At 40.4% G+C, this 72,089-nt stretch overlaps 1 protein-coding gene across 3 annotated transcripts; it reads left to right on the forward strand.

Annotated features, from left to right (window-relative positions):
- The first annotated feature begins 16,514 nt into the window (after positions 1 to 16,514).
- On the forward strand, positions 16,515 to 55,943 carry TAMM41 (TAM41 mitochondrial translocator assembly and maintenance homolog). 3 transcript variants are annotated; one of them, XM_073352290.1, is made up of 8 exons: positions 16,515 to 16,983; positions 18,406 to 18,585; positions 25,848 to 25,940; positions 34,171 to 34,321; positions 38,105 to 38,250; positions 39,904 to 40,069; positions 41,801 to 41,863; positions 51,687 to 52,370. In XM_073352290.1, the coding sequence occupies exons 1-8, from the start codon at positions 16,846 to 16,848 to the stop codon at positions 51,992 to 51,994; spliced, it is 1,245 nt and encodes a 414-aa protein (XP_073208391.1). In that variant the 5' UTR covers positions 16,515 to 16,845; the 3' UTR covers positions 51,995 to 52,370. The 3 variants fall into 3 exon arrangements, with proteins under 3 accessions (XP_073208391.1, XP_073208389.1, XP_073208390.1); XM_073352288.1 differs by lacking the exon at positions 51,687 to 52,370 and adding an exon at positions 52,377 to 55,943 and having other exon boundaries at positions 16,523 to 16,983; XM_073352289.1 differs by lacking the exons at positions 16,515 to 16,983; positions 51,687 to 52,370 and adding exons at positions 17,798 to 17,884; positions 52,377 to 55,943.
- Positions 55,944 to 72,089: the final 16,146 nt, after the last annotated feature.

Here is a 72,089-nt window from a genome sequence, read left to right on the forward strand (position 1 = left end):
AACCCAAGGATAAATCTGCTGTGAAGTGAACACAATTTTCTATGAGTATTTTGGTGATGCCATGGTCACAGACTCTGAGGCAATTATAGCTGACTGCAGGAGACCAGAATAGCTTTTTTTAGCTCAAGGTAACACTTTTCATTCATGACATTCACAAAATGTATTGAGTATTCAGAGCTGGCTAGCTCATCAAATATATTCCAGTTTAAGGTTCCAATTAAATCTACTTAATTGTTTCAGACCAATCAATAACAGCAAATCTGAAATGTGTAAATTTTTCTAATATTTATATAAAGCAGTTTCCCCACCCCACACTGCAGTCTCAGATATTGTTTTCTCACTGACCCATGTGGGGGCATGGATCAGTATTCCTGTTCCGCTCCCCATCAGTATCTGGCCTGTGCCAGGGAAGCTAATGATCTAAGCAGTGGACCAAATTCAGTAATGAATTCTGATCACATGCCACATGAACCACGTTGCATATATGCTAAGAAGAAGACTGACCCAGGTTAATTACATATAATTAAAGATGAATTTTTAGCAAGTCAACAAGAAGGCTTGCAGTGATTTGGCAAAATGTGCTCATTAACTGGTCGCTGGCAGTAATTTTGCACTCTTGTCCTTTATAGGAGAACAGACACCAGCTCAATTGTCTGATGTATTTTCCATTCGCCTGATTAAATAACTGAGATATAACCAAAAGAAGGGGTCCACTGCAGAAATTCTAGATTAAAATTTGCTGCTGTGCAAAGAATTTAAAGCCTTTGAAGAATCAAATTTTGAATTATAGAGAAAATGTATACACTGATCAGATGACCAGCAAATAGGAGTTGTAGGCATTAAGGTATACAGACTTGGTCAAATTAATACAATTTAAAGCAACTTAAAGCAGCCAAGAAATAGAACATTAGCCCTATACAATACTCATCTGATCCAGATGCAATAGGCCTAATATATGAATGAAACACGCCTCGCTACATACTCTAATTATCCTCTGAAAACATCCAAAGTCATGTGAAGCATTAAAGACAGACATATTCATTTTTAAAATATTTTGGACACTTACAAAATATGACTTTTCAAAGGTGTCATATGACACGTATTTTGGGGATTTATGACATCATGGCTGTAGATGCTATGGGGCAGAAGCACCTGATGTAAATTGCCTCCAATTGCAGAGGTTCTGCTCTTGACAGAGAGAGAATTCCATCAACTATACCTCACATTATAAGATCAGGATTTTTTTAATTTACATTTTATTTATAAGATCAGAAAATTAACTAGCTGGTGTTGTATCTAAGTCAGTGGAAGCTGTCAGTCCCACTGACACCAGCCATATGACACACACATCCACCTTTCCCAAAGAGAGAGCCTCATTCACTACAGCTGGTTATCTTAGCTATTTGTAGGATCTTTGTCTCATTTGCTCTAGAAGTTGGATGGTGTAGTGAACAAAGCATGGGATTGCAGGAAGAGAAAGAATATTAACATGGTTAAGAGAGGTGAGTGCCACAAGAGATTTCATTTCTCTCTGTCAGTCTTCCTTTGTGAAGCTAAACAAGTCACTTACACCAAAATTTTGGCAGGTGGTCACTACTGTCTGTTCCTCATTTTCTGAGTGTCCCGCTTGAGACACCTACATCCTGATTTGCCAGATTGTTGAGTACTACAACTGCAACTGAAGTCAACAGGGGCTGTGGATGCTCAGCACTTCTGCCAATAAGGTAGTGTGGTCTGGGGCTGTAAGCATGTAGCTAGGAGTCAGGAGGTCCTGCACTCTAATCCTAGCCCTTGCACTGACCCTCACTATATGGTTACTCCCCGCCCCCACCTGGTTTTTAAATGTTATAAAGAATCCTTTAGAGTTTACATGTTGTTACCATCAATTACAGTGGTCAACATTAAAAATTGATTTGCTATGTGTCCTCCAATTCCAGGCCACAAATTCACTGATGCCACATCAGGAAACAGCCATTTAAGCACTATTTTCTAACAAAATTCCCTTGCTGAGAACACAATGGTATATGAGACTACCTTACAGCTTCCCCTTATAATTAAAGTAGGAAGTGTTTTTGATAGCAGCTGACCACTGTTTGTAGTGGCTTCTACTGGGCATAGGAATAATAGTGTGGTTTAGAATAGTAAATATTTTAAATATTCCATCTGTTGCACTAGGATGTGTGAAGGCTCCCCAAAGGCTGTAGTTGTCATAGTAAGGTTAAAGGGAGAGATAATACAAATACTGTTCAATGGTACCAATCATTGCAACGGGATTGTAACAACTAAACTCTTGTATGTGCCCTTATGCATCCAATGAAGGGAAGTTAGTTTGAAATGTCAAATTGCAGTTGATTTTTCAAACTGTCACCTGCTATTTATTCTGCATAAGGATCCTTTTCATTCTCATTTATTTTTCTGTGCAGTGAATTTCAATCCTGGTTTAGATATACACAAAGATTCAGCTTGAAGGAGTTAAGGTAACTGGGGTCATAAATAATTAATGTGAGATACTGGAGCTGTCTTGTTTATGAACAGATCTAAAAATCTGTTCAATAAATGGCTAAAAGGTGCCACACATCAGATTGGTTTTTAAGTGTTCCATAACTGAGTGAGTTTTCCTAAATTGTCCAAATAAGAGCCACAAGACAGTCACTGATGCAGAGCAATCTGGCTCACTGATTGCTTCTGCTCAGCTTACAAAATGTGTGTTTAGTATGTCCAAATGTAAAGTCAACAAAGGAACATACTTACAGAATGAGGGACTCTGTCCTGGGAAGCAGTGACTAACATGGCTGCTACTCTGAAAACTGTCTAAAAAGACTGGGGGTCAGAGTGGATAATCAGCTGAACATGAGCTTCCAGTGTGATGCTGTGGCCAAAGGGCTAATGCAATCCTTGGATGTATTAACAAAAGAATATCTGGTAAAGTAGAGCAGTTATACTACCTCTGTATTTGGCACTGGCATGACTGCTTCCACAATACTGTATTCAGTTCTGGTGTCAACAATTCAAGAAGGATGTTGAAAAATTGGAGAGGGTTCAAAGAATGATTAAAGGATTGGAAAACATGCCTTATAGTGACAGACTCAAGTGGCTCAATCTATTTAGCTTAAGAGAAATTCAAGGAGTGACTTGATCAGTCTCTAAGTACCTATATGGGAAACAGAAATTTCATTAAAGGACTCTTCAGTCTAGCAGACAAAGGTCTAACAAGATCCAGTGGCTGGAAGTTGAAGCTAGACAAATTCAGATTGGAAATAAGGTGCAAATTTTTAAACAGTGAGGGTAATTAACCATTGGAACAATTTACCAAGGGTTGTGGTGGACTCTCCATCACCGGTAATTTTTAAAGTAAGACTGGATGTTTTTCTGAAAGATATGCTCCAGTTTAAACTAATTCAGGAAAGTTCTATGGCCTGTGTTATGCGGGGGGTCTCACTAGAATTATCAGAGTGGTCCCTTCTGACCTTGTAATATATGAATGTATTAAAAAAGACCATTGTATTCATGAACCACTGTGGAGCTGTAAAGCTAGTAAAATCAAAGCAGTGGGAATCGCTAGACTGAATTTCTGTAATAAGGTCTGAATTTTAAACTAAACTACATTCAATATTTGACCACTTAAAAATGTATTTCAATATAGCAATAAACCCTGCCAGGGTGGGCATTAGTTGGTTACTGATGTGCATCTTATATACTTTCTGAGGCAAGGGGATTAAAGGGTGAATGTAATTAGCCACCCATAGAATGCACTCTTAGTCTAACACCTTGGCATTACTTATTGCTATTAGACTAGGGCTCTTTTTACCTCTAATTTTTAATAAGCCTTTTATAAAAAGCATGCCGCATTTTCTTCTAGTAGTTCTCACTAAATAGATCAAAAATGTAAGGGAAGCCAATAAACACACTTATAAGTAATGTCTCTGAAAGCCTTATTCCTTTTGCAATTCCTCATTGCTTCCAAAATCTTCTCCAGGAGATTTTTCTCCATTCATTCTCTGAGATATCCACATGAAGTGTGAACACTGGAACTAGCCAGTCATTCAAAGTTCAGTACCACTCAGGGCTGGGGTCAGTACCCCATCATTCTGTTATCTTCTCACATTCCCAAGCAACAAGTAGGAGCCACATACCATAGCTTATCCTTTCATTCCTTCCTTCCTATTTTGTTGGCAGGAGATATTTTAGATGACCACTCGTGTCATTTAATAACATATGAGGGGATACCATGACTTGTTGCTTGAAGTTTCCACGGGGGAAACAAATGCTGGCATTCAGGTAAAAAATTGTATTTGGCCTCTTCTGTAACACTTTATCATATGTAAAAGTTGTACCAGGATTAAACAGCTGCCTGGGAAGTTCTTAAACTTCCTTTTTAAATAGGTGGTAACTGAACTGTCATAGTGACTCAGCAGCATCCCCACAATTTCTCTAAGAAATCAACATTCCACTGAACATTTTAGATTTGAAAAATGGCCCATTTTCAGTGCTATGTTTCAACACAGAAGTTTTATTTTGACAGAATAGTGCTTTCTTAAAGGGCAGATGTTTTCTGTGCAAAAAAATGTACAATATTGGCTCCCAAGATCGAAAGCCAAGCAAGGTCTGCAGTTAATGCACAGCTTTAGGAAACAGCTGATTGTAACTGAAGGTCTTGCATGTATAAGCAAAGTTCAGAGGGAGGCATGGTATTGCATCCTTTCTCTAAAAGCCCCTATGAAGGACATCAGTGTACCACACTGTCCAACAAATCTGACATTACTATATGATCATTTTGTGGCAGCTCGGTATCATGCAAACTGTACACCTTCACCCAAGACTACAGCTGGTATCATTCTTGCTAGTCAAGGGAATATTGATGCAATTCTGGTTACATAACTACTCTTCACCATTATTTTCAAACTCTTGCTGCTTTATAAGCCAAACAGCTCCAGGGAAATTTCCTCCTGGGCACAAATGTTATTATAATCCGCATGCCTGGGAAGGGGTGGGAAAAAAAGGCTATGTATTTAGAGCTGTTTTAAAGGTATTGCCACTGGCTCAGCCCACAAGTGCAGATGAGTCATATAAACATGCATAATCTTCTGACTATGCCTGTTATATGGGGCTGTCACAGTGGTACGAGATCCTCACTAACACTAATGAAGTTGTCCTCACAACTTCCATGACAGGTATTCTCTGTTTGATGGAGCTGAGGCAGAGTTCAGTGATTTACCCAAGGTAACAAAAAATCTGTGACAGAGCCAGGAATATAATCCTGATCTCTTGAATCTCAGGACAGTGTTTCAAGCAGACCACTCTTCCTTTCCCTTTTTCTGAATAAGAGATAGATGAGACCTATTGGTTTAACAAGGAAAACACCCAAAATGTCAGAACTAAACATTTTACTCTTTATATAGACTTAATTTATTCTCTCTGGATATACCTGGAAGTCCCTCTAAGGGATATTGTGTTATTCTGGGTCAAGCTTGATACTTGTATAATACTGTATTGCTCTTGAATTTTAGTCGGTTGCCTACTTCTTTGTACTCTCACCCTTCTAAGTATTATAATGTGTTGTGTGTATAATAGTGTGTATTTGTAAACCTCTGAAGTCAGAACTGCTCAGCTTTGTGTCATAGGTCCTATATTGCTTACAAATCCTCCTTTAGTTTGTGCTTTTTGGGGCACAAGGATCTTTGTTTTGTCACTACTGTGCCAAATGGCTTTGGTGTGCAATAGTGAAAACCATGATGTCCTAGACAATCATGAATTTCTTAATGTAACACTTAGTAAAGTTAATGAGTATAAGCAGAGGATTATAAGTGTAAAAAAGTAATTTAGTACTGATTGTTAATATAGCAGCAATGTTTCTGCCCCATAGAGACCTACCTACATTTACTACTAAAAACTATTTGCTAAGGAGGGATCTAAATTTTCTTCATCCACATAGAATCCATTTTGAACTATGCCTGGGGCTGAGTGGGGGTTGAGACCCCCAGGGAAAGGAAGCCGGCGCCTGTCTGTTGGTGAGAAAAACAAGCTTTTGCGCCACACAAAGCTCTTCTTCAGGTTTAGCCATCCCATTCTAGTAGCATTTTAAGTGCTGCTTGCTCCCTCAGCTAAATGGATAACACCAGACCCAACAGTGTCTTCATGCCCCAAAATTTTATATTGTGCTGTTTACAGACCTTCAGTCCATGAAAACATTTCTAGCCAAGCCACTTCAAGATAGGGTACCTACAAAATTCAGAGAAAAGTGACAATGCTCCCACACCCACCACACATACCACTAATACATGTGGGCAGACTTCCAGTGATCAGAAATGAGCAAGGAAGGGATAGCGCAAAAGGTATGTGATTTAGAAAATTTCTATTCAAGTCACAGACACTAGAACCCAGGTCCTTTATCCTCCTTAACTGCAGGCAGAGATATCTGTTATCAGGCAATATTAGGTACCATAACCTCTGTGTGGGAGTCACTAGAGGATATCATTGTGGGTGCATACATACACACATGCGCACACATAGAATCATAGAATATTAGGGTTGGAAGAGACCTCAGAAGGCATCTAGTTCAACCCCCTGCTCAAAGCAGGACCAACACCAACTAAATCATCCCAGCCAAGGCTTTGTCAAATCAGGCCTCAAAAACCTCTAAGGATAGAGATTCCACCACCTCCCTAGGTAACCCATTCCAGTGCTTCACCACCCTTCTAGTAAAATAGTGTTTTCTAATATCCAGCCTAGACCTCTCCACACACACAGTACAGAATCCCTTCCTGACTAGCATAATCAGGCAGACAGAACTTGGGGTAGAGGGAGAGCTACAATCTTTCTACAACTTTAAAAAAAATTATCTTGGCTCCTGGAAACTAATTCTGTTGTTGCCTGGTAACCCTTAATAACAGCAAGAGAGAGAGGAAGTAATTGTGTTGACTGAGGTGGTGAAGTCTGTGTCATCCTCTGTGTTGGGGCTGGAGGAGCCTCTTGGAAGTTTCCAGGAACTTCCTGTGAGAATTCCACCTAAATAATTTCCTTACCCCAGTTGGAGAGTCACTCCCTCTCTGGGTACTGCTAAACCTCCCCTGAAAGATGATGCTTATAAGTATGATTCAGAAGAACCTTTTGTTGGCTATGGAATGGACCAAATTGCAAAAAAAGCAGATATTTCTCTGTGGAAGATACCCCCAAACCGCTCAACAGGATTTTCACATCTCCTCCCTCTTCAAATGATATGTTTAATTATCAGTATCTTCAGTTACCAATGTCTACAGCATCGTTCTCAAGAACAAAATATAAATGTTTACAGCAAGAGGTATTAATAGAATTGTTTACCAAGTGATGTTACCTCATACTTTGGTTATAAAAAGGAGATTTGCTTAAACGGAAAGAGATTCCCCAGTTCCTTATCTCTTCAAGCCATAGGAACCCTAGGTACATAAGCTTTAACAGAAGCTGAGAGGAGGTGGGGGATGGTTTCTTGTCCAAGTCCCATATTAAAATATTGGTGGCACATGCCTGGTCACTCTTCATGACTTATCCTGTTGAGATTTTACAAAAGGAATAAGAGAGAGGGCAAACCAGTAGGAAACATAATAGGTACTTACAGTGAGTAGAGGAAAAGGAGAAAGGTGCAGCCTGTAGCAGTCAAATACAAATTGTGCATTTTAGAGCTGCAGCTGCTTGTCTCTCCCAGATTTAAAAGGCCAGCGGTCAGAGGAGGGAAGAACTCCTATGAAAGGGTGAAGATGCAGGTCTGTGGTAATCAGGGGAAAGAGTTGCAATTTATTCCTGAGGGGGGAAAAATAAAAGAGTAGGAATACTTTTACTACTGGTTGATTCGTAACCCAACCATTTAAAATACAAAAAGAAAAGAAGTGAGCTGTAGCTCACGAAAGCTCATGCTCAAGTAAATTGGTTAGTCTCTAAGGTGCCACAAGTACTCCTTTTCTTTTTGCGAATACAGACTAACACGGCTGTTACTCTGAAACCTGTCATTTAAAATACATTTACTCAATATACAACAGCCATAAATAGAACTAAGGCAAAGTAACATCAACAGAGCCTAGTCTCCCACCCCTACCCCTGCTTGTGCCACCAAGATTTCAGAATACCTCTTGCATATATATCTGCAGTTATTTTATTATAACGAAGTGCCTATAACGAGTTTAATCATCCATAGATCCATTATTTTTATGAACAGCCAAATTCAGCAAAGATGCAACAGGATGAAGGAAGCTGTACCTGCATACACTAGTGCTGAATTTGGCTCTTGCACATTCAGAGGCAGCAATCTCCTCAGGCCAATATATTATTATTATTAGAACATTAGCATTTTCTTATCTATTAGTGCAAGAAAAGTCAATGGCCAACCAATTATTTAATTTTAATTTTGTACTGATGGAAGTCATGTAATACAGCAGTGGCATTCTAAAGTTCAAAACTGCTCATGAATCTTCTATTGTGACCAACCCCTCTATTTGAGGACATAACCAAATAGAGCACACAGATGTCTGTTCTTTTAAAAGTGTTTATTTTTAACTGGATGGTCATGTGTTCTTGTGACCAACACTTAATTAACTATGATAAAGTATAAAATGCTTTTTTCACCCACATGAAAAGATTTAACATGTGTTAATGAACACCAGTTGTTCTGGTATTGCTATTAGCATGGCAGAGAGTAGTATAACTAATAATAGAGGACACCTAGTGGTGTTTGGTTGTAGTTATATATGTTTACATAGAAAATAGGCCAAATTCACCATTTAATGTGTCTCCACAGACTTCAATGAAGTTACAACAAGTATTAATTTGGCTCATTGTGTTACCCTACAAACTTTCTTCTTAAGTGATTTCCAAAGGATTATTGGATGGTCTGTAGTTATGATCCATATTAAGTAAAGTAAAAATTGTTGAAAAAAATCAAGTTTGATTTCTGCCCCCACCAAGACACATGCTAAGTACTGTGTAGTAGGGATATTTTGATTGCATTGCAGTTATAGGGCCAAATTCACCACTGACATCAACCACTGCAGCTCCATTGATGTCAATGGAATATTTCTATCTGTTTAGGAAGCCAATAGTAAAGTTAATTATTATAAGCTTATGTAGTGAAGAGGCATGGCCACTCTCAGAGATTGACAGTGAGGGGTGGCCAGCCGCTCCCTGGTGGGCGGAACCAGGAAGGCCACACTCTCCATGCTGGGAGCAGAGGGGCGGGACAGGAACAGGAAGTATAAAAGACAGGCCCTGTAGCATAGTTGTGAGGCAGTTGCTAAAGGAGATGGATGTCTTTGCTGTGGATGCAGAAGCCTTCTGTTGCCCTGAGGAGGGCCCCAAGCTACCTGTACGGCCAGACCTGCCAGATGCTGAGGAGTTGCTGGGACTGCCGCTCGCAGTATACCCAAGAGGGAGAATAGGAAGTAGCCCAGGGGAACCAGACTACCATCTGGCAGTGGTGCCACCAGAAATACAATCAGCGTGTTGCAGGTGGATTCCCTGCTGACCCAATGGGAGATGACTCTGCCGCTGCTAGGGCTCTGGGCTGGGACACAGTGGAGTTAGGAGGGTCTGCATCTCCCCTGCTACCTCTCTCCTGGAGTAGCAGTACTCTTCCCCCACCTCCCCCGTTAGGTCAGAAGACCTGTGCTTGTTGGGTGCTCCCCCTTTGCTGGGGTCCCCTAGACTGTGTTTGGTGCCCTGCCCTGCCCCAGGGTCTGGGCCCCTGAACTGTTCACTGCTCTACCCTGCCTGAGGGTTGGAGCTCTAGCCTGCTTGGTGCCCTGCCCTGATCCAGGGCTTGGGTCCCTGAACTGTTCACTGTTCTACCCTGCCTGACTGTTTGAGCCCTAGAGACAGCTAATTTCCCCCTGTACAGATTCCCATTCTAGGTGCGTGACAGTGAAGAGGCATGGCCACCCTCAGAGATTGACAGTGAGGGACAACTCAAGCCTACAGTTTATAAACATGATTAGTATAGGAAACTCATAAAATAAAGGAAAAGTTGGGGTTGACCAGTTTAGATTACTCAAACTCCTTCAAAGCAAGCTTGTAGCTATGAAACAAACTACTGACTGAGGATTATTATGCTCTTATATAGTATTTAAATATAAGTAAATGTCATTTATAAATAAGCAATTTTATACTCAAACATATTTGCACTAGTTTTCCACAAACTGTAGTTAAAAGGTGTGTCAATTATGTAGAAGATTGTTTAGCATGATGCCAAAGTCAGACCTAGAATGAATTAGAGAGAGAGAGTGACTGGCAATGGAGAGATAAAATACATAACCTAAACTTGCCTGAGAAAAACTTTTCCAGTGAAGTGGGAGCTATTCAAGCTGTTATTTGAAGTACATATATTTAGTTCCCAGTGGCACAATTGAAAAACCCAGCTGCATCTAAGCTGATTTTTATTCCATGTGGTAGGGCATGACATAGTGTAGTAGATATTTAGCATCCATTTGATTGAAAAGAAAAAGATACATTTTCTGAATAATTTTTATAAGATTATGCAATCAAACAAAAAGCCACCCTGTATCTTTCTCTATATTTGCCTCTAACACAGGGAATCAAGCACAGCCAGGCTTCTGGTACAAACAGACTTTCAAAGCAAGTACTTTTGGGAAATTGCACAATTTCTTAGCTCATAATAGAGCAGTCAGCAAAGCAAAAAGTGACAAGTGAGACTTAAACTAGGCAGGTCTGAGACTGCAAAGTGCAGCTGATGTTGGCAGAAAGAATGAGATAGCTTTAGATTCAAATGCTGAATAATTCTGCACTCACATCAACACATGAGACATTGTCATTTACAAAATTAAGCATGCCATTAGAAACATGGAAGTCACTACTAGGTGTAACACAGGCTCCTCACACTGAAATCAGCAATGCATACAATCCCATCATGAAAACAGAATTCTAGGCCACAGTAGTGAGAGAGCTGAAGACTCACCCATCAAGTTACATGAACGTCTCCAACCCATTTAGGAGCCTTACATAAATCCCCAGCATATTAGTTTATGCATCTGGGAAGGCAGGAGGGGCAGTATTTTGTCTCATCCACTATCACCCTCTGCCATTGCCTCAGTTTCCTCACTTCCACAGCCAAATAAACCACCACAACTGGTGCTTTTGAATCACTCTCTCTTTCTGTTTAATAGAATATAATAGTTTATTTCAAAGCAAGAAACATGTTGTCCAAATCATGGGAACAACCAGGGGTACCAGAATGGCTCTCCAATATACCAACCTCTTCATGGGCTCCCTTGAGGAATAATTTCTGGAAACATGTACCACAAATCCCATGATATACCTGATATATATCAAAGGTATTTTCATCTTCTGGACAGAAGACCTAAACTCACTCTCAGATTTCCACCATAACTTCAACAACCACCACCCATCCATCAAAGTCTGTCTAGAACACTCCCACACCTGTATCAACTTCCTGGACACCATAGTCCACTTCAGCAATGGAACCCGACTGACAACTATATACAAGAAACTCATGGATCACCACACTTATCTCCACAGATCCAGTAATCACTCTAGATACACCAAGAAATTCCCAGCCAGGCACTCGGATACCACAGAATATGCTCTGAGGAGAAAGTCTGGGATACACATTTTACCACAATTAAAACCGCCTTCACCAAAGGACAGTCCATCAGAAAACTAGATCGCATCAAAGAACAAGCTACCCAAAGAGAACCTACTTCAACACAGAAAAAGAACCCCACTGAGAAAATCCCTAGTTGTCACCTACAATTCCACTGGAACCCACATGGAGGATTATCAAACAATTACAACCAGTACTTGATGGGAACCCCACCCTGAAAGAAATATTTCCGGAATCCTCTCTTCTGGCCTTCAAACAACGCCCCAGTCTCACCAAGCTCATCATCAGAAGCAAACTACCCACAGTCGACGCCACACCAGCTCAAAGCAGCACCAGACCTGGCCGAAACAACAAATGCAAAACCTAGACATCTTTCCACTGCTACTACGATGAACAAACACCCCCCACAACACGCGTTTCAGGATCCCTGTGTCCTACACATGCCTATCACAACCTGTGATGTATCTCATCCAGTGAATCAAATACCCCAACAAGAACTATGTGGGTGAAACTAGACAATCACTGTGTTCTTGAATGAACTCACACAGAAAAAGGATAAAAGACAAAAACACCCTATCACCCATGGACAAACACTTTACAAAGCAATTACTCTATATCTGACCTATCAGTTCTTATCCTCAAAGGAAACCTAAACAACACCTTCAAAAATGAGCTTGGGAGCTTAAATTCATAACTCTGTTAGACACCAAAAATCATGGTCTCCACAGAGACAGTGGTTTAATGGCTCATTACAACAATTCATAACTTACTAACCGTCCTTTGTCCTATGACAGCAGAGGTGTTAATAGCCTACTACACTTTATGTGGTCTCTTGCAAAATGTGTTAACCCCTTATGCTTAACAATCCATTCCACCTTACATTAAAAGTAACACTATGGTTACTTTTCCCAGACCAGAAAGAGAGCTCTGTGAATCTCAAAGACTTGTCTCTTCCGACAACAGAATAAAAGACATTACCAATAAAATATATTACTTCACACACCTTATCTATTTCAAAGCTAGAAATTATGTTCTTCTACATGATCACCAATTCACTGCATCCTCATTAGCTCAGCAGTCCCATGACACCCCTTCTTAAGAGTTTTGTTTATGTCCCTCGCTTCAGGTAACTCCAGCCAGGTCTTCTCCCTAGCTGGTAAGGAAAGCATCTTCCCCAGTCCTTCCTAAACCTAGGTTGACTCCAGATCCCCTGCAGGGCCCCCCGAGCATCATACTTATACCACTCTCTGGCCACCCAGTTCTTAAGTCAGCGCAGAAATAAGGGTGGCAATACTGCAACCCCCCTAAAATAAGCTTGTGACTCCCCTGTGACTTCGTTTTGAGTCAGGACCCTCAATTTGAGAAACGTCTCCCCCATGAAATCTGTATAGTATAGAGTAAAAGCACACAAAAGATCAGATTTCATGGTCCGTGACACGTTTTTCATGGCCGTGAATTTGGTAAGACCTTACTCATGTGTTTTAGGCCCTGATTCTGCTCTCTAATTAATGGCATATCTCTCAATACCTTAAATGGAAGCAGGATTAAAACCCATTGTTTATAAACTCAAGTGGAGGCTATTTTTATTTATGTCCTGTATAGCACTGAGTACATCATGAGTGCTTAACAAATAATACATGGGAAATTTTTAGTGAGTAAAAAGATTACGTCCACAGGGTCTGATTCACAGCCCATTAAATAAATGGAAAGACTTTAATGGGCGTTGGATCAGCCTGTTTGTTGACATGGTCTGTGTGGCCAGAGTTTCACATGAAATGTGGACTAATTAATCACACAGCATTTTGTACATCTAATATTGCAGATTAATGTAATTGCATAGGCCCTGACTTCACCGTGTATATCAGAAATTTATTTACTGCAATAAAGTATAAAGGCCTTGATCCTGCAAATACTTATGCATACGTTTACCTTTTAAACATGCATATGGTCCCTTTGAAATCAATGAGACTTAATCTCTTGTTTCCAGTTAAGTGCAAGATGAGGCTTCCGTGATCAGATGTCATATGTCATAGTTTTCTCAATAGTCCCAATTACAATATGTAAAGAGAATATTCTGATAGACAGAAAAGATAAAATTAAAAGTTAAAAAGTCAGAAACGGGAAAGCATAACATTGACAAAAAACAAATTAGGTCACAATCCTGCAAGTACTTAAGCATGTGCTTAATTTTACACATGGGAATAGTTGTTCAGAATTCAAATTGGTGTTTGCGGGATCAGGGCCTTAATAATTAAAACTAAGAAAGGTTCAGTAAAAGATGATATCACCTAAGAAAGTGTGAGACAAAACAACTGAGTGAAGGAAAGTGAAGTGACAATTACACTTTTTTCTTTTCAATATGGGAAAAGGAATAGGACTGCCAAAGTTCTTGAGAAGCCTCTAAAAGCAAACAAGATGTACTATGAAAACAGGAGAGAAGGAAAGAGACTGAAGAAGAAAAGAGAGAGAAGAAACCACAGAAAAAGATGAAACTAAAGCTGAATAAGTGACATAAGGAAAAAATGAATGCTCTGTGGACTGAAAAATTAGAAATGTTGTAAACTAACTGATCACGTCCATAGGGAACTTGTAGGTAATTACAAGGGTTTGTATCTGTCTGGAGGATTTTGCATTGGCCACTGAAACGGGATTCTGCAAGGGAGTGTCATTTAGTCTGCTTTGATCTGGTGGGGTGAGAAATATTGAACCAGGGATACCTTTCAGAGCTTACTGGGAGTGGGATGCTGGACCTATGGGTGGGAAGATATTGACCCACAAGCCTTCTTTATCAGTTCTGGTCCTGTGGCTGGTGGAGAGGAAGCAGCTGTGGACCAGACTCATGTGGACTCATCTGGCATTAACACTGCTGTCTTTCGCTTGCCTAGAGCAGACATAGGGAGCACGCACCAGCCTTGACCAGGGGCGGCAGGTTTGTATAATTTTTGGTGGTGTCCAGAATGGGTCCAAGTCCTGCCTCCCCACCACGCACACCTGCCTAAGGCTCTGGGAGGGAGTTTGGGTGTGGGAGCGGTGCGGCCATTGGGAGGGAGTTTGGGTGCTGGCTCAGGGCTGGGGCAGGGGTTGGGGTGTAGGAGAGGGTGCAGGGTGCAGGCTCTGCAAGGGAGTTTGGAATGCGGGAGGGGTGAGGTATGTGGGCTCTGGGCTGGGGCAGAGGGTTGGGCTGCAGGAGAGGGTGAGGGGTGCAGTGCTTACCTTGGGTGGCTCCCAGAAGCGACCCGCACCCCCTCTGGCAGCGGCTCCTAGGCAGGGGGACTGGGACATCTCCACGCACTGCTGCCTGCAGGCACCGTCCCCACAGCTCTCATTGGCCGAAGTTCCCGGCCAATGAGAGCTGGAGAGTCAGTGCTCAGGGCAGGAGCACCGAGCGGAGACTACCACCCTGGGGCTGCAGGGATGTGCCGGTCACTTCCAGGAGTGATGCGGAACGAGGGCAGGCAGGAAGCCGACTTAGCCCTGCTGTGCTGCTGGTGATGGCGGCTGGGGGCCCCAGGGTCCTTTTACATCACCCAGGGGTGGCAGGCCAGGGCAGGAGACACTCCAGGGGAGGCATGCAGGGGCAGGGGAGAGACCAGGCCCCGAACATTGGTGGAGCTGGGCCCCTGTGCCCGGAATATTCCTGGAGCACGGGCACCACATGCTCATATAACTCACCACCCTGCCTTTGGACCACTTGGATGGGATGGGACACTGGACCACGGTGATGGGTGATTATGCAATAAGAACTTGCACAGTATAAAAAATGAGGAGTACTTGTGGCACCTTACAGACGAACACATTTATTTGGGCATAAACTTTCATGGGCTAAAACCCACTTCATCAGATGCATGCAGTGGAAAATACAGTAGGAATATATATATATACACAGAGAACATGAAAAAAATGGGTGTTGCCATACCAACTGTAATGAGACTGATCAATTAAGGTGGGCTATTATCAGCGGGAGAAAAAAAAATTTTGTAGTGATAATCAGGATGGCCCATTTCCAACAGTTGACAAGCAGGTGTGAGTAACAGTAGGGGGGAAAATTAGCATGGGGAAATAGTTTTTACTTTGTGTAATGACCCATCCACTCCGAATCTTTATTCAAGCCTAATTTAATGGTGTCCAGTTTGCAAATTAATTCCAATTCAGCAGTCTCTCATTGGAGTCTGTTTTTGAAGTTTTTTTGTTGAAGAATTGCGACTTTTAGTTCTGAAATTGAGTGACCAGGGAGGTTGAAGTGTTCTCCGAGTGGTTTTTGAATGTTATAACTCTTGACATGTGTCCATTTATTCTCTTGCATAGAGATTGTCCAGTTTGGCCAATGTACATGGCAGAAGGGCATTGCTGGCACATGATGGCATATATCACATTGGTAGATGTGCAAATGAACGAACCTCTTGTGGTGTGGCTGATGTGATCAGGCCCTATGACGGTGTCCCTTGAATAGATATGTGGACAGAGTTGGCAACCGGCTTTGTTGCAAGGATAGGTTCCTGGGTTAGTGGTTCTGTTGTGTGGTTGCTGGTGAGTATTTGCTTCAGGCTCGGGGGCTGTCTGTAAGCAAGGACTGGCCTGTCTCCCAAGATCTGTGAGAGTGATGGGTCGTCCTTCAGGATAGGTTGTAGATCCTTGATGATGCGCTGGAGAGGTTTTAGCTGGGGGTTGAAGGTGACGGCTAGTGGTGTTCTGTTACTTTCTTTGCACAGCATAAAAACCAGTAGAAATCTGGAGTTAAGGAGCCCGGGGGTGGGTAAAGGGGAACCTCAGGAAATCTGGATGTGCAGGAGCCCTGGGTGTACGAAAGGTGTAGGGCCTGTGGGTGGGGAATTGGGAGTGCAGGGGCATGGGAACCGCAGAGGACGTGGATAGGGGGTGCGGCCGGGATACTAGGTGTGCATGCGCAGGGGTCGGGGCGGGGAGTGCAGGGACTGCGAGTGGGGATTTGGCGGGCGCAGGGCCGCTCCGTTTGGGAGAGCAGGGACACTGGGTTATGGGCCGAAGGGGAAAACGCACCACAGCGGTCCGGGCGCCACCGGCTCCTGCGACCCAGGCCGTAGCTGGGGCGCTGTGGGCCTGGCTGGCCTCCCCAAGGGGCGCCGGCCCCTCTCGCTCCTTTGCGCCGTCGTCTCCTGTCAGCTGCTGGCGGCGAAGCCGGGACACGGGCCGGGCTCGCGCCGCGCTCCGCCCAGCCGCCGCCGCCGCACGCAGGGCGCAGGCGCCAGTTGCTGCCGGGCCCCGCGCTCATGGCGCTGCCAGCGCTGCCCGGCTCGGGGGTGCAGTTCCGGAGGATCCTGGCTCACTTCCCCCAGGAGCTCAGCCTGGCTTTCGCCTATGGGTCCGGGGTCTTCCGGCAGGCGGGGACCGCCCCCAGCCAGAGCGTGGTAAGCGGGACTGTGCAGCTGGGGGCCGGGCAGAGCATTTCCCTGGTTACTGGTTATCACCCCCTCCCGCCCCGCCGTGCACTGGGGAGGGAGGGAGGGAGGGAGGCATTGCCCGGTTACGGGTTATCACCCCCCAGTGCACCGGGGGGGAGGGGGGGGCATTCCCGGCCACGGGTTGTTATCACCTCCCCCCCAGTGCATTCTGGGGGACCAGGCAGGGGCATTGCCCTTAACAGATTAATATCCCTGGAATGCACCCAGAGAGGCAGTTCCCTTAGTCCTCTCTTTTTCCGAGCTGAAAGTGTGGAAAAAGTGAATCGAGAAGTGTTATTTACCCTTTCCCTACAATACAAAAATCAGGGGTCACACAATGAAATTAATAGGCCGCAGGTTTAATACAAACAAACGGAAGTACTTTTTTACATAGTGAGCAACTAACCTGTGGAACTCATTGCCATGGGGATGTTGTGATGGCCAAAAGTATAACTCTGTTTTAAAAAAATAGATAAATTCATAGAAGATAAGACCTTCAGTGCGTTAGTGAACATGGTCAGGCACACAGTCCCATGCTCGGGGCGACCTTAAATCTCTGACTGCCAAAAGCTTTTATTTTCTTTTAAATTGGCCAAACTCCATGATTTTGTGCATGGGCATAGTTTGCCTTTTCACTGGGTTTTATTTTCCAAGCAAACTAAATCAAGTCTCCTTCTTCTTGCTCCTCCCCACAAGATGCAAAGGAAGAAAAATAAGAATTTTACATTTTTAATATTGTTCCCCACAAACATGAAGAAGGGAGGAAGAGCGAATAACTTGGAAGATTTAACAAGTCTGTTCAACTTTGTACCAACTCTGTTCGATCACTGATTCACTGAGCAACTCAGACCGGTCCAGAAATGGCAAGGCATGTAGAGAGTCATTCCTCAAGAACTTTCAGCATATCTCAAAATGTTACATATAATAACTAGTTATATAATAACTAAAACTGTTCTTAACTAGCTAGTCTATGTTGTATTTAGGTAACAAGTCTCCTGGGTTTGGAGTTCCTTTCAAACTGTTATTTCATCACAAATCTTTTGTTGTCAGAAACAACTGATTGCAGGTAAAGTTTGAATTAAAAAAAAAAAAAAAGTCTACTGAGAGTTGGGGTTTGTGTGTAATTTTCCAAGCATTGAGAACTCCAAAGGAAAAAAATTAGGTTAGATTCTCATGCAAAGATTTGTCTTATATAGAAATGTGTTGGACATGACTTAACTGATTTTTTTTTCTTTAAGCAAGTTATGGGTTGGTTATGTTCTGGCTGTGTGTTGCTGTCTGCTATTATCATCGCTGGGCATTATGTGAAGATCAGTAGAATCTTAGAGTGGATATAGCTTGTTTCCTAAACTATATGTAACAGTATCTTTTTTTCTATTTACCTTGTAGCACAATATGCTGGACTTCGTGTTTGCTGTGGATGATTCTGTCACTTGGCATATGATGAACCTGCTAAAGAATAGGAGTCATTATTCTTTCCTAAAACTTTTTGGGCCAAAGCAAATCAGTAATATACAGAGCTGTGGAGCAGGGATTTACTACAATACTTTAGTGCGATGTAATGGTAGGGTAAGTACAATAGGTTGTGACTAATTTCTATAGATCAAATGTTTACATTTAGAATATTGGAATGACTAGCCTAGGGTAGCCTCTGTTCAGGAAATAAAAATTGCAGTTTGCATTTATGTTACAGATACTAGCTGATCCTTGACTGATACTTAAGCACTTAAATAAAAGCTTCAGTTCTACATAGCATCTTTAATATTCAGTGTCTCAAGCTGTTTTACAGAGTAATGTGTTAAATCCTGGAAAGAAAACAGGAGACAACATTGTGCTCAATAAAAGCAACAATTAGACTCAGCAGTTAAAGTAAAGCACGTTCACAATAATAGCTGAACTTGTATTCTTTTTCTCAGCGATAATTCTAAACACATTACAGCCTTCAATGTGGGAAGGAGGCAAGTATTGTCACCATTTTACAAATGGGAAAACTGAGATCTAGATTCAGAGATTGGCCAATTCACAGAGCAGAGTGGATTGTTTGTATTTTGATGTCCACGCAAATATAACATAACATAGTTGACATCTGTCTTATTTAACCTCTGATTCCCTGTCATTTTAACACAGGGAGTAATATTTATTCTATCTAGTCATACTCCAACATCTGTGTCCAAACAAGTAGTGTTGATGTGTGTGTGTTTGTGACTTTCCACCTCCTCAGTGCTGTTTCAAATTGTTCTCAACCTGTGGTAACGACAAGAAAATCAAATTCCATCTCTTCACCAAAAGCAGGAAGTGGAATGAAGGACATAGGAAAAACTACATTTGCAGCCAACTGTGACTTTGCTAAGGAATTTCAGGCTTGCGGTACCAGGGTGAGCATGGGATAAGTGACTAGACCAGGGGTGGCCAACCTGAGCCTGAGAAGGAGCCAGAATTTCAGTGTACATTGCCAAAGAGCCACAGTAATACATCAGCAGCCCCCCATCAGCTCCATCCCCCGCTCCCAATGTCTCCCACCTACCCGCAGCCCTGCAGATCAGCACTTCCCCCTCCCTCCCTGAAAAGCTGTTTTGTGGTGTGCAGGAGGCTCGTGGGTGCAGAGAGGAGCGAGGGCACTGCAGGCTGAGGGGAGAGGGTGGGAAGGGGTGGAGTGGTGGCAGGGCCTATGAAAGAGCCAGGGGTTGAGCAGTGAGCACCTCCTGGCACATTGGAAAGCTGGCATCTGTAGCTCCAGCCCCAGAGTCGGTGCCTATACAAGGTGCCGCATATTAACTTCTGAAGAGCTCTGGAGCCACAGGCTGGCCACCCCTGGACTAGACATTCACCAAAAAACCCATCTCACTGATTTAGAGGTAGAGAGAGAGGCCCTCTAATGTATTTCATGTGTGTAAGGCACTTGGAGGAGATATGAATTGTGGGTCCAATCCTGGTCCTCTTGAAGTAAAGCTTTTTTAACTTGACTTTGAGGGGAGCAGGAGCAGCATCTTTGCTATAAAGACTTCTGTTATTACTCCTACCCATCACTCTTGCTTTTCCCTTCACCCTTGTGTGGTGATGACAGCTTTTGGACGGTCTCCATTATGTTCATGCATGGTCTGTTAAGAATGGTTCTGGAGTTACTTTGACACTGTTAGTAATCATTGGAATCCTGGGATGTACAGAAATATGCTGTCTATGTTACATTATTTAGGCTGCTTTACTTTAACTTATGATTGACAGGAAACAAACTCTTCGGAGTGAATCCTTCTATTGAAATTGACCTGCAACTCTGATAGAATTATATACTGACTACCCCAAATAGCAAAAATTGGTAGGGATTATTCTGCACATAACTTGGTCCTAAATTTAACATTTTATTGTTCTGTTTTAAGCCTCCCAAAGTTGCAGAACATAGCTCCTGTTCTGCTGTGACATCCTACCATGCACTCTGATCTATCCCAACTATCATACCATCGAGTGTATGCACTGGTCAATTTTTTTCAAAACTTATGGCACTTAGTAGAAAATAATAACCATTCTATTAAATCCTTAAACAAATCATGCAGAGGTAGGGATCCTGTCACAATTTCCTGTTAAATTCTTTAGGTTTGTAGTGTAGTTTCTTTGGAACCCTATGGATTTCACCCTTTCTCTATTAACCTCTATAGAGCTTTTCCATTAAATAATGCCATATAATTAAAAAAAGACACTGACCAAAATGTCATCTTAATTCTTCATCATGGTTTTCTAGGATTAATGGGGCAATGCAGGAGAATTATAAAATTAACCTGCATTGTATTGAGTTAGCTCTTTAAAACATACATGCAAGATACCCTTACATAAAACACAGACCACGTACAGTAGAATTACAATACTCAAGCAATAATTGAATTTGAAAAAACTGTTATGAGAAGCAGCTGGAATTACCTTCTCTGGTAGATTAGGATTGCATGAACTCAATTCATGCAGAATTGGGTGGTAGAGTTTTTAATTAAATACTTTAAATCTTGGTATATAATCTTTTTTACTGTGAAGGCTTTATTTTGTGATGTTACTTCACGGTAAGTAGTCATTGATTAACACTGACTACTATGAAATTCCATTGTAACTGCTCATTACATTTACATTAGTACTGAAAGAGTTCATCATCATTAATGTCACTGTCGAATATCAAGAGGTTTTCATAATGATTTGCCACTTTGTACAAAATGTTACCAATTAAGTGTATAACTCTTCTAATCACTTAGTACTAAGATCAGTACTGTTTTATCTGTTGATAGAGTTTTTATGAACATAGCTTTTGAACTTAGAGTACATTGAAATTTGAAACTGTTCTAGTTACTTAAAAAACTTGAAAAGCTATTGGGATCAGAATATTGCCATGTCACAAGAATATAGCCGTCATCAACAAAACAATATAGCTACAAGAGAATTAAGTATTGACATAATTGTTGTGCGGCCATTTGAATCACAATTTTATTGGCACTAATTTTTATAGTTGACTATTCTGTAATTTATCACTCAGTTTTCTTAAGGGTCAAGTCCATCTGGACTAGGTTTATTTTGAATATATATATAATTTAGTTTTGCTTCAGTGTTATTGATCCTAGAGTTAATTTGTTTTAATTTTGATTCTAGAAAGGACATGTTAACAGCATATTGTCTATCTTCTCAATCCACTTGGTCTAGAAAGGATTGCTGATTTCTGGAGAAAAGGACTTCAGCCAATTTCTGTTTGCCTTTAGAGTTCTAATGGATTTTCCCATTCTAGGTAATGCTGCTACCAGTAGGTTCCCTGGGGAGAGTGTGAATTGAATAGTTTGAATATAAAGTTTCTCTGGTACACAGTCCAGTCCTGTCACAACTTATTTTCATCTAACCTTCTTGCTTGCTTCCTCTGCTCCCCCAACCTGCAGGGGATGGTAACCTTCAGTAAGTCACTGATCCCTGTACCTCAGTTTCCCTATCTGTAAAATGGGGACAGTCACAAGGATGTTGTGCCAATTAATTGGTTAATATTCGACAATGCTTTGAAAAAGTAAGGGGCTCCATGTTATCTCTTCTGTCTTCCTGTATATTGCTCACTCTTTGTGCTATCCACTAATGTGTTCTTTTTCAGTGGGATTATCTGCTCTCATGAAGGGGCCTTCCGCTCCCTCCCTTCCCAGTGTATATGTCATTGCTAATTTGCTGAAGAGGTTTAATGTTGATGGATGATGGTAGAAATCAAACTGCATCCCTTCATGAGTTGTGGGACATTTAGCCTAAGCCTTCTTTTGAAATTATTGTACCAGGCTCAGTGTTCAGAGCCCAACTTAATAAAAATTGAGTAGTGGTATGTTACTTATTTTTATTCATTTCCCTTCCCCTGAACTTCTGTATCGGGTACCTTGGAATGATGGTAAATTCCTTTGAGCCTTGGAATCCACTTCTTGCACTTTCAGAGTTAAGCAGAGGTCCTTCCGCAGCTCATTCTATAAAAGCCATTCTACTGCCTGCAAGTGTTTAGGAGGTCTTATAGTACTGTGTTGTGTAGGAATTGAAGAATAAGAATGATAGTGACTTTTGGATGTGTAGTAGTCGGTTATGCTAGATAGGCATCATCTAGCTTCTGTGTGAAAACATACAAAGCACTGAGAAATAAAATAGATTTAAAACCTTTTGAAAACTTGAACAATGTACTTCAGCATATTAGAAGATAGCAACTTTTTCATCCTATTATTTTATTCCAACATTATTTTATTACAATGGGAGAAGCCGCTTTAACTGTCAAGTTGGCATAAACCTCTGAAGCCCCCAAAGTCTCACTGTGAGACTTCCATCAGAGCAATTGAAGTGGGGTTAGCACTGACGTGAATCTTCATAAAATTTGCTGGGGGTAAACAAGAGGCTTTTATTCTTAGATTATAAAGCCAGAAGGGACCACTGTCATAATCTAGTCTGACCTCCTATATATCAGGCCATAAGACTTTCCTGAATTAATTCCTGTTTGAGTTAGAGCATGTCTTTTAGAAAAACATGCATAATTAATTTAAAAATGGCCAGTGATGGAGAATTCACCACAACCCTTGGTAAATTGTTCTAATGGTCATTTACCCTTACTATTAAAAATTTGCACTTTGTTTCCAGTCTAAATTTTATGTCTGTGTGAGAGGGTTGCTTTTTATTGACTATTTGTAGTTAAGAACATTGGGGTATTTCTAGCTGGCAGCCAACCAATCTATGAGTTTAAGCAGCAGAGGCCTGTAGTCTTGATCTGAAGAACCAGCATATCCAGTCTTGGTTCTGCCTGTTTGTGCTGTGTTAAGATAGCATCAAATCCCATTAGAAGTCTCATTTTGAATTCCTCTTTTAACTGTGAAAAGGATAAATCATCAGGCTTTCACCATTCTAGGTGTCCTTGCAACTGAAATGTTTACTGAAAACTTTGTTTAAAATGAGTAAGGGCCTTTAGAGAGCAGTATCAAAATTTGTTCTCTTCACGTGTTTTCCGGTGTTTGATATTTCTTTGAATCCTTTTATCTGCCTGGTAAAATCACATCTTCAGTGTTGTGGCAAGGAAGCAGGTTTTCCTCCCTGCACTACATCTCCTATCCAGCAGGTTTAGCATGAACAGTGCAGCTTGCATCATCCCCCTGGGCTTGGTGTATCACCATCCTTCCAGGTGCTCTTTGTTGGGAAGTGGGACTCTGTCCCTTGTTGTGCCATTGCCTGTCAAGAACACCTTGGTCATACTAAAGCTTACAATGCCTATATATCTTAACATTTATTTCCTTGCTTGGGTTGTATAAATGTGGCAGGTATTGAAATGTCAGTGTTGTCACTTGGCAATCTTAATGATTGTTTGTTTGTTTTTAATGAAGTGTTTTGCTTCTGGAATATACAAATATCTGTATTTATATGTAACAGCCTCACTTAATATTTGGTAGATTTGTGACAGTGACATTTTCAGCTGGGTTACCTATTTTAACAATAGAGGATACTTTGCATTTGGTAGAATCCTTCAAAACGAAATAAATCACGGGACCAGTGTATGGGAACCCTAAATTGCAGGTTGTCATAAATATAAAGGGAAGGGTAATCACCTTTAAAATCCCTCCTGGCCAGAGGAAAAATCCTTTCACCTGTAAAGGGTTAAGAAGCTAAAGGTAACCTCGCTGGCACCTGACCAAAATGACCAATGAGGAGACAAGATACTTTCAAAAGCTGGGAGGAGGGAGAAAAACAAAGAGTCTGTGTCTGTCTGTGTGATGCTTTTGCCGGGGACAGAACAGGAATGGAGTCTTAGAACTTAGTAAGTAATCTAGCTAGGTATGTGTTAGATTATGATTTCTTTAAATGGCTGAGAAAATAGCTGTGCTGAATAGAATGAATATTCCTGTCTGTGTGACTTTTTTGTAACTTAAGGTTTTGCCTAGAGGGATTCTCTATGTTTTGAATCTAAATACCCTGTAAGGTATTTACCATCCTGATTTTACGGAGGTGATTCTTTTTTACTTCTATTAAGAGTCTTCTTGTAAGAAAACTGAATGCTTTTTCATTGTTCTAAGATCCAAGGGTTTGGGTCTGTGGTCACCTATGCAAATTGGTGAGGATTTTTACCAAACCTTCCCCAGGAAGTGGGGTGCAAGGGTTGGGAGGATTTTGGGGGGAAAGACGTTTCCAAACAACGTTTTCTCAGGAACCCAGATAAAGTTTGGTGGTGGCAGTGGAAGTCTAAGGGCAAACGGTAAAATAGTTTGTACCTTGGGGAAGTTTTAACCTAAGCTGGTAAAAGTAAGCTTAGGAGGTTTTCATGCAGGTCCCCACATCTGTGCCCTAGAGTTCAGAGTGGGGAAGGAACCTTGACACAGGTGCATACAGCAATAAATAGGACTTGATTGGTTTTATTTCTTGCTGCTATTACTTGAATAGCAGCTTCCATTGAAGAAACTCAGAGTTCTTTAGAAACACTAGTAAATTATGACCCCTTCTTTGAAGTGAACATCATTCTCATATTATGAAGGTGGGCATGGAGCTCACATTTCCTGACTCCCTGTCTTATGTTGTAACCACATGGCTGTCTTTCCTTCTCTAAGTACTGTCCTAAGGAAAAAGCAGCTGGCTAAAAGTGAAAGCATAAATGCAAGACTTAAAATAAATCAGTTGGATCAAATTCTTATTAGAGGATTTTGATCATTATCAGAGGAATTACTGCTGAAATAAAAGGTACTTTGTAATAATCCATTTATTTGCATTGCAGTAGCAACTAGAGAGCTCCTTCAGGGACTAGGGCCTCATTGTGCTAGGTACTCTACGTACATGTAATGAAAGAATCAAGTGAGTTATTTGCAGAATCACAGAATAAATGGCCTGTTTTTAAGTATGATTGAGCAATATATCTCAACCATGATTTGAAGTGACCATCTGAGTGAGAGAGTGTAGTGTGATGTTCATGCCCATTCAGTGCATTGTCTGGAGGGTCAATAAAGATCTTTTTGTGTTTTGGTTAGGATCCACTGGAAAGAAAACTTCATACATTTTAGATGCCTTGCAAGGTAGAGTTCTACAACGGTTGCCAATGCTGGTTGAATGTGTTCCTGAAGGTTTCATCACATGACAGTAGTTAATTAAAGGTTAATCTTTAATTCCTGGAGACTCCAGGACAGTCCTGTGGGGTTGGCAACTGTTAGTGTGATATTTTCATTTAGTTCTCTAACCAGTAAACCGTTAATATTTGTGTTTTTATATTTTACTTAAGAGATTTACATTTCTGTGAATTAATGACTTTTTTTTTACCAGACTTTTTTACCTGATGCAGCCAGTTTGTAACAAACAATTGTGTGAGACCCTCTATTTTGTTTTTTCAGATGATAAAATATGGCGTAATTGGCACTGATGCGCTGATTGACGATCTGCTTCACTGGAAAACTCTCTATGTTGCTGGACGTCTGCAAAAGCCGGTAACTATCTTATTCTGTTCAGCTGGCTTGTGTCTTTGAAACACAGGAAACTACTGAGGTGGAAGATGATCAAATGCTGCAGAAAGTAGTGTTGATGATTTCAGTTGGTCAGGCTCTAGTTAATTGTCTTTTTATAATACCTTCATTTAATGGTACAAACTGATGCATAAGAGATGCTTGGATAGTCTGTCTTCAGGTCAGTGTCATGAAAAGTTTGATACACACTTTTAAATGACTGTATGTGTCAAGTGTTCTTTCAGACCTCTAGATGGCAGCAGATATAAGTTAACTTGGAGAAAACAATAAAATATAGGGAGCTGATTATAATAATACAAAAATCAGTTTTAAGCAAGCAATTAAAAGGGAAGTATTTCAGCTCAGTTGCTGAATTCTTCCTCTCCGTTTTGCTTAAATTACTGGAGTGAGGTAAGGAGTCTTCCATGTAATATGCTGGAATATATAGATAAATATAGTCTGAATCTCCAGACACATAGTACATTGAAAAAAATCTGAAAGATCTCTGAATTTCCAAATAACTTCAACGATTAAAAAAAAATTATTTTCATTTTTACTTATTTTTGCTACAGCTTTTGAGATATTCTGCCTTTCTATCATGTGCAAGCCTCACTTTCTGCATCCCTTCTTGACTTCAGTGGGAGTTGTACGCTCATAATGGAAGGCAGAGTTGTATTAATTTAGATGGAATGTAGATACCGAAGAGTCAAAGGTGTTAGCATGACCCTGTCACTGTCCAACATTAAACAGTTTAAAATAAGGTTTGGGGTTTAATATACAGTGACCTCAGCCTGCTAAGTATCATGGCAAACACAACATTAAACATCCTTTTAAACATTTTTTATTGAAGATAATGAAAAAAACTGTTCAAATATTTGAAATATAAAATTTGAAGTAAGGCTTTTATTTTAACATCATCTCTTGTTCCCTTTTCCTTTAGCAGAAGAGTTTTTGGAAAGAAACCCCCGTTTTTTGACAGTCCTTTAGGTAATATTAAAAATAGCGTTAACTGTTATTTTTGGGGAAAAGAGAAGAAGGTAGTTGAGATGGGCTAGAGCTGCTGCCATTATAGTATTTTCTGGAAGACAAAATAAAACATGCACACAAGAGGGGAGAGAAAAGAACAGCAAAGATGAAAAATGAAGCCTCTGCCTCTGTCTCTGGTGTTGATTCTCATTTCCTGCGTCACTGCTGGAAAAACACTGGCACAGTACATGGTCTTATCAGCCACTTGGTGACTTGGCAAACTTGCACCAACATTGTACTGTTTAGGGCATTGCTTTTAGCTGCCTCCTTCTGGTCACAGGTGTATAGCAGTGTTGCAAAATATGCAGTCTTGACTGTCTTAGCCAGACTCTTATTAAACAGAGGGCAAATGAAGAGAAATGGGAAAGAGCTAAACTTAAAGTGGGGAAGTAAAACACACATGGGGGTGTAGGGATTGTGACAGCCTCACATCCTGGGTGGTGGTTGGGGTTCAGCTGGAGCCAGTAAAGCTGGAGCTGGTCAGCTGGGTCCTCTCTTGGCCTGGTCGACTCAGGACACGTGTTAGGATCAGGATGACGAAGGCACAATATTGTCACACTGAATCCTGGGATCCTATGAGATGGTTGGGGTGGCAGTAATGATAATGAAGGTCATTCCTTCCCCTTCTTTCAGTCAGCCATCGTTGCAGTAGCCAGTTTCTCCCCCCCCCCCCCAGGTCTCTTTTTGAGGACCCCAAATGGGAATGATGGGCGGAATAGTCCATCCCCTCATTATTTTGTCCACCAGTTAGGTCTAATTTCTGACACATGAATTTTGATTCACTGATTTCCAGTCCCACACTTCTCTGGTTTCCCAGGCATCATGATAACACAGTCCTTGAGTTATATCAGTAGGCCCTTTTGAACTAATTCAGTCTTCTTGTCTCCCTTTCGTACCTTTTCCCATCACCATTTGTTGTTATAGGCTATTGTGGCATTTTAGAACTTTCACTTTTTTACGGTTGAACTTGCAATTAGGATAAATTCCACACACACACCCATCATCACAATGGAGTTAGACACTTGATGTTTAGGACTGTCCATGAGAAATAGCCTTTCAAGCATATGTGCTTGATAGGGGGAAGAAATGATTGGTTTGAGTCCTTCCCATTAAGCTAATGGGAGTTCTGGCTGAGTAAGGACTGCAGGGTTTGCTCTTTTGCTCAAGTTTGAGCTATGTTCATTGAAGCCTCAAACCATCTTTCCTTTTCATACCCATCCATGTCTAGAACTAAAATCTGCAAGACTTTGCTACTTAATAGGAATGAGGAGTTTTATACAATGTTACTTAGAGAATTTCTGAGCAAAAACCTTTGTTCCGATTCTTTGTAGGCTTCACATTTTAGGTTGTTCTTGTTGGTCAGAGTTTCACTTCTGCTGTTGAACTTCTGATACAAACTTTTTAAAACAACTGTAGTGAAATTTTGTTTTGTCTGTAAACATGGATAATAAGGATGCTATTTTTATTTCTAAATTTGTTGGTGATACAGTAACCTGGATTGTTTATATTACAAGACAGCATTGGTTGCAAAGTAGTGTGTCAAAAGCAAGTTCTCTGGATACAAGGCTGGTGGCGTATTAATCTTGACTTAAACTATTTAAATGGACTTCCCCATCCCCTCTCTTGTAGAGGGGCAAATCTTACAAAAGAATAACATGTTTCTAGTGTTGTGCTGTAAGGAGGTTGCCTGTACTGATTCAGAACTACCCAACCTTTTCACAAGTACACCTCTGTGCTCAGAAGCATTTGCTGTGGCTTGAACCTTTTTTGGCTTGACTCTTGCTACAAGTATTTTTTTCTTAAAAATAAATTGCCTCAACTGAATATTCTTACTGTAGTGTTAATGATATCCATTAAGTTCAAATAAGGACATCTCTAATAGGGTACAAATGGCTATTTAGACTCTTTCCCAGGCCTCTTTGGCTGTGTCTCAAGAGTCTATTGACTTTTCACTCTGAACACAACATATAGTGTTGTTTAGCCAACTTCCTTTTTAGCCGTATGTTGAAGAAACAGATAAACACAATACTAGCTACTTCATAACTGGCTTGTTTTCTTCAAGTAATTATGCTAGATGTAAAAAAAAAATTCCAGTACTACCTAACCAGATAATGTTACTTAGAACAAGTGGCATTTCAGTGAATTTTCTGAGATGAATAAAAGCTTCATTAAGTATCATTCTGACATTGGTCATTTTCATGTTACATGTGTGTGTATATATATTGCAGTGTCATTGTGTATATATAGAGAAAACTTACAGTAACAACCAAGCACAACTCATACATGTAACAATCAAAGCAGCATGCATTTCTACAGAAACGGTTGATCTTTCTAATATTAGCTTCATGTTCATAATGGTGTTTATCATGCCTTTTTCGTTTGAAGCCGTTTTTTTTTCTTTTTGTTTATTTCCTTATTAGTCTTCCCTTGCATTAGGTCTTGAACAGATTGCAAAAGCAACTTAGAGGCAAGTGATATTAGGCTGATAGTTCTATATTCTTTATAATCCTTAGCATTGTTCTTTTTGAGTATTAGGCTACACAGTGAGGTTGTAAAGTCTTCTGGCAATTCACCTGTCTCAAACATACTCTTCATTACCTCTGTAAGGGCTTTCAAGCCTTCATTCTCTATGCTGTTTAACAATTCAGCCGTTATTCCATCGCAACCTGGTCCTTTTCTATTTGGAAGTCTCTTTATTGCTGCCATGACGTCTTCATCTATTATTAGCTGGTTTACTTGATTAATCTGTGTTTGAGGATCTTTATTAGACCTCAAAAGAGGAATGAGACAAGATTGTGTAATGTCACCAGCTTTATTCAACATTTATACTGAGTGTTCAATTAATTGAAGAAACAGAAGAAGGTATTAAGGTGTATGGAAAATGAGTGAATAACATTCACTATGTGCTGTTGGCTGATTCAGAAGAAGGTCTGATGAGGCAAAGAATATGGTGTAGAGTTGAACGTGGACAAGACAAAAGCTGTGGCAAAGTGCAACGATCCTGGGAAAACATGTAAGATTCCAGTGAACCATGCACAGCAGGTGAGAAATTATTGCTGCTTAGGATGCGTCATTACAGAAGATGGAAGTTCAGATATCGAAGTCAGCACCAGAATAGCAAGAGCAAAAGGGACATAAATCTGAAGACTAAATTCTGATCCTAAAAACTTATATTTGGTGTATGGTAAATCATGATTGTGAAACACAAACACTGAAACAATAGATAATACAGGAAGTATCATTCTTCAAATTATGGTGGTGTAGAAGGGTTCTAAAAATATTATGGATAGACTGTGAAACCAACGAAAAAGTATTGGGATGACTGGAACTCAACAAACACTGGATCTTGTGACAAAGATATGATTTGTAGGGCACATTTTAGGGGGTTTAGTGGGAGATTTGTCTATAGGCACTGGAAAGGCAGGTTGATGGCAGAACCCAAGGCAGAAAAAGACCTTGGATGTACAATATGATATCCTGGGTGGGGTATATCAATCCACAAAGAAATTGGCAGAGGATCATACAGAATGGGCTGCCATGGTTGCACAACTCCAGTGATGGAGACATTACATAAGAAGAAATAATGTCTAGGGCCATCCACTGAACGAGGAGAAAACAAAACATTGAATAGCTACTCATTAAGTGAGCACTGTCCATTCTGTGCAATGAATGAGGCAGGGGTCCTGTGGGAAAAATATGCACATCATGGCATACATGGAAGGAAGCCAAATTTCAGGTTGCACTATCAACCTTAATTTTGCATTTCCTCACTTTCGAGCACTTAACTTTACAACCTTGTTGGTTTGTTAACATGGTCTTTTGTGTGCAATAGACCTAATTTTCAGGCCCCTAGAATCCTGGAAGGTAAAAGGATAACCTAACATGTATTTGTATACTGTGGAACCTAGGAGCCCTAAACCAGTGGAGGGCAACCTGTGGCTCGTGGGCCACACGCGGCCTATCCGGGTAATCTGCTGGCGGACCGTGAGACAGTTTGTTTACGTTGACTGTCCACAGGCATGGCCGCATGCAACTCCCAGTGGCTGCAGTTCACTGTTCTTGGCCAATGGGAGCTGTGGGGAGCTGCGACCAGCATGTCCCTGCGGCCCACGCCACTTCCCACAGGTCCCATTGGCCAGGAATGGTGAACTGCAGCTATTGGGAGCCGCAGGTTGCCCACCACTGCCCTAGACTATCCCTCAATTAACCTCTCAATGAATCTGTTTTCTTCACTTGAAAGATTCAGACTAGGTCACCTAAAATTCTTTAACTTTGTCTCTAAACTTATATATGAGATGCTCAAGTGAATCAGTCTCATTCTCTGCCCATTAGTTAAAGTTCTGGTGACTTATTTTTTTGTGAGTAGTTTCTTTGCACAGCCCAGACCAATATTCCAATCCATTTTTAAAGATTTTGAAGTTCCATGCATTGATGAGCAAAGTATATATTTCTGAGTTGGTCTGTGTGAGTTTCCAAAGTGCTTGATCAAAAATCCCTAACATTAGGGCATTGCCAATAAGTCAGTTTGTCACCTTGACTAGCCCATGTTGTTGTTTGGTGGATCACATTTGAATAAGTCTGCAGGTGTTCAGAACATTTGTTCTATGGTTTTAAATGTTTTCAGCTTCATTTTAGGCTCACCAGTAACTCTTCCAGTGTAGTCTAACACTTCATCATTGTCTTCTCAGATCAATTTTAATGCTAGGAAAAAATACAGTAGTTTGTGGGAGAAGAATAATACCCTAAAATATTTGCTTGTAAAGCCAATATCTCTAAAGTATTAAGCACGGTAAATAAAAAACATTTGTCTTAAACGTCTGTGAACCAGTTTACTCTCAAAACAATTGTCTAGATTTTACATCACACTTCAAATGCAGGGGAAAATTAAAAAAAAAAAAAGCATATGTTGTCACATTTGCCATAGAGTATTGGGACTTTGTTCTGATTTCAGCCCTGTTTTAAAGTGGAGTTTTAGCCGTAATCTGTTTGTCAGGCCTTTCTTTGTCCACATCCTAACTACATAAGGCATTAAATATTTTAACTAGATAATTCCTTTGTTAGTTTCATTTACAGAATCTGATTTTGGCTGTTTTTTCATTCTTTCTTTTCCATTCTTAAATCATATGGAAGTTCCATTAGAAACAGGTGATTAAGGTGGAGGAGGCCTTGGATTTCTTTGTACCGTATTTGGGGCAAGATGTTCAAAGGATAGCACAATGCCTGTGTTTGCAAAAATGCACAATGCACCAGTCACACCTCCTAACTCCACTTTTCTTTAAACAAACCAGAGTTATGGCAAATAATCACACAGATGCTTAGCTGCTAAATTGTACACTCCAATGACAGGTTTTTGTGGACACAAGGTGTGATTTACAAAAGTGCCTAAGTAACTTGGGCACACAAGCCCGTTAACTTTCAGTGGGACTTGTACCCATAGTCACCCCTTGCAAATATGCATGTAGCTTTGCAGGAGCACTCACACTTGTTAGAAAATCTGTTTCTTATAAGCAAAGCAATTCAGCATTGCCTAACAGAAACAACAGGAGCATTTAGAAACCACAGTAAGAAAGTTTATTCTCCTGTAGCCCAAAGTAGCTTTGTCGACATAAGGTTCTGTATTAAGATTTGTTTTATCCTGGTAACAACCAGCCTCCTATGTCCCAATACATGCATTTTCTATTCAGGGTGTTAGGGTCTACAGTTAAGTCAAATCAGTTGAAATAACACTGCTTTGCCTTGGAAGAGCAAACTTCTCTCGGAGGTGTATAGACGTACTCGACTTCTGTGTTCCACTCTGTTTGCATGTGTGACTCTCCATTAATCTCTATCTGATGATCACTATCTAGTGAAGACCCGCTAGATCGATGGCAGAGCGCTCTCTGGTCTCCCCTGGTACTCCAGCTCTCTAAGAAGAGTAAGGGAAGTCGATTGGAGAGCGTCTCCTGTCGACTCAGCGCAGTGAAGACACCAGGGTAAGTCGACCGAAGTTATTCCCGTAGCTGGAGTAGCGTAACTTTGGTCAACTTACCCCAGTAGTGAAGACCAGCCCTAAGAGGAGAACTAATTTGTGTAAGGGTCTACTTCATGGATTTCCTAACCTGTCATATGGTAGATGACCAAAGAAACCACAAGGGTGCCTGTTAAGGATAAAGGGAGAATGAGTTTCCTGGTTACCAGGGAGAGAGCTCCACTCTTATCACGTTATTCACTCCTTCCTTCTCTCTCACACTAGTGTAGTAGGTTTTCTGTCACTTCTTGTTTCCTCACCAGATGTGTCTTTTTAACACTCACTCAGAATTGTTATTTTGATTAATCCCAGGATTCTAAAAGAGGGGAAGGCAAAGAGCTCTGTAGATACAAGAGAAGAGCGAATAGCTTTCACTCATTGCTGTCTTGTGACTATATGGTATTAGTACTGCAAAGGGAACATTTACATAGAAAATGGACACACTCTAGGTCAGAGGTGGGCAAACTAGGGCCTGCGGGCCACGTCCGGCTTACCGGACAATCCTGCCTGGGCCCTGAGCTCCCGGCCGGGTAGGCTAGTCTCCACTGCCCCCTCACTCCCTCGCTGTCTCCCCTCTCCTGCAGCTATACCCCTGTGTGGGCAGCACGACTTGTGCCCGCCTACCTCCCAGGCTTTCAGATAAGCCTGTCCTGCCGCTCTGAGTGGCAAGGTAAGGGGGCAGGGGGAGGGAGGGGTTGGGTAAGGGGCAGGAGGTCCCAGGGGGCAGACAGGGTGGTTGGATGGGGCAGAGGTTCAGTGGGGAGGTGGTCTGGAGACAGGGCTGGGGGGGTTGGATAGGGGGTGGGGTCCTGGGGGGCAGTTAGGGACAGGGGTCCAGGGAGCGGGTGGTCAGGGGATGGGGGGGGATTGGATGGGTCGGGGGTTCTGAGTGGGGCACTGGGGGTGGGAAGTGCGAGGAGTCAGATGGGGGCCAGGCTGTTTGCGGGGGCACAGCCTTCCCTACCCAGCCCTCAATACCGTTTTGCAACCCCGATGTGGCCCTTGGGCCAAAAAGTTTGCCCACCCCTGCTCTAGGGTTAATTAATTACATCATAATGATGTGAATGGTTTTAAATAAATGTAGTTTATTTTTACACACTGGATTGAGTAATAATTATTGGTCTATCTTCAAAGGTATTTTCCTGATGAAATCTTGCTCCCAAATATTTTGATTTTTTTCAGGTGAAAATACTGACACAGAATGAAAATGGCAAGCTGCAGGCTGCCCTACTTAGCAATCTGAAGAGTGCAGTCACAGCAGCCTTTCTCATGTTGCCAGAAAGTTTCTCTGAAGAAGACCTCTATATGCAGATTGCAGGACTCTCCTACTCTGGTTAGTATATGTATTTAAAGTTTCTCTTGAAAAAAAAGTCTTTGTTTGGTAAGATGTCATACTTTGTAGTTTGAGCTGTAATACTGCATAAATAATACCACAAATAATAGGAAGTCTAATATATGGTTAGCTCTAGTATAGAAGTGGCTCAGTGAGTCTGTGACTATTCATACATTTGTTGAGCTAAGGAAGGATGTGTAAGGTCTGATCCTGCATTTTAATGCAGTGTGAGTTTTTCTATCAATTTCAACTGGAACAAGGTTCCACCATACTGCATTGTGCCTACAATATTTCATGCTCCAGTAACTTCATGAGAGTTTGGTTCCAAAGGAGATATTGAGATGCCCTTCAGGTAAGGCTGAGTGATAGTTGCTGTGTTTCAGGAGACCTTGAAAACACACTTGAGAATTTAGTTTGTGCCTGAAGATAATAAGGGGATGAGCTTGTTCTTATGTTACTATGTGATACCTCAGCAAACTTTAGATTTTAATATTTCAAAGGCCTGAAAATACACGTGGTGTCCTTCTCCGCTGTGTAAGGTCTATCTAGTCAGTATTCTGACAGATGCTAAAGAGATTTATTGTTAGTCAAATATTATGTTTTGTGATCAAATTCTTCAGCATCTTATTTTTTATCAACAGCTTTTTCTAAAGATGTAGTTGCCATTTTAATTATGGAGATCCTATTCAAGTTTGCAGTTATCGGTTTTTAAAACAATCCATCCTCATGTAATTTTATATTCCCTCTTGCAATCCTCTATACCATTCTTCCAAAATATTAGAAAAGAGTTTATTCATAAGAGAAGTTTTCATTTAAAAGACTTCAAAGCACTCCACAAGTTATATATGAATCACTTCACCCACCACTGAAATGCAGCACCCTCTGGGGTGAAAAGTATTACGCATTTCACGAAGTGAAAAAAGAATACTGTATCTAAGTGAAGTGGTAAAGGGTGTTTTAGCTAGGCACACTTACTAGTGGGTTACATAGTCACCCCAGTTGGAATCTGAGTCTTCTCTGAAAAGTGCTGTGGGATTTGCAATGACCACAGGCGGTCAGGATAATTCTTGACTATTGTAAGTAATGATACAGTTAATACAAAAGTAGGAGATCATTTATTTGGCTAAAAAATGTTGGAACTGGCTTTACTGCCTGAATAAAATTGAAGTGGTAAAATTTCAATTTTGGGATGTTTGAGAAATTAGGTGAATGTTGATGAGGTGGGGAGGGATAGCTCAGTGGTTTGAGCATTGGCCTGCTAAACCCAGGGTTGTGAGTTCAATCCTTGAGGGGGCCATTTGGGATCTGGGGCAAAAATTGGGGATTGGTCCTGCTTTGAGTAGGGGGTTGGACTAGATGACCTCCTGAGGTCCCTTCCAACCCTGGTATTCTATGATTCTATTATTTGCTTTGTTGCTGTTGTATTAAATCTTGACTATTTTCACAATCCCAGTAGATGAAACTTGTTTTATATATTGCCTGCTCAATCCCTTTGAGACAACCAGTATCTTACATGGTACATTTGACACTGATTCTTTGTATTTCTTTACCTAATAAAGTTGTTCATGAGCTTTATGGAGTTACTTTTTAAACCACTGAGACACACTGCATCTTGGGCAGACAGTGATTATAAGTTTTGCTGTGCTTGGCATGATGGAACTTTGTTTTGCTCTCAGCTAGAGCTGTTTGTTTGGACTATTTCTTTGGAGGCTGTGGGAGAACAGGCTAAGGAGTGCATAGTATCCATTAAACTAAATAATAAAACTAAATTGCTGCCTTGAGATATTCAGCTCTTGAGTGTGGGGAAACAAAAATTGATTCAAGATTTTGTTGCTGTTCACATAATACTATTAGCTGTGCAGTAATTCAAATTAGAGTGAGCTCTGTCTCCTGGATGGTTGTTTTGGAGACTGAGTGCAGTATCTAGGGATCTGGGGCAAAAATTGGGGATTGGTCCTGCTTCAAGCAGGGGGTTGGACTAGATGACCTCCTGAGGTCCCTTCCAACCCTAACCTTCTATGATTCTATGATGAGGCTGTTTCCGTTTGGACCCTCTAGGCCAGAGGTTCTTAACCAGGGTACGTGTACCCCTGAGGGTACACAGAGGTCTTCCAGGGGGTACATGAACTCATCTAGATATCTGCCTAATTTTACAACAGGCTACATAAAAAGCACTAGCAAAGTCATTACAAACTAAAACTTCATACAGACAATGACTTGTTTATGCTGCTTATTATACTATACACTGAAATTTAAGTATAATATTTATATTCTATTATATAGTAAAAATAAGAAAGAAAGCAATTATTCAGTAATGGTGTGATGTGACACTTTTTTTGTATTTTTATGTCTGATTTTATAAGCAAGTAGTTTTTAAGTGAGGTGAAACTTGGAGATGCACAAGGTAAATCAGACTCCTGAAAGGGTACAGAAAAGTAGTCCGGAAAGGTTGAGAGCCACTGCTCTAGGCACTTCCAGATTACAAGTAATGTCAGTCTTGCAGTAGGAAAAACTAAGAAGTGGTGTGTAGTGCTTAGCAGAAGAATCTTACCAGTGAAAAAGAGCAGTGGGGTTAGGGGGCAGGGCAAATGTTTGATCAGAGCGGGTGAGCATATATATTAGTGGTTATGATCACAAAGGCATAAAATGTTGCCTAAGGGAAGAAAAATTACCATGTCTAAGATATACTTACTAGTGTCTTCATTTCTGAGAGGAGGATAGAAGAGAAAAATGGTAGCTGAAAGATGAAGCAGTGTGCAGGGTTGGGAGTGGGAGCAAGAGGGGTGGGGTGTGAGGATCAGAGGGCGCACGCGGCCAGAGGGTATGTGGCGCAGCAGGGCCTTCCAAGAGAGAAGCCCAGAACTTTGCACCTCAGGGATGTAGCAGGAGAAAATTTTATCCTCCTATAAATGGAGGAGGGGGAGGACAAGAGACAGGACAGATGTGATGATTAGAAGCATCAGCAAGCGGGGGAAGGAGCTGCAGAGCTAGCCAAGTGGGTCTGCTATGCATTGAAACCCACTGATTGGATTAGGAACTACGTGGACTGACTATCCAGTATGTATTGAAAAAGGAAATTGGGAGGGGGGGGTGATGGAAATGAGTAAAAGTGTAAATTACAGATACTAAAATACAGATATTCAGTCCTGTGTTGTGTTAAGATACGTTACAAAGCATTTCATTCCTAGAGAAATGTGACCCTAGTCATGTGATCTAACGCTGCTGACTATGGTCTAAATTCAGCCCTCAGATACATGCATGCACTTGCCACTGACTTCTGTGCAAAGCATTTGATCTCTTCCTATGGTATTTCTAAAGTGCTTATTTTAGGATCTAAAGCACCAGCACTACTCAGTATAACTTTACACTTGGCTGTCTGTCAAAATTGTGATGTGAGTGCTAAGAACTTCATTTGTTAAGGATTTGGGCTTTTCAACCATTTTAGAGAGATGGGATTGACTTAATGGTGTTGTGTAGTTTTTGGTTTTTTTTTAATTCAGTAAAAATATTAGCACAGTGGGCTAGTGGAAGCACAGTATGGTGTGAACCAGATACAATCTCTAGGATATTCTCCTTGAGCTGGCAGGTGTATGAAAAGTACTTCATTATTAGAAGACAGTCCTCATTGAGGAGTGCATGTGGTTTTGGAATAATCAGAGCATAAACAGCTTCAGATGATTGGTATCTAATTCTATGCTATGATAATCCCTTGTGTGTTCCATGGCTTCGTGTTCTCTGTTTCTGATTTTTTGTCAGTTAACTATTTTTGTTTCCTTGGTTTAGGTGATTTCAGAATGATAATTGGAGAAGACAGATCAAAGGTGCTAAACATAGTGAAAGAAAATGTGCCCCATTTTCAGAAGCTCTACAGTAACATATTACAGGAGTGCCCTCAAGTGGTTTATAAGCACCAGCTGGGCAGGCTAGAGGTAAATGGTTTACATTGTATGTTTTAAACCCACAAGTGGAATTGCTTTATTACTTAGACAGAGAGCAAGAATCTCACAATGCACCAGTGTGAATTTCTCTAGTTTTTCTCATTTACATTTATTATGCTTCTGTTACTCAACTACTTCCAGCAGTTAGCAAACTTGGCACAAATACCAATCTATAAGAATGAGGTTTAGCTCTCGTGCACAGTAAACTGCCATTCAACCTCTCATTGGGTGTGGCTGCTGAATGAGGGAGTCTTGGCAAGGGGGAGGAGGCTGGTTTAAAACAGGTGGCTTGATGACTGCCATTCAGAAGAAGCAGATTATGGAGTATGATGGCCAAAAACAGGTGGTTTGCAACAAGTAAGTGATTTATTGTCCAATTCTAAGTATTACTATCTGCAACCAAATTAGCCTAGGTTTCAGTGAACCCAAAGAAGTTTGAGTTCTAGCCACACAATTCAATGAACCAAACGCAAACTGAGTCCTGGCATCATCCCACCATAGCCCCTACTTCAGAAGTCCATCCCTGGAATTCAGGTAGCCCGAGAATGTCGTGGAGGAAGTGGATGACCAAGAATAACACTTTGGTTTGAAAGTGCATCATCAGAGCAGAAAGTACCAGATGAAAATGCCGGCCCTTTTGAATTACCCCTCATCCCATGTTGCAGGTGATTGTGGACTTGCATCACAACACTGGAGTGTGTTGTCCTGTCCAATCTGTTCACTCAGCCCTACTGTGCACGTTCTTGTGTACATTCTAAAGATTGTTGAAATATAGTGATCAAAACCATAAGTTGCAGCCCAATAACAGTTACCTCCTCTTAATTCAATGCATGGAGGAACTTTGCAATAGAATAAATATTTTAAGTGAACTGTTGCTTTGAAGAATGGAATCTCTTATTTGGATGAGAGGTTTTTTTTAAAAAAAGACTTAGTAGTAAGTTCAGAAATTAAAAAAATTAAAAATGTGGAGCAAAGGGTGTTGACCAAAACATTTCCTGCAAATTACATAAACCTGACATGATGCAAAGTTTAATGCAGATGAGAGAGAGATTTCTCAAACAGTTTTGATGAAAACTAATCGTAAAATAGTGCGAATCCCTATATATGACGTTAATAATTTTGCTCAATGCTTGAACTTATTCAGCACTTAGAACGTATTCAGCACATGGAATATTCAACACAGTTCCATGGTCTTTGAGATTATATTTGTTTTCCTTGTTTTCTGCATTTATTTTATTTAAGAGTAATTTGAGTAAATTAAAAATGCATATAAGCAATTGTGTTCCTGACTTGCTTGCACCATCAGCAAGATAGCATGTGCAAATTGGATGGCTACCTAAAAATTTAATCTTGCACTTAGGTTGCCTTTCAAGGTCATGGTTGAGATTATGCTCTGGAAAAGCAGTGGGAGCTCTCACTTCTGTTGCCCATGGCTCTGTGTGTGTGCACATGTAATAGACTGCATTATCTTTCTGCATATATATGCAACTTTGTAGCTTTATGATCAACATAGCTTTAGCAGGGATCAAAGATAGCCAAAACCCTTCTGTGCTCACTTTGGAAACATGGATTTTGTGTTAACCATCTTTACTACGTGTAATTGAGTTCACAATTTTCCTTGTTTTTTGTGTTTGTAATGTTCAGATCGATAAAAGTCCAGAAGGTCAATTCATGCAGTTAATGGCTTTGCCGAGGACTCTTCAACAAAAGATAACTTCTTTTGTAGACCCTCCTGGGAAGAACAGAGATGTGGAAGAGGTTTTACTGAAAGTGGCCCATGACCCTGACTGTGGATTAGTGGTACATCAGGGTAGGTCTGTAGGTGCATGGGAGGCAGTCTCTGATTGGAAGTGATATATTTAAGAATTAGTGTTCTACACGAAAGCAGTTTAAGAGAATTCAGCCCATCAATTTAGAAGGGTAGAGGCAGAAGAGAGAAATTATAATTCGGAGATGTTGCATTGTACCCAAATGCTTAATTTTAGGATACAATAGATGCAAACGTACTCAAAAATCTTCATGTTTGTATATCAACTTTCACTTGTCCAAATTAACATGGAAAAATATAAAGTTCCTGTTTCAAATCCTAAAAGAAATCATTTTAAACAAGAACTGGATTTAATTAGAACATTTAATTTTCTGGTTGCCTGACAGGTCTGTCTTGCCTGTCAGAACAAAGGCATAGTTTCAATCAAATACTGAGCTTCAGTGGTATGCAAATGTGTATTGTGCTACTCAGTTCATTTGAATTTGGAAGAATAACTCCAACAAACTGCAAAATCCTCACATTATAACTAGCACAAGGGTGGGATGTCTTGGAAAAGACATCAAACTTTGGGCAAAAAAAACTGTTGAGTCATGTTAGCAGGTTAATGTATAGACACTTGTGCTGCTGCCGCCAATGCTGTTCTTGTTCTGTAGATAAATGAAAATATTTAGCATTTGTGCAGTTCTTTATATCTTCAGAGTACTTGACAAGCTCTAGCTAATCCTTGCTGCAACACTGTGACATAGAAAATAATGAAAAAAGCACAGTTGTGATTTGTCCAGGACCCCATAGTGAGTCTGTCAGAGCAGTGATCATTTTTCTTCTTTATGCGCAGGTATTTCCCCACATATTTCTCCAGTCAAGGAGAATAAACTTTAATTATACAGTTTTAATAAAAACTGTTTCTGAAAAATCTCACTTCTTACTTTGTAATGCAGCAAAGTAATGCACATGAAGATGGAAACATTATAATTGAGACCAATACTCTTCTATTCTTCAGTGTGTGATAGTGTACAAAGGCTGTGTTGCACACAAAAGTTCACGCAAATAAGTATATTTAGACAATATACTTGCATAATACAACTTAAATGCTGTTTTAAAATAGACTAAACAATTTTGAAAGTATTTTTACAGCCACTATTATTCTTAATTGTATTTTTTACAGCTGTGTCTAAGGACTAGCCAAGAATGAAGATCCATTGTGCTTGGCACTGTGTCAACAGAGAGAAGTAGACAGGCCTTTCCCCAAAGAGTTTATAATCTAAATAGATAAGACTGACGCGGGACAGGGGGAAAAGGGTGTAAAACAGAATGTGAAAACACAATTTCATATTGAAATAGTTTGTTCAATTCTTTAACAAGCCCAGGCAGGGAAATATGAAATGACAAAGCCCTGCTGAAACTGTGCATGCTGAGGAAACGTGATTGATTTGAACCACCCATGACTGGGCAACTGGGTGCAGAAATATAATGGGGAAGATTGAATTAATGGAATCAAACTCTATTAATTACTACCAAGTCTTCAGTATTCTTTTTTCATATAAACAATGTCATGTTGTATAAAAAAAAAATGTTAGAAGAGCATTTGGAACAAATTCTTGAATGAGCATGACAAAGCAAAATAGAAAGTTTTTGTTAAGATAATTATAAGTTTTACTTACAGGCTGCTTTACTGTATAACTGGAAAAATATTTAACTTGCAATTTTTTTAAACTTTTTTTTAAGACTAAGATGGATAACATCTGTGTGTTTATATCCTTTCCCTTTACACAGGCATTTCAGGAATTGTGAGAACTTCCAGTCTAATACAGAGTTCTAAAACCATACTAACAGCTGGTAAGAACAAATGCCATTATATACAAATAGGCCTTTCGGTTTCAGAAAGTACAAATCTTAAAACCTCAAGCTCTCTTTGTTACAGAACTTCAAATTATAGACTTTTGGTCTTGGGAAACAGAGAAGCCACTGGAAACTTTCACTAGTAATCGCCTCTCTATTTTCTATAATTATTGGGAAATCATCAAAAGGCAAAGGAAATCTGAAACGGGGTGTGATGGGGATGTGGTGTATATATATTACTTTAGAGTTCTGCTCTGTCGAGCACTTGGCTAATTTGTACTGATATTTTGCTCTTCTTGTGTTCATGAAACTTTAGAATTCCCTCAGGATTTCTACTCATGCAGGGAGAGCAGAATGAGTGTAGAGATTTGCAATGTAGACCAGAGACTAGAATTTTTGCCCTAAAAATTATACTAAGCTAAGCACTTACTGACAAAAGTTTCAGACTACATGTAAAATAAATATTTTGCCATATCAATACCAATAGAGATACCAATATCAATATCAATACCAATAGAGACCAATACTTTCATGTTCTTAAAGGAGAAAAAAAAAAAAAGTGAACTGTCTTAGAAAACGAGTTCAGTGATAAAAGCCACCTGAGAAAAGGCTTAACTTTGTTTAATATTCAAATTAAAAAGATATACATTGGACTGGGAAAGGCCAGCTGATGGAGGGAAAATAATTGGTTGGCTGTGGGGAAACAGGTGAAGATTGGGTGACTTTTCCTCCTTCATCAAAAAAAACCTCATCACCTTCTCCATAGTTGATACCCCATCCTGGTGTGCTACCTGTCTGCCTCCTACAGTGGATCTAATATGAAGATGTCCTGAGCCTTCTAGTTTAAAAAATATTTACCTCACAGCTAATTTAGAGTGAAATATATTAGAGCCTGAGCTGTTACTGAGCCATCAAAATAGTCGGGTGATTTGGGCCCTCATTAAGCCAGGGTCACTGGTAGGCACACTGGAGTTTGCTCTAAATTTCACTTCAAGAAAATTCCTTAAATTGCATAAAGCAATGACTAGATGTAGGTTGTAGCTCATGTACATGTTCCCTACCTCCCAAATGTAGGTTAGATAAAAATTATGGTTTAAGAAGTTATTCTCCGTACCAAACAGTGAAGGATTGACTTTCCAGAGCTGTTATCCATCTTGAATCAGGAGCTCTGTAACAGGGGAGTCATACCCCCATCACTTTTTACCAGTCGTAAAAGAGGAAGAGGTGGAGCAGGGCCTCGTGAAGAAGGTGGGGGCATGGTTTGGGGACTGGTGGCCCCCCACTTTTAGGGAGCTTCTGCCACTCCTATCTTGAATTTACATTTCATATTCAATCTTGTGGCTATTCCAAATGTTCAGGACCATTACTAGCTTATTTTGGCTAAAATAATTATATAATAGGGATGATTGTACTTTGTGGGTTGATGTGTTTTGTTTTTGTTTTTTTTAAATCATGATGTTTTACAGTCCAGTTGTATTACATAGAAAGAAAATAGCCAACCTGTTGCCTAATCTTTCTCAGTACTTTGAGGAGACTGAGAAAATGAAGCAACTCCGGATTGAAGGAGAAGTGTCCTTTGTAATGAGTTGGACATGTTACCTGTGTGTATAGGGTCTTTATTGCAATTAGTGAAGCTGTTGTTGCTTCATGGTTTGGTATCACGGGAGCCTGGTAGTGGCTGAATCTCTCTTGCTCTCACTACTGATTAATATGGTGGTATTTTTAGACATACAAAACTGGCTTGTGAAGTTCAAATATGTCAAAAGAAGGAAATGCATCTGAAGCTGAGGAAAGATGGGCTTGATGTTGTAGCACAGGAATAGAAGTTGAAAGATCTGGAGTCTAATTCCTGCCTCTGACATAGGCTTCCTGTGTGATTTTAGAGTAAGTCACTTAAACCCTTCTGTACTTCAGTTTGCCTTTCTGTGAAAGTAAGGATAACATTTAACTACCTCATGTAGCATTTGATCCATTCATCTTCATAAAGTACTTTGAGATCCATAGATAGCAGGTGCTATAGAAGTGCAAAATATTGGTTAAAACAAAATATTGGTTTTTAAATCTTCAAAAATGTCTATGAATTCAGTGCTTGTGAAAGTTAGCTGACTGCCTGGGAGAATGAGACTGTTCGTATACAAACTGCTACAGTATGAGCCACAGCAGTGCAAGCTTCCCCACGTTGCTCCACATGAGTATCTGAACTCTCACCTGGAAGGACCCACCTCGGACAGTCCATTGGTGGCTCCTTCTCAATGCCTATTCAGGCTGCTTACAGAGATTTCTAAGATGTGGCTACCTGTGTTTTGGGACACTAAAAAACACATTATGACGACTTATATCTACAACGCTTTCTGTTTTGTGCGCTTGAAACAGAGCCATCCTGAGATCTGTTTTCTCATCTTCTTCTCTAATGTTGGTTTTGTGCCTAGATACACAGTATCATTAACTTTGTATCTTACCATAAACAACATTTTTGCCTTTTAAGTAGCCAGTCGTGGGATTACATTTATCCCTGAAAAAGTTGGTAACCCTCTCCACATTTCCATGTTACTTTTGGAAACGAAGGGTTGGGTGTGCTGGTTCAGGCCAAATAAAAATGGGCACGAAACTTTGCCTCAAACTTGAGGCAAACCCAAACCCCAGTGAGTCTTGAAAGGTTTGCTTCTCTTTTCTTTCCTCCCTCCCCTTTTTCATACACCTCTTACCTACTTCTTGCCAAAAGCAGAAGCACCAAAATAGACTGGATAGATCTTTTAGGATTACTGGCCTGCCTTAAAGTGCGCAGAGATGAGCCCTCCAGACCAAGGAAGTTTGGATAAGGGTCTGAACTTCTGGATGACTACCAAAGCCACACCTCTTGAGGTGTGGTTATTGCTAATTTTAACATTGGAGTGAATGGAACAATTTGAAGTCTCAAACCTGCCCTTCTATAAAAAGCATGCATTAGAAAAACTGCCATATCTCTGCGAAGTCTGCTTCTGAGAAGCTTTTCTAAACTGTGTTGCAATATGAAAGAAGCACAGAATCCTTTTTTTCTTCTTATAGGCAGAGCTGGAAGAGCTGCCTGTATAGCTATGGTTGTGTGACACTTCCCAATGGAAGACCCTGTTTTCACTGGTTTATGACTGCCAAAGTTTTAACTGTTGGGGCTGAAATCTCCCAGGCTGAGTGTCTGTCTCAGGTAACATATTTGAAAGGTTTCAGCTTCAGTGGTTTCAGCCATTTCTGAGGAAAAAAGGTTGTTTTTGCCCCTTTTACAAAAATTCTTTCACCCACTGAGTTGCGGGGGCTCTAGTGCTGCCATGCATTGATCCAGAGACTTGAAATTTATCAGAGGGGGTTGCGATAGGGTCAGGGATTTGCCTTTTGCCCTCCCCAGGAAGATTCCACCAAATTTGCCTGGTTATGAACCTCTGTAAAATGTGCATTTGCGCATGCTTAATGGTGACTGCTAAATGCTTGGAAGATTGTCTGCACTGAGCCTGCTCCATCTTGGGGCTGCAGAGGCTGAGTAGGGAGACTCTTGTGCTTTCAGAGCTCCTCCTGCCTTTGCCCAGGCAGTGAGGAAGCTACCTGATTTAAGTGCAGAGGGGTGGGGAGGCATGGGAAGAATAAGAGCAGGGGGTTGCTGGAACCAGAGGTTGGGAGGTACCAGAGAGGGAGAAAGGTGGGTAGGTATATAGAAGCAGAGTGGGAGGGAGGCAGGAGCCTGTGGTGTGTGAAGGAGGTAGGGTTGGATAGAAGCACAGGGGGAGGAGGGCAGAAGCTGGGGGACATAGGAACAAAAGGATAAGTGACCATTACAGCTACTCCCTTCCAGAACCTCAAAATGAACCCAGGAATCGTGAGTCTCTACATTCCTCTCCTGTCTGCACATAGTTGTCAAACCCACTGGCAAAGTGTCTCATCCTCTTCTCGAGCTGGTCCACGTAGCAGGAGTAGGCTGTTATCCTCTCAGTCACTCCGTGAGCTCAAGTGGTATGGATGTAAAGGACTGAGCCCTGCTGCCGACCCAAGCTGGGGCCAGTGTGGTTCCACATAATGATTTTTTTGTCGTTGTTTGTTTATTAGAAGCATTTAGGAAATTAAATTAAAAAAAAAAAGGTTAAAAGAATGCTAAGGTTGCAAAGATAAGCGTCAAAAGTCAGGAAATTCCAGTTAAGGTTGCTGCTTGGTTTTTTCCCACAGGACCCCTGCATCATTCAGTGAGTGTGTAGTTACTCAATTTTTGTTTGTATCTTCATGCAATGTGTAGCTCCAGGCCAAAACCTGCACTGCATACATAATTATTAATTCCTCCTAGGCATTTGTTTCTGTGGTGTTCTCACCATAGTGTCTTTGTGCTTCACAATTACTTTATCTTTATAACATCCCTCAGAAATGAGGTGGGGGGTATTCTCCTTTTACAGCTTCAGAATGGAGGCAGGAAGAGAGGAAGGCCAAAATCGTTTCCTAATTTTGGGTGCCCAACTCAAGAGCCTGAATTTCTTAGCCTTTTTATAGCACTTCATATGTTTGAGCAAAGCTTCAGTCAGCTTCAGTTGCAGTTGTGAGCACTAAGCACTTCTGCAGATCTGACACTGGGTGTCTCGCATTGTGTTCCTCCCCACTGTCTGGAATGTCCAATTCGAGGTCACTTATGAAAATGCTGGCTTAAGTGCCTTCACACAGGAACTCTGTGGCAGAGCAGAAGTAGAATTCAATTCTCAAGGATGGTATTCAACTGCCTAAACCTTGAGACTCCTGTATCTTCCTGCAGTCCTCTATCTAACTCATTCCATCCCTTCCAAATTCTGCAGTAAAGGGCAGGGGTCCTACAGACAAGTTTCTTTCACTACAAAGTCCAGATTCATCCCCAGAAACCCATCCATCTTGTGCGCTGAACTGAGGCAGGGGTTCTGTAGAGGGAAAAGTCATACATAAGCATGGAATTAAAGGTTTACAAGGGGACCTGATTAAGGTTGCCACTGGATATTTCATAACTTCAGAGTGCTTGACTTCGCAACATAAGTTTGTAGATGTAATAAATATTTAGTTTACATTTGTATCATGCTAGATCTCTCCTGGAGTTCAGGAAAAAATGTTTTTTCATTTGCTTAGAAATTAATTATTAATAGAATTATTTTGCTTATTACTACTGCTTTATATTTTCCTCCAAGTGTGAGGCTCATAAAATCTTTGTGATTGTTCCATCAATTTAAAGGCTTGTAGTATGTTTTAAAGGAGACCTTGAACCAATTTCGATTGAAGTTTCATCAGTACTTTAGATATTTGCTGCTAGGGGACTGTGACTAATACATGTACTTCAAAATGTCTAATCTGTACTGCTTAATTAATATTTAAAGAGTAGTAACTTCTGTTTGTTTTTAGCTCCAACCAGTTCATTTTCTTATTTATTGAGATACAGTACACAAATTTGTGGCAGATCCATAGTGGTGCTGTTGTTTTAATAGTACAATACAACAAATCTGTTCTAGGAACAGGCCTTAAAGAGCTGAGTTCATTTTAATTCAGTTACACCTAAAGATACTGATTTTGTTACTCTTTTCCTTAACAAAGATACCTCTCTTTTTAACTCTAATTCTCCTAAGATGACTTTGAACTAGTAAAGATGTGAAAAAGTGTTATGGATCTTCACTTATGTCTCCAACTGTCCCTTACACCCTTCTTTCTCACACAGTCCTATTCAAGTGATACTGGCAAGCATATAGATAAGTGGCAATGCCAGCCATTGAATCAGTGGTTTGAAGCTCTTTGTCCATTTTCCTTCTATTCCTGGCAACTGTGTTGGCAAGGCCTGATGTCTGGAATCTCATCCCTAGTACATTTGTGCAACGTTGATGTTAATTTTCCCTACCATCATTCTAGCTGAAAGCCAGTGATTGGTAGTTCTGACTTTATAAAAGGAGATAATGTATCAATACTCCAGAAGCTTCCAGATAATCACTAAATGATGTTTAATTAGTACAATTAGTAAAGGATATTTGTTGCTTTTTGTAATAGCCTTGCTGCTTTAAAAAAGAAACTGTGGATCCTAAAACACCTACAATCCAGCCTTTAACAAGCTAATCTATACCATGCTGTTAAAGTGAGAGTACAGTAATTCATATCCAGGGTGGTGGTCATTACTTAGCTGGCACACTGTTTGTTTGCTAACATTATTTGGCAGAGTACACAGACATAACAAAGAATTTCAACCCACCTAACAGGACTATCCTTCATCTTTCTCTGCCAGTGTGGTTTTCAAATAGAGCTTGAGCTCTGTATTTTTGTTTGTTGTTAAATGCCCTATTTAGCTTTTGAAAATGTGCCTGTATAATTTCTGAAGTCTGTGGGGAGATTTCTGGTCTGTTTTCTATTAGAGATGGCACCATCGTTTGATTTATTTTTCCTCCTAGCTGGAGTCTGTATAGTCTTGTGGAACTGAAAACTTTGACATTTTATGTTTAGTTACTCTTAAGGAGTGATTGTATCTTGATATTTTTGAGTTTGGAAACTTTATCTGAAATAAAATCATACTTCATTATCTTGACAGGAATGAACCATTGAGCTACAGGTTTCTGTGAGACAAATTCAATTCCATTGAATGTTGACAAATACATGTGTCAGATATACCAAGGGACTTTTCTTCTTCTACTCTTCATTTTATTTATTTATTTATTTATCTAAGGGACTGAGTTAATGGGTAAAATATTGCAAACTAAATAATCTCTGTTGCTGAAGTTCCATTGAAGTCCACACACATGCTTGAGTGTTGTCCTAAATAAGAGATGTTTTTTTGAGAATTGGAAACTAAATTTGCCTTATGTTTTATGGACACTTTGCTGTAATTATGTGCAAGCAGCCTTTATATGTTGACATCCATTGTTTGGTGCAGTGGCTGTTAACCAGCCAACAGCAAATATTAACCACTGCTCCACTTCACTATAAATGCAGCTGTTTAATAGTGCAGTGGTTCTCATCCAGGGGTGTGTGTACCCTTGGGGGTACACAATAGTCTTACGGGGATACATCAACTCATATATATATTTACATAGTTTTACAACAGGCCACGTAAAAAGCACTAGCAAAGTCTGTATAAGCTAAAATGTCATACAGACGATGACTTGCTTATACTGCTCTATGCACTATACACTGAAATGTAAGTACGGTATTTATATTCTAATTTATTTATTTTATAATTATATAGTAAAAATAGAAAGTAAAAATTTTTTCAGTAAGTGTGCTGTTACATGTTTTTGTATTTGTATGTTTGATTTTGTAAGCAAGTAGTTTTTAAGTGAGGTGAAACTTGGGCATACGCAAGACAAATCAGACTCCTGAAAGGGGTACAGTAGTCCAGAAAGGTTGAGAGCCACTGTGATAGTGCATATGTTAATCCTGAACATGAGTACATGACAGGAAGTGAAGAATACCCCCTCTACTGTAGCTACAGGGGAAGTTTGGGAAAATGGCTGAATTTCAACATTCCAGGATATTTGGGCTAACCCCTTGCTCTTACAAAAAAATTGATTTGGGACCCTTAATGGCCAGAAGCACTTACAACCTCTTATGGCTCAATCCCCAAAAATGTTTGCAGTTGTGCATTATTTTAAGTCTTTGTTCTGCATCATCTGGTGGAAAAATTTAAGTGGGGGGAAGGAGGGAGAGGAGGAGACCCACGCTCCAAGTAATCATGGATTCATAGTAAAAGCTGAAAGATAGTTGTTGTCCAAGTGCTCACGAGTATGTCTTCAAACAGATTCTGAAACGGGTGTAGAATTGTGACCATTAACTTTTACTACAGATGTGACTCATCACCCAGAGGGCTGTTATAAGCAATTTGCTATATGCAAAAACCTGCATTTTTTTTGTAGCATGATGGGTTGGGATAGGAATAGATAAAGCCTCTTATTACATAAGATTCCAGTCTCAGGGCTGAAGTGGGTGGGGTTCAGTAGAGTGCTCACTGCAGGGAGGATATTAAGAAAATCTCTTAATGTTCAACAGCTGCAAGAGACTGTACTGGTTGGCAAGCAGATAAAACTGGCTGGCTTTTCTGACTGCAGTGCCAATGCAGCAAAGGAGCCCTGCAGGGATATATTAACTGCTTTACTGCTGATATTCCATCTGCCATACTGTTGTTATAGTGAGAGTACATTGATTTCATTGGAATGGCAGAACATAATTTTTACGTACAGCAACTTCAGTATTACAGGTTTGTGTTTTCTTGGTGTACAGTACCCTAGTAGCTTGGGCAGTAGTCAACAGGGTCATATTTTTTTAGGCAATTTTATTTGGGACAGGAACTATCCTTTTTTCTGTTTTACTGTGCGTAGTGCAATGGAGTCCTAGTCCATGACCAAAGCTCCTAGATGGTACCGTAATGCAAATAACAGATTATTTGTCATTTACTTTTCTTGACTGCAGTACTCTAGAGTCCATATGCATGCAACTATATAAATTTTAATTTGAAAAGTATTGTGTATGGTACATATGATACATATTCCAAACAAAGTTCTCTGTTAATGTTTGGGTTGAACAGTTAGGTACTCAAGTGAATAAATGCAAAAATTAAGATTGCATGCACATCCTTAACTCAACCTTTTCCTGCATGTCCATTATTTCTTTTTAATGACATAATCCCATTGTTTCTGCAATTTATAATACTTTTTTCTACAGTGTTCAGTACTCAAGTAATATCTTGTAACTTTGTATATACACTTGCACTTCTTTCGTTATGTTAATTGTCCAGTATTTCTTTGACTTAAAATATTATTTAAAATACTTTTATATGAAATTGATTACTGCTTAAGGTATATTTTAATAATTGAATGAGATGTACATCATCTTCTTTCCACCTTTCCAAAGATGCTATTCAGTGGATGTTACACTTAACTCTGAATCTAAGTTGCCTGTCTGTGTCAGCAAGCTGTCACTGTTCCGTTATACTGAAGTATGTTTAGCAAATATGGTTAAATTACTTCAATGTACTTTCTTAGTCTGGCATACAGAGTAATGCACAGTTCTGCAAGCTGATATGCGTACATAAGGTTGTAGAAAAGGTAGTATATAGTTTAGAGTACATTTTGTTGCATACGTACAAGGGGGCAGAACTATAACTGTGCAGCCTTAAAATCTTGATTTTCAGACTTCTGAGTGCTTAACCCTGTAACTTCAATGTTCTTATCGTAATGTAGGGAATTTCATACTATTTTTTTAAATTAAAAACTGGGGGGAGGAAGTAAGAAATACATAAAAAGCGTCACTCTCCAGGGCCTCAAAGCTTTGCTGGCTTGCCAAAAATGAGCAATACTTCGTTTTAAATTTCATAATTTGGTACACTATGGTTAAACACAGCAGAACATCATGTCCCTTTCACATTAGGCCCACAAGGGAGGATCCCTCTCCTGCAAACTTTAGGAACTGAGTCACTAAAGGTGCATCTTGCAAAGTACACAGAAATAGACCTTCAGCCCTTCACACTTAGAATGTGCACAAGTACTGAGGCAATGGCTGCTTTAGATCTCAGGCTCAGCCCTTGCATACCTTCATGAAAACTAGCCATGCATGCATGTGCAATGTCCTTCCTCACACACTTAATGAAGAAGTGATATGCAGCATTCTACTCCAAAAAGCTCAAATCAGAACAAATTTTCACCACAATACTCAGGCACTTTTCCTCTGAGAGCTTTTACCTTGCCAAATTTCATCTTTCACTTTATGGCTCTTTCAATTGCAGGACTATTTTAAGAGAAATGTTCAAGAATTTTTTTATAATGGGAGAAGCGTAATTTTTTCATTCAGGTCCTAATCATCTTCTTGACCTCTGCTCCAATAGCTGATAATCCTTGCTGGTTGGACTCAGGATCCCCTCACAGATGTCATCTAGTGATGGCCCGGCCCCTCGGCTTCCTGACTTCCCCAGACAGTCCTTCTAGTATTCGGCTCTGCTTCTGCTGCATTACTTATGGTCTCTATCAACTTTTTGGCATTCACTCCCTTGTCATCATGCTCTCCCACTTAGCAGAACACACGCAGTGGGTGGTAGAGAGCAGGGACACAGCAATGCTTGACAAGCTGTTCCACAAGGATGTGCAATGCAAATGCCTCCTGAGTTATCACTGCAGATATCTTCAGCAGTGTTAAGAGTAACAGGCAGATATGTCTGCATACATGTATACAATTATAACTTCACAGTCCTTTACTCATTTTGACTCTTATTGTCACCAGAAGCACTTCAGGGTGAACAGTGCCTACCCTGTTTTGAATCATGCATTATCATTCTTAGCGGTTGCTATCCATGGAATTTGTCAATTTTGTCTATCTCTCACGTGCCATCAGCCTCTATTAGCTACTATATTATGAATCTTACAAGAAAAGGAAAAGTTAGCTATCTGCTGTTGCTATACAAATAGCCTTTGGTCACCTTTCCAGGGAAGTATTTTATTTGAAGATTTGTTTAAGGCTTTCTCAAGAACTAAATAGTTGTTTCTCTTCCTAAGTTCTGCCTGTCTTGTTTTTTTCTTAGGGTTGAAGAAATCAGTGACTTACAGTATGAAGAAAATGTATAAAATGACAAAAGGATGCCTAAGGAAGGCTTCCTGATGTCCAAGTTGTGTACATACTATGTATAGGTAAATAAACAGACTTCTTTTTCTCTGAAAATATTGTGCAATTGGTACCTGTTGCTTAACTGCCTATGTAAACTGTGGATTGGTAGCAACAATTATACTATGTATATACAAATACTTGCTTACATGGGGTACGGATCTCATTTGGTGCAGATAATTTGCTGACGGCTGAGGGAATTATTTTGCAATTATACTTAAGGTTTTCCTGCATATATTAATGATTTGCCTCTCAAATACATTTGCCAGAAATGCTTGTTTGCACATCTGAAAGCAAAAAAATAAAATTCCTATATGTTTGATAGCTTTCCTCTCCAAAATAGTCCAGATTCTTTCTTCTCAAGCTTTCTCCTGTTCTCATCTCCAGTCTCTTCTGAGGAGTTTATAGAATTGTGGGGTCCAGTTGAGTTTTAACTAGATATTAAAACTTTCCCCATACAATTCTTTCTTTATTTATTTTTTACATTAAATCCATGTGAGCACATGTATTTTAAAAGTGCAATATTACTCTATAACCCTTCTGCAGAGTGGAATCCATCAAGAATACATTTTTCTCACACACAACCCAGAAAGGAGTACTTGTGGCACCTTAGAGACTAACCAATTTATTTGAGCATGAGCTTTCGTGAGCTACAGCTCACTTCATCGGATGCGTACCGTGGAAACTGCAGCAGACTTTATATACACACAGAGATCATGAAACAATACCTCCTCCCACCCCACTGTCCTGCTGGTAATAGCTTATCTAAAGTGATCATCAAGTTGGGCCATTTCCAGCACACACACACAAACTCACTCTCCTGCTGGCAATAGCTCATCCAAACTGACCACAAGTGCCAGAAGTACTCCTTTTCTTTTTGCGAATACAGACTAACATGGCTGTTACTCTGAAACAACCCAGAAAATACTTAATGAGATAGAAGCATTTTGGAGGATATATTTCACTGTCTGTGCCATGTCTGGGAGCATAGGTAACTGAAGAGTTACGAGCCGGTAAGGTATCATAAAGGTCAGCCATTCTTGGCAATCCTTTTAGTTGACAGCAACATAACTCACAACTAAATAGTGGCTGGGAGGTTATATTTCAAAACAAGGTCAATTTTCATTAAGCTTCTGGGTCCAGTAATGTGTAAGTTACGCAATATATTTTAAGTGTTCTGCACTACCAACTCACAAAGTGCTTTAAAATCAGCCTGGTTAAAATCATGGACGTTGTTAGTTACAGTATAAACTACTTGATTAATGTAAATTGTAAAATGTGTGTAAAAATACTGGCCATAAGGATAGAACCTATTCTCCTCCAATTAATCAGATCAGCTTTACAAAAGAGATTCAACTACCATATTCCTATTACTTTTCAATAAGTTATTAAAGATGCGGTCAGTGGAGGCATTGACTTTTTAATGTAATGAGAATCTTTGATATGGTGTATTAGGAGTAGCTGCTGAAAATAATGGGAATGTTTCAGAATTCCTTTTTCTCTTTGGATCAAGTGGCTTTACTTCCTTGTTTATTCAGAAATGGCTTTTCTTAACAGGTGTTCTCCATATGAAGGGACTTGACAGGGGCATCCTTTTTCCTCACTATTTGATCTGGTTTTAAAGCCAGTGGCAGTCGCAATAAGGCAAAAACAAAAATATAAAGAGGTTAGGAATTTAAAAGCAACTTTCCCACAGACTACATTTTTTGTTGCCTAACCTTAATTACTCAACTTTATCATTTTGATTTCATTTAATTGGAAGTTTTAGGAAAATCTTAAATTACAAAAAGAATTGAGGGTGTAAAACCAGCTGTTACCTATTTCCAAGGAGTAATTTAAGCATATCATGCAGCTTGGAAATTTGAGTGGGAAGTTGAGGAAATAACATAGTGTAACATGGCTCATTAATTCAGTTCTGCTTTCATCACCATTGAACAGATGTAACAATCTATGACTTTAAAATCCTGAAGAGCTTAAAGTGATTAAATTTAAATCTAGAGTCAGTAGATAAAACTAGATTGTTCCATTTAAAACTTTATTGGAATAAGACTGATAATACGGAACATTGAATATCCTCCTAAAGCCATTGTTCCTATTAACTGTCTTTCCTATATGTATATTCCTATCATATTGTCACCCATCAGTAGTTGGTTACAAATCTTGGAATAGGGTCAAAGAAACCGGACAAACATTTCTGTATAGTGTGTACTTTCTGGTAGTGGTAGGCTTTACGTTTCCAAACTTCCAGGAATACAATATGTGAGGCTAAAATTTCCATATTGATTGTTTCAGAGAAAAAAAAGTAAAAAGACGGCAAGGGAATTTATATTGGAGAATGGCTGAAAACCCATTCCTTCCATAAGTTGCCAATAATTATAATAGTAAGTCTCTGCCTCATACTATTAGGTATGTTAGAGAGGCTCAGAAAGTTGGTTTGCAGCTGCTTCTGTACCCTGTGGAAAGAGACCATGAATCAGTAAGCCTAGGATATTCAGAAATGCAAGAGAAAAGTGAAACTGGGAAAACAGGTTAGTCTCCAAGCACAAAGAAAAAGAATATCATCCCCACGTAACAGGTGAAAGGTAGTGTCATCCTTGCATCACCTTTAAATAGAAAATAATTGGCACTACTTTTAACTGTGGCATATTCTGCAACAAAAGTTATTCAGGTTAGGAAACAGTTGTATATGTAGCTCTAGCATTGTGTGTCAGGTAGTAAGAGGGCAAAGTCCCCGCTCTGAAGAGTTCATAATCTAAGTGGCATACACAAGGAGGATGGGGGTTGAGAGTAAAAAAAGACAGACTAGTGGAGCTGGGGCACTTAACTAGTTAGTTCCTCAGGTTTTGGTCGGATTTTTTTGGGGGGGGGGGGAAGGGGGAAGAGAATAAAAATAAAGGGTCTGCTTGATTGCCTGCTAGTCTTGTGTACAAAATACCACTTATCTTAACCAAAAATAGATATGGAACAAATACTTGAATAATCCCACAAATGATGTATTTTGTAGTAAAATGAGTAAAAATTCTCTGAAATCAGTTGCTGATTTAAAAATGAGGCTTATTCAGCAGCAAATTCTTAAGAATGTTGGACACCATTCAGAATGACAAAGGCAGGAATAGGAGATAATGACAAGACAAACACAAGCCTACTTCCTGTGCTGTTCAAATATCCTGAAGTGTGATGTTGGAGGGCCAGATGAGTGTAATCACCCCACTGGAAAGTTATGTCCCAATTTGACAGTGTGCTGATGAGCCATCCTGCATTCCCATTAAAGTGGGGGAAATGCACCAGCCTGCAGGATTTAGTCCATGATAAAATAATTGAGAGGAATGTATTTCTCTGTAGAATTGTATTTTCCTGTGTGTATGTGTCTTCTGTTTTTGTAATCAAACTTTGAAAAAATAAAAATATTTTATATCAGGAAAATATCCACAGTTGTTTCGTGTGAAAAAATAATTTAGGTTCATAAGGTGCCTTTCACTGAACATGGGAGTGAAGACTGGAAGAATCACAGTCACAAGAATGTACAAACCAAATGTATATTACCAGATAATTCAAGTAGAGAACTAAAAAATTGCTCCAGCAAATTAACCCATTTGTTGTATGCTCTTCATATTTCATATAGGATGTACCAGATTTTCTTACCTGAGTGTGTTTATAATTCTATTACATCTAGAGGCCTCAACAAAGATCAGGGTTCCACTGTGCTAGGTGTCATACAAACACGCAAACGTTTTACAAATGTGAAGAGCGTACATTCTAAACAGACAAAGGGTGGACAAAAGGAATATCTGTATCCCCTAATTCATTATGAAGTGAAGAAGGATTAAGTGACATGTCCAAGGTAAAAAAAGATGTCTGTTGAAGAGCTGAGAACTGAATCCAACTCTCCTAATTCCCAATCCAGTGCCTTGTCAGCAATATCAGATTTTGATCAGTAAAATCTTAAATGCTTTGGCTCCCGTTGCTTCAACGACTGTCTCAGAGATTTCCTATGTGCTGGTGCTGAGGCAGTTAAAATATTTTGATACCCCTGAGCTAATACCTGGCTGAGAGCACGATTAGCAAAGCTCTTAGGCACATGTTTAACTCAAGCCCTATTCACGTAAGGGCTTTATGTTTCAATATAACTGGACATTGAAGATTTGATTCTAACTAAATTTCCATCCTTTGGTTACTTTCAGTTGTTTCTTTGTTTTTTTGTTTGTTTGTTTGTTTTGTTTTTTAATAAGGCAAATAGGGAAGTATGAATAGACCCTTCACTAAAAGAATCCCATTAGGATGTTTTATATTGTAACATGCTCATATTTCACATGTTCTTTTCGTCAGAGTCCTCACTGACACAAGATCTTGGGATAAGCAACTGGTTATGTTTAAAGTGAGTGAGGAAATGCATTAGAGATGAGTCTGAGCTGTGGAGGAGAGGGTGAGAGTACAGTTTCTAAACAAACCAGAAATCTAATAATGTTTTAATGTGGGATTGCTGTTTTGAGAGGTGCCCACTCATGAAAAATGGTTCAGAACTTTAGAAATAACTTGATCTGATCTGTGAGAGTGAGGTTTGACCCTGGTTTCTGCTATAGAGCAGAGCTGTCTTCATTGTGAGCCTACTTAGCTGAGCAAGGGCATATGTTTAATAAGTAATGTTCTCTGGGGGGGGATGTATTGCTCTCTGCTCAACAGCTAAGTAAACATTTTTATGTGCAACAGATGTTTTGTATAGAGCCAAACCCTCCAAAGCTTTAAAATGTAGGCTCCTTCCAGTGACTCAGTCTCTTTCACATTACAGGTGTTACTTTATTATAGAGCTTGCCTGTAACTTGAGTTGGTTTTATTTGTCTTACATAACTGAAGTAAGCCAAGCTAAGATATGCACTGCATAGTGGTGAACTTTCTTTGTGCACAGCAACAGAATGGGCCATTTCTTATTCTCCAAGGAGAGGATTAAAAATCCCAGTTTGAGCATGCCTAGTTTACTCCATCTGTTGATACATTACAAATATTCCAGTCTGTGTAGTAAATCTTGTAAGAGAGACTTGAAAAACTTCTCTTTTGGTTGGTGTAGGCAGAAAGCTTTTCTTTCAATGGGTTCTGCTCTGTAAATCATTTATCTTTGTGCTTTTAAAAGTGTCCTACCTTTCCCCTTGAGCCATTGGTCTTGTATGTATTTAGCTTTTTGGCAGAAAGCCATGAATGAATCATAGGCAAGTGCAGCACACATTCTGAGCTCCTCTCTTTTGTACAGTTAAAGTTTTGCATTTAATTTTTCTATGTATTTCAGATATTTTTGTTGCTTTTGAAGTTCCCAGCAATGGTTAGAAATGACCCCTTGCAGTTTACAGCTATAATTCACTAAAATAACTAGCAATCATGGCGTGGAAAGCTAGTTTTAGGAGAACATGTACTGGTAACTGTCTTCAGTGTAATAAGGTGTATTTGCCCTTCTACAATGTTAGTGACTTCCTGTACTTCAAATTTTCATTACATCTGTAACTTTGTTTTATTGAAAAAAGAAAAGGAGTACTTGTGGCACCTTAGAGACTAACCAATTTATTAGAGCATAAGCTTTCGTGATACAGTATGCATCCGATGAAGTGAGCTGTAGCTCACGAAAGCTCATGCTCAAATAAATTGGTTAGTCTCTAAGGTGCCACAAGTACTCCTTTTCTTTTTGCGAATACAGACTAACACGGCTGAAACCTTTGTTTTATTGCTCTCTCTCTTGCCTAAACCGTGCCATCCTCCCATTCTCCTGCATGTTTCCCTGCTGCTTGGTTACATCTCACTTGGATTTAATTCCCAGTTAGTTCATTCTCTTCTCCCCAAAATATTAATTTTACTGGTCTCTGGCAGCTCCAGATCTTGTTTCCCTCACTTCATCATCCTGTATGAGCAGTGTGCCCAGTAGAAGCAGTTAGGTGGGTGGCTCCTCATTTTGAGGTGCTTTAAAAGGCATCCATGCTTTCTTCTCAGTGAAAGACATCGGTAGAAGCTACTAGACACTACCATAGGCGAGTCAGCATGATGGGACCAGCTAGCTCTCCTCACACCAGGCAAGAGCTCTTCAGACCACAGTTTGAGAAACACTACAGTAAAGTGTATTCTGTCTGGACAGATAAAGGGAACTTTTAAATCAAGATTTCTCAGACCAGAGTTGGCAAAGTAGCAAAAATAGGTTGAATAGAAAAGTCCCTGTCCAGATGCAGCATCTATGTCTGTTAGAAACCCGCTTCTCTCTGCACCCACCCATCTCAGGAATGGGCCCCTTTGTCAACAAAAATTTGGTCTCATGAACAACCATCTAAATAATAATTCTGGATCCTGATCCTAGCTGTGCAGTGACAGCCATACTACAGATGGTTACATTTTATGTAATATAGCATATTACGTACGAAATTGGCCAGCTGCTCCAGAGTGGATGCTCAACTTCAACTAATACCTTCAACTAATATCGCCCGTCCATCAAAGATGGGTGGTTCTCCCCCTGCGTAAGTCCTCTTTTTGTTGCAGCAATAAGTGGGACATAATTAAGATTTGCCAGTTCTTCCAGGTGTTTAGCCATATGAAGCTTCAACGATCTAATGCTATATTTAGAGTACTGGAAGTTGAAATTGAAGTGCAGGCTCTTTTAAATATCCTCACCTATGCCTGAGGAGTTCTCTCCTTTGGCATACTTTATCTGTTGACTTTGCATGTCAGTGCATTTGACTAACAGACTGAGTAAGGTAGCTGCAGGATTAGTTAAAAAGCAGATAGTCACCTAAGAACTATAAGTCTAACTTTCCATGGCTCCTCCATAATGTCCTGTGGTTTCAACATGTGCATTGATGCTTTGAGCAAATAGTCTTGTCAGAGAAAATCAGAGGATCTATCTTGGTACTTTTGCATAGTTTCAATAGAAAATTAATCTTTTCCATTACCTGCAACTTGAGCAGAGGGTGACTAAATCAGAGTATCCCCTCCCCTCCCCACCTTCTCTCATAACTATCATACCAAGCAGCACCAAAGAATAGGACGACTACTCTCTGTAGGATGCCTTTTCCTATTCAATATTTTTAAATTACCAACATGCTCTGGTGATCAATGTGGGGTTAATGTCTGTGAAGTTATGAGATCCATTGTAAGATGTTCAAAAAGTGCAAAGCATTATTACCTCTCCTATCAAGGCAATGTGAATCCCCTTTTTGTTGGACCTATTTTCTGCATGTGTGTAAAGGTTTATTCTTTTGTATATTGTTATCTTTTGATGGAAGAAATAAAAGTATGGCTTGGTTTATATAGCTAATGACATAAAACTTCTGCCACACTCACTGTTTCAACTGTGCCACAAAGATTTGCAGTTGATAAAATTTCATTTTACCATATTTTGAAATTATAAATCTGCCATAACAAAACCTTTAACTGATCTTAGACATGATTATTGGTAACAGGAGAAACAAGAGCAAGATGCCTACAGCCTATGGTTTTGTGGATATTTACTCAGGTGTGTTAAATTGAGTAAATTGAAGAATAGATTAAACTGTAATAAATTAAAACAAAGTTTGAGATCAGATATAAGTGTATTCACAGAAAAAGAACATTGCAGGTAACCCTTGGAACCTAGTCTAGAATCATATGTCTCAGTAGTGTCTTCAGAATCCAATCATCTGATCAAATCTTGGTCTGTGAATAATCAGACTTTTACACCCTTTTCTGTCTTTTTTGATTTTTAAAGTGCACACAGTGGCAAATCCTGATATACAAAGGGCTAACGTCTGATTTGATTTACACCCCCATGCAACCCTGTTGACTTTAGAGGACTCCCATAAGTTTTCAGTCAGGGTAGGAATTGGCTCCTAGAAGTGGTCTTCTTCCTTTCAATAGCAGTTGTAGGCAATAACATTGTCAGTCCTGTTCATTTTGCTTCACTTGCTTTTCCATTATGCCATAGGACTCTCTTTAAAATCTTGGATCTGCTACTGAATGCATGGACATCCTGCTTTATGATACAAAGAAACGAAAGCTAATGAACCAGCTATAGGTCTCACTCCTTGCCTTACAGAACCCTTCCTATATGTCTTCAGTCCTGCACTATACAGACAGTCTATTTTTTGGGATATTTGGTAAAGCCAGGTGTTTGGAACCCTAAGCATATTTTTATTTATTTATTTATTGCTGAAATCTTGCTGGTCTCTTGCTCTCCACTGCCTCAGTGCTGTGAGGCTTAGGTATGTGTTCTGGTCATTGTGAGATCACACAATCTATCATTTATTCTTAACAGCCTCTTTCATTCTTGCTTTGCTTTTTGTTACCTTTAAATAATGTATACTAAATAGTCACTTCCTTTTTTTCTACTTTATTTGTAATTTCACTGGGAACGCCTCTTCAAGTAAAAAGGAGTCAATTTGTTATTTCTTTTTTAAAAGAAATCCTGCTTCATATTTTACTTTTACTAAGCCATTTGGAAAAGTGGAAACTTCCATCTAGTACTATAACATAGCTCTTACATCCACTTGCAAAATGTGCTGGCTTTAGCAAATGGGGTAAAGGAGGAAGAAGGGGACACACATGTGACGGGTGCAAGTCATGTCACTTACAGCACTTCTGGAAGCCGCTGATAATATGGTGATGAGGGCAGTATGAGAACTTGAATAGATTAGAATACCCCCTTGTTTTGATTGGATAAAATGCCTGATCTTAGAAGTGCTCCAGACCAGCAGCAGCAGCTGTACTGATTAAGCATGGGACCAATGATTAAAAGTGGTTGGGACATGGCCTTTCGCACTCGATTACTCTTGGCTCCGTGGCGTATGGAACTTTGAGCAAGTGGAAAAACCCTGGAGGGGGCCCCTAACTGGCAATTCTCTCTTCATGTACAATAAGACCTTCTCTGAATTGATAGTTGTCCATAAAGGTGGTGGTGGTCAAAAGAGCATCAAGGAATTAGGTGCCCAACTCCTGTTGAAGTTGAATGATATTTGGACGCTTAGCTCCATTTGTCATCTTTTTGAAAATCCTGGCTATATTTTTTGCACACTTGCTCAGTGGTTTACAGGCATTGTAGTTCAAATTTTTTAAAGTAAATTTTGTGAACAAGTATAGCTTTTTGATTATACAAAATTGTTATCATACCCTGCAATGAGGCAATCTATAAATCCTTAACTTTATAATATTGCTACAGTAATTTTGTATCTGGTCAGAAAAGGCAACCTGTTCAGATTTGCTTGATCCTGGATCTTAATGAACCATGACTGTACGATGACTTGTCTTTTCTCCTGTATGAATATTAAGGTAAAAACAATGAACTCATTGCATTTGTAGTTTGAGCTTAATTTTTGTTATGAAATAGAAAAGGGATGGAGCCTGAAGAAATTTTCACAATTGTTTGTGTTTGTTGGGTAAGTGCATGTTAAACAAGACTCTTTGTAATCCAAAGACTGACTGTGCTGAATTTTTAACTACGTCAAAGGCTAATTTTTCTAAAGGGATTTTATTTTAAAATTACGTCTGTATACCATTTATAACATACCATTATACTATCCTGTCTTTTACACTGAAGTCTCTATTGGAAGTATAGCTTCTAAAATAACAAAGTGGTCACTTTGTTAATTCTAATAAACATATTTTAAATAAAACTTTAAAAATAAACAAAGTTTTAACTCCAGAGAATATTTTCAGTTTAATATTACAATTCCAAACAATGCTACAATACTTTAACGAAAAAGGAAAACCAATAAGTGTCTTCAAAAAGAAAAGGAGGACTTGTGGCACCTTAGAGACTAAAAAATTTATTTGAGCATAAACTTTCATGAGCTTCAGCTCACTTCATCAGATGCTACAGCTCACTTCATCTGTAGCTCACGAAAGCTTATGCTCAAACAAATTTGTTAGTCTCTAAGGTGTCACAAGTCCTTTTTTTCTTTTTGCGGATACAGACTAACACGGCTGCTACTCTGAAACCTGTCAGTAAGTGTCTTGTATTTCAACAGCTTTGGATACCTATAGTACTTAGGACTGGACTTGCCTCTATTCTAGAACAAAACAAGTAAGTCAGTTGTGGTCCAACGTTCTGATGCAGCAAAACTAGAGTCATTTCTGTTTCGATTGGACTCTGAAGTTACTTGGTAGTTCTCTAGAACACAGTGCTGCTGTTGTGTTCCTGCTCCAATTGAAAGTACTGTCTCTTTTAATCTTCCTTAAGGCGATGGAGTAGACCAGTGAGTTTCAGACTTTTGTATTGGTGACGCCTTTCACACAGCAAGCCTATGAGTGAAACCCCCTTATAAATTAATTTTTTTATTGTTTTTTATATTTAATACTATTATAAATGCTGGAGGCAAAGTAGGGTTTGGGAGTAAAGGCTGACAGCTCGCAACATCCCATGTAATAACCTCACGACCCCCCCCCCCGGGGGAGTCCTGACCCCCAGCTTGAGAACCCCTGGAGTAGACTATTGATTATGCTATGAAGAAGGCAAGCTTTGCCTTGAAGTATTGAATAAATTTACCAAGTTTAACTATCAAGGCTGATTCCCCACTCTGGCACTCCAAGTGCAGAAGGTGGGGCCCTGCAAGAATTTCAAAAAAATAATACTTGCCACTCCAGGCTTGTATTAAACTCCCAAGGTTACAGCTTTGCTCTGACCTTGGCTTGGTAAACGCTATCACCACCCAAGTGAAAAACTGCCTCTTGCAAATCCTGGAAAAACTCACTTGGGAAGTTTTCCCTGAGGCCCCTTGGCTTTTTCACCCATCCCTCGGGGAAGCTGGGAAAGAAAACAAAGAATGGAAACCCAGCTGTTGCCACCAGCTAATTGAAAAACATATGCACAGACTTTTTAAGACACAAAACCAATCAGGTTCTTAAAAAAGAGTAAATTTTATTAAAAACAAAAAGAAAGAAAATACATCTAGAACTTAGGCTTTTGCTAGATTTTAAAAGAGCAATTCCAAAAATGAAGCACTCAAAATAGCTTTCTTGGGGGTTCAGCTTAAAGGTAACAAGCAAACAAAAGCATCTGGAGTTAGCACAGAGGAGTCCACAAGCCTTACAGAAAATAAAATAAATAAACCTCACCGCGTCTATCTAAACATTCCCTGTCCCAGTGAATTCTTCTAGGTGTGGACGACGAATTTTCATATCTGGTCCAAACTTTACACAGTATTTCAGCTGCCCCAGTCTCTTCAGCCCAGAGAGAAACTCGGAGAGACGAAAAAAAACACCAATATTTTAAAATTTTGGAAGTGTTTTCTTAAGTCTTCCCATATATGCTACAGTGTCATGCTTTTAGGCATGCTTTTGATATAGTATAGCAATGTAAATGGATCTAGATTTCAAAATGAGAACTTTAGATGTAAAGCTTAGTGACGCTAAAATATCTTTTAAAAAATTATTTGCATATGGAGCTATGTGATTTGGGTTAGATAAGAAGTTTCTTGAAGTAAATTTTACAAAGCTGGTGTCATTTGTGAACTATGACCCATGATGATATTAAGGCAAGATGTAGGTGGAGCCAGATCCAGAATATAAACTATACTGACAAATGTTCCAATGTAAACAGCAAACCTTATTAACGCTGACAGTGTTTTGTGATAGCTTTGAAAAGGGCTTGCTTACAGTGGCAAAAACTAATCATCTTTGTGTTGTGCTTGATTGTGCAGAATTTCAAGTAGTACATTAGGAGCTTCTGTTCAGAGAAAGCTGACTTCACAAGCTCCAATCTGTTGCCAAGGAAAAGGCCTGTAATGTCATTATTAACAAAACTGTAAAATCACAATAAGAGGAGAAGCTGAAACTCACTGAACTCTGTTAAATTTCTCTTGTAAGAGCTATGAATGCCAGCTGGCAACTTACCTCCCACATGAACACTTAAGAAAAAATTCAGCTCTTTGTTGTTATGCACAAGTATATGTGACTGAAAAGGCTTTTAGCAGCATTGTGCCCCAGACCTGCCAGCTGCACAACCACATGAACTGAAATCAATTTTTAAAATGAATTTCTTTAACAAAGCCTGGTTTGTAGCGTAGCCTGTGCTGAAGTATTCCACTGCTGCAGGGAATGCGTGCATTAGCACAACTGCCTCCAGAGTAGTAAAATGTGGTATTGCTTGTGTCTGTGTGTGAGGAGAGGTTAGCTTAGGGCATTCTTTATTCAAATGTGAGGGGGAGGGGGAATATTTAATTTCCTTATATGGCCATGGAGCAGGTGTCAGGTTTGATCCTGTAACCCTATTGAAATTAGTGGGAGCTTTCCCACAGTAGGCACCACAGAATTGGGCCTTCAGCACTACCAGTAGGCTGTGACAACACTGCAGATAAAAAACATGTTTAAAACTGGGGTTTAATAATAAATAGCAGTACCTGGTCAAACCAATCCCTTATATTTCACCTAGAACTCTATTGGAAGCCAGTGCAGATGCTGAAACACTAGTGTAACTTGCCCGCTGTATGAAACGGTACTTATGAAGTGGGCCGCAGGTTTCTGCATATTGTAGAAATCCCCGTATCATGGTGCAAATGGAGGAAGAACTGTGGCAAGTTCCACAGTTCAGAGAAAAGGTTACAATCAACTTGCCAAGCGCAGATGGTAAATACTCTTGAAATTGCTGTTACCTAGATATCCCCCAATGGCTGTTGATCCAACAAGCATCTGATGTTTCAAGCCCTATACTTTGCACTGTTTCATTTGCTTGTTTCTCCCAACCTACAAGTGTTACTCCTCATTCTTATCTGAGTTCAGTCTGTCAACTGGCCTTCATCTGTGCCCCCATCTGTGTAAAGCACAGGGTAAGGCAGCTGCATTGACCGTGTCACATGAGATGGAGATGGGTGTCATTTGCACTGAAGGTACTACAACCTCACTGATTTTTCTCGCAGCTCCATATGCACATTGACCAAGCAGGGTAATAGGATGGAATTCCTCAGGAGAGAGCCCTTGGGGCACATAAAAACAGGTCCTTCTCCTAGTGGAAACAGTGTGCCTGGCCTTCTGGGATAAGGTGCGATCAGTGACAATGGAATAACTACTATCCTTTGATCCCAGTCCAACTATGACATATAAAATGTGGTCTAAACGTGCTGAGGCAGAAACAATCCTATGTGGGCCCTGTGTTCTTCAAGCAGTATCCCTATGCGTGGTCCACTTTAGGTGTGCATGTCTCTCTTGAGCCCTTGATCTGAGATTTTTTCCATTAATGTCCATTAAGTCTGGACATGCTTTCTATGTATCCTCGTGCCCCACACCAAGGCTATGGAGGGCTGTGCATGGGAACCACCCTCTCTGCCATCTTGGCCAGAGACAGAGCATTAGCAGGTCCATTTTAAGTATGCCTTAGTTATTTTTTGTGCAGCTTACCTATAGATTTTGTTTAGGATTAGTTTAGTGTTGTTAGATATAAGTAGTGAGAGGATTGACTTGTTTCCTCTCCCTCCCCTTCCTCTGGGGAGCCTTATTCTCCTAGCAGGGCCTGCCTGGCTTGGCAGGTTTCAAACGTTGCCTCTCTTGATGAGAAGCTATCCTGGTTAGCGATGGCCACTCCAAGTGTGTCCGTTGCTTGGGGGAGTCACATGTGTCCCCCAAGTGCAACTTCTGCCTGACCCTCAAATCCAGTCTGAGGAAGAATAGGATGATTAAACTGAAACTGCTGATGGAAAATCTCCCTTCCACCTGCTTCTGAGTCAGGCCAGGAGACCCCCTATTCCCCTCCCCTGTACCTCTGTCTCCAGACCCTTCAGCCTTGGCACAGGTTTCCTCTAAGAAAGGAAAAGGTACAGAGGCCTCAGGGAAGGATTCGAAGAATTGGAGCTTGGACTTGCATCAGAAGGAGCAAAAGAAGGAGCCAAAAAGGCTCAAGGCCCCTACTAGATCCAACGTCTTCGAGGCCTTGACCTCTCGGCTCAGCACCCTAGAGATGAAAGAGTGCTTCTCAGGTACTGGCATGGCCGCAAGTCCCAGAGCTCTAAAGCAAAATATGGTTCCAACAGGTCCCCAGTACTGTCTACGAGGGACAAGGAGGCAAGACTAAGCACTCCAGACTGGTATTGTCTGGCACAGCCCTGCCACTGGTACCAGGAAAACCACGGTGCCAGACACCATCAGTATCTGCATCAGTACACTACCCATCAACAGGGCAATCTACTTCAGCTACCATGTCAGTACCAGTCCCCTACTCAGTACCACCAGAATTCAGGTATGCTAAGAACTTGTCTGTGACGGATCAACCAGAGTCCCTACTGCTCACAGGTACCAAGCATCTCTACGTACCAAGATCCCAATCTCCAGATTACCATCACCTTCTGGTATTTTTTTCTGCAGATGCCCTTCTGCTGGAATAATTGAGGAGGACAAAGGAGAGTTCCAGTCAGTCTCATTTATCTCTGTACAGAGCTACGCTATGTATCTTTATAGGAATCCATTCTTTGACATTCACATGGAAGATCCTCATGTTTGACAACAAGAGTGATGGAATCAACCTTGCATGTCACCTGCTTTCATATATGCTCCCCCTCCCCCGTGGCCATGCTGGGATCCGTGGGCTGCATATCAGCAGCAGTGTGCCAGACCCCCTCCAGCTCTGTCATATTGGGAGCCTGGAATTGTCCAGTTCTCTTCTTCCCAACCAGCCCCGCAACAAGAGGAGACATTTGAGGAGCAGGAGGCTATGGTGGATAAAGAGGCCACCCCTCACACCTCTATTTAATACTCATCTCCAGATGAGGCAGTTATGCCTCCACTGCCTTCCATGGCCAGTGATGTCTAGCAATTCCAGAACCTTATAAAGAGGGTAGCTGACGATCTTCAGATACCCATTCAAATTGGTCAAGGACTTGCAACTCAAATACTAGACATCCAACTGTCAGCAACACCCACCAGGGTTGTGTTACCCATTAATGAGGCACTCTTGGACCCAGCTGTGGCTGTGTGGCAAACACCTGCTACCATTGCACCAATTTGTTCTCCCCAACTATTCAAAATTTTTGTTCTCCCACCTCCACCTAATTCTATGGTGGTGGATGCCATAAATGAGCAGGATAAGCAACCGCCTAGAACAAGGATTAAAAGAATGGAAGTTTTGCTCATCTGTGACGCTACAATTTTCGACTGCAAATGATCAGGTGATCATGGCTGGATATAATTTTCAATCTATAATAGATTTACAGCTTTTATTGAACGTTTTCCACAGGAACATAGGGAATAATTTCCATCCATCACGCTGGGGAGTCAATCATGCCCGAACCTCTCTTCAAGTGTCCTTGGATGCCATGGACACCACTTCCAGGCCCATCTCTGTGGCGGTTATGTGCAGGGCATCATGGCTTCATTCTTGGGGTTCCCGAGAAAGGATCCAGAACACTGTTGACGACGCTTTGATGGTTGAAAGTTGTTCTCTGAGACAACAGATGAGTCCCTGCATGCACTAAAAGATTCCAGGGCCAATTTAAGGTCTCTGTGTACACCTATGAATAAGAGAAGATTTAGTAGGTCACAGACTACTGAAAGATCTCACCCTGCTCAGTTCTCTGGATTTTATAGATCCACTGAACTTTCTGTGAGGAGCCAATGTAGAGAGCAAAGCATTGGAAGGATATAATATTTTAGTGTCATTCAAGAGGCAAATAGTTGTGTGTTGAGATTTTTAGGGGTGGCTGTATTCATTACCACTTGTAGTAATCCAGTCTTTGAAGGCCTGGATCACTTTGGCTAGGTCATTGTCTGGCAGTGTGTCCAAGCTGTCTTAACAGTTGCAGAAGGAAATTGTCATTTCACTGGCATTTCAGCCATATCTGAGTGTCAAGAAACCAGAGAGTCCAAAGAACTTCAGGCTAAGGACCAAACTGACTATTTGAAGGTAGACTCCCTCAATATTGGGAGAGGCTTTGGTGGTGGCTAGTCCTTCAAAATATATCAGCATCACCTCTGTTTTGTTCAGGTTTCATTTCAGGCAGCTTCCTCTTATCCTGGCCAGGTCTGAAAACAGTTGGGTGAGAGTGCTATCAGCATTGGAACTGGTACAGGAAATAAAGACAAAATCTTGTTTAAAGGACAGCTTCAGTGATTAGCAAATAAAAGAACATAACATAAGAATGGCCCTACTGGGTCAGACCAAAGGTCCATCAAGCCCAGTATCCTTTTTTCCCAACAGTGGCCAGTGCCAGGTGCCCCAGAGGGAATGAACAGAACAGGTAATCCATCAAGTGATCCATCCCCTGTCGCTCATTCCCAGCTTCTGGCAAACAGACTAGGGACACCATTCCTGCCCATCCTGGCTAATAGCCATTGGAATTGGACCTATCCTCCATTAATTTATCTAGTTCTTTTTTTAACCCTGCTATGGTCTTGGCCTTCACAATATCCTCTGGCAAGGAGTTCCACAGGTCCATCTAGCCCAGTATCCTGTCTTCTAACAGTGGCCAGTGCCAGGTGCCCCAGAGAGAATTAACAGAATAGGTAATCATCAAGTGATCCATCCCCTGTTGCTCATTCCCAGCTTCTGGCAAACAGAGTAAAAAGAAATCATAATTAAAATTAATTTTTAATTAATTAAAGAGAATAATTAATTAAAAATAATTAAAAAGAATCTGAGTAAAAAGGAATCATGGAATAAAATGTGATAGATGTTGAGGCTTGTTTTCAGTCCTAATATACTTGTATGGTTCTCTCCAGTATTATGGGGACACTGTCAACTTAAAAATCATGTCCTTTTAAAAAAAAAGTTTGTTAGTCGTAGCCCCATAGCTTTCTAGAAATTCTAGAATTAAAAAAAAACAAAAAAACAGTGGCATGGGAATGCCACTAGTTAAAGTTGCATCATGATATCTGTGGACCTTGCTAAATCCTTTAAATTCTATTTCTTAATTGGATTTCTCTGAAATTTGGTGTGTCTCAGGAGGGTGCAGAGTAGGGTTAGTGACCCACATTTGGAGTCATTTGAGTCAGAGGTTCCAGAGACACGTCACTCAGCAATAGAAACTTTTTTTTAAATGGCTAACACCCTACCCCCTCCGCCAGACCTAGAAATCAAACTATTGATGTAATGTGGGTCAAAATGGTCTCAATCTGTCAAATTTTATCCAAGGTTGCATATGGCACTCACTAAATCCTGGAGGTTAAAATCCACACCCCTGAGCAATGTAGTTATGCCAACCTAACCCCTGGTGTAGACAGCGCTATGTCAACAGGAGAGCTTCTCCCATTGTCATAGCTACCGTCTCTCATGGCCGTGGATTAACTACACCAATGGGAGAAGCTCTCCCATCGCATAGTAGCATCTCCACTAAAGTGCTACAACGGCGCACCTGCAGTGTTTACATGTAGATAAGCCCTGGATGAGTCATACCTTGATGCCCATGAATTCACCCTTCCATTAACCTAATCTAAGGATTAATCACAACACCCAACCTAAGACAAAAGGCATTTTGAACTGAGTGGCTGGAGGTTGCTATGATTTGTGAGTAACCATTAGCAATTTTAGTTTGCGGAACGTAATGAAAGTGTTTGGGAGGGAAAAAAATTAGACAGACATGTAAATGCTTCCTGGGAGGGCTACGGTATTGGGGTGGGGATGGGATAGAAGGATTTGGGGCTGCAGCAAGGGGTAGGACATTATGGGAAGGTGGATAAATGGGATGGGTGGTAGGGAAGGGGAGACAGCCTGGGGGTTCAGGTGAGGGATGCCTTGTATCTCTAGCTATGCCTGTGCATCCCATCTTTTGCATGCCAGCCACTTTGCACTCTACAGGTCTGTCAGTGCACCCCGAACTTGTGCACCTCAAGTCTCCCAATGCCCCCCACGGCTCTGCCAGTGCAAGCCAACCCAGCCCCCGACCCCCCCCAATACTCCTAAAGTCCTTAGTTGTGGTATTACTTAGACATATCAATGCTTCCTGGGAGAGGGGTTTGGAGCTGCAGTGAGGGGAGGGGGATATATGGGGATGGGTAGTAGGGGGGAAAGGCTAGGGCTAAGGAAAGGGAGGCTTTGGGGCAAGCAGGAGTGGACGGGTGGGACAGAGGTAAGGGTGATTTGGGGGTGAGTAGAAAGGGGACTGGAGAACAGGGGCAGTGGCACCCATCAGTGCCACATTCATATTCTCTCTCTCTCTCTCTCTCTCTCTCTCTTTTGCCCTTTAATAGTATTAGATGCAATCCTATGGCTGAGAGTGAATGGGTTGTAAAAGGAGGTGAAGAGCTTGTACGTTAGCAACTGTAGAGTAGGCAGCGTAAAAGTGTGCATTAACGGAGAGTATTGGAGCATTGCTGAAAGAGGGCAGAGTTAAGGTTGTATCTCCTGGTTTCCAAAAGTGAGTTTTGCTCAGTTCAGCATTCCACAAGGGATGGCATACCACCAAACAACCTTAACTTGCAATAATGTAGGGGTTTTTTTGGCCAGTGATGAATATGCTTGTTACCTTGTGTTTCTTTGGCTTTTCTATCTGCTTGGACAACGAATAGGCCAGTTTGACTTTCAGCTCTTTTAATGCTGCAATGTTTGGGTTTAAAACACGACAAACTGTTTGTTTTAAAAATATTATGTCTTTTATATGTATATAAATTCTACTGGCCTTCATTTTTACAGAAGCTTGGTTTTACTAAATTTAAATTAGGGTCTTAATTTTCTTCTTTAGAAAACTTCCTGTTCATGTATTTTAGCGAGCACATATAGTTGGTGCTATCAACAGCAGTTGGAATGAAGGTATGTTGCTTTTGTGGAAGTATAACATTGTATAAGTATAACGTGGTATAAGGGGACATGCAGGATACATTGTATATGAGAGGGCATGCCAAAACATGTTACAAAATATCTGAGGGAGCACACGTAGGGACAGTTTGTTTTTGAATGGAGAAGCAATTAAGATAGAGCCAGCACCTTTAAGAAGCAGGCATCAGAATGAAAGGTGTGAAGGGCAATTAGTTAAGTTAACTGGAAGCTGTTAAAGGAGATTGTTAAGGGTGGCAGGTAATTGAAGATACGTGACTGGTCTCAGGGATCTCGAAGGGTGGTGACTAAAATCTTTTTCTTCTTTTGTCTGTAACTTCTCTGTAACTTGTTCTCCAGCAAGCTGTATAAATTAAGAGACACAAGCCCCATGGGGGGGGGGTCACTTCTAAATGTATTAGCAGAGCAGCTTTGCTAATAAAACAGAGTGGTCTGATAAATTGTGAGTCTGAGTCAAACTTTGATAATTTGGAGGTTCCACCGAGATGGCAAGCGGCTTCACTGAGGCTGTGTGTTCCCTGACTGCCTTGCAGGACGATCGTGGCAGCCGGCGCCTGGACGCTTAGTCCAAGCGATCCTGCACAAGACAGAAAGGTACACAGCAGCAGCGCAGTCTACGCCATTGAACTTGTTGGTTCCCACTCTGTTCGGGTAGGGGTCTTTGGATCCAGCTTCTGAAATCAGACGTCTCAGGTAATTATTATTTTTGTGCTTTAACCGGTTTGAGGACTGTCTTGTCTTTGTGTCTATCAGTCTTCCCCATGGTGTGTGTGTGTGTGAATCTGGGAGCCATCTCTGTCCGGAGACTGGCTGACCAAGGGGTCCCCGTCCCCACGGTCTGAATAAGTGGAATCTGCACAGCTGCAGCCGCACCACGCCTTGGGTATAACCCCTGGTGTGAAAGCAAGGGCAGTTGAGGCAGTAGCCTGTGGGCTTCTTTCTGTG

The sequence above is a fragment of the Lepidochelys kempii genome, chromosome 7 (genome assembly GCF_965140265.1).
Source record: "Lepidochelys kempii isolate rLepKem1 chromosome 7, rLepKem1.hap2, whole genome shotgun sequence".
Taxonomy (NCBI): domain Eukaryota; kingdom Metazoa; phylum Chordata; order Testudines; family Cheloniidae; genus Lepidochelys; species Lepidochelys kempii.

What these genes read in the sequence shown, in the direction of transcription:
- TAMM41 (XM_073352290.1), top strand. Translation starts at nt 16,846, where the DNA reads ATGGCGCTGCCAGCGCTGCCCGGCTCGGGGGTGCAGTTCCGGAGGATC. An exon ending in TAGTGCGATGTAATGGTAGG is followed by an intron (nt 18,586 to 25,847) that starts GTAAGTACAATA and finishes TTGTTTTTTCAG; the next exon opens with ATGATAAAATATGGCGTAAT. An exon ending in TAAAACCATACTAACAGCTG is followed by an intron (nt 41,864 to 51,686) that starts GTAAGAACAAAT and finishes CTGCTCCAATAG; the next exon opens with CTGATAATCCTTGCTGGTTG.